Consider the following 72089-nt stretch of genomic DNA (forward strand, 5'->3'; position numbering starts at 1 on the left):
TATATCCTCTTTACATACATATGCACTATATGTTAAGTTTAATGAAGGCAACAAATGGTAGGTATTTGGACTGAGGGTGTTGGTTGTGAACAATTAATTAACATGTTAATTATTATGTTCCAACAATGGTAACATATGTTGAATATCAAGGTTTTTAAATTAGTCAAACAATGTTCCCATTTGGCCAATGATCTTATACACGAATATGCATGTCCTCATTGTTTGTAGGATGTTAAGCATATTAACAATGTAGTACCATCTAGACAATTGATAATGTAACAAAATTTAATTGGATGAAGTATATAAATCATGTGGATCACGCTCTCACTCAATTCTTAGCCTAGCACGATTGACACTTTATTTCTCACCAAACAGTAAGCTTCTTAAAGTTAACTCATAAGGCCATGCCATTTTCTTCATCTCTAAAGCATACAATTAAACTTTCACAAACCTCTCTACAAAACATTATGCCTTTGACCCCTTCTCTTGAATAAATAAATTGTTAAGTTTTCTTCTTGTTCCTTGTTCTTTTTATACATTTCCTTTGATTGAAAAGTGATTGCTTTAGGAGTATTCCCCGAGTTGTATCGTGTGGTAGGCCATTTCACAATATGTATTCCTTGGAAGTGTTAACGATTGGGTGTAAGTTTGCTATAACTTCCCTCAAGATTTCACGTAATATTGAAATATTTTAATATTTATATTTTTGTAAGGTGTCTTCCCACCTTGGTTGTATGAATTTTATAATGTGGTTGATATTGCGCATGACCCCCTTAGTCATGAATTGAATGCAGATCTCACAGAGGATGAGGTGAACCTCATAGTGGTCAGAGCCCTATTTAGGATGACTTGACAAATAAAGTTTTTAAGCGATATTCCAACATTTTAAAGAGGCCCATAATTTCAATACTCCAATATAGTTAAGATTCTCATTGTATGCCTCAATCTTGGAAGATTGATCTCATCAAATTAGTCCCAAACATGACATTATTTAAGGCATTTCATCAATGATAAACTGTTCTTTGGTGGGGCAAGGGGTTTAATTAGGTATTGTCACAGATAGATCATAAGCTCAAGAGACAAGAAAGAAGATAGACAAATGGATGAGTTGTATTAACGGAAAGACTCCATAACTGGTGTTGTTCACCTTGAATTCCTTCAAGGTGAACTCCTCTATTTATACTACATGGCATGCATACTTGTTGCACGCATGTGAATCTACAATAGAGCATGTAGGTATGCATGCATGTGCCAAGTGTAAATACTATAAGGGAGCAACTATGCACATGATGCTAGCAAAACAATAAGGACCAATTACATACATAATTGTGTACTAGATATATTGGTTAACCCATGATACTAGATTATAACATGGTCGTGTCAAGAGTTCGAATCTTGACATTATCCCCCCTCCTACACCGCCTTCCCAAATCGGCCATTGGTTTGTGGGGATATTGGTGATGAAAATCGTGGACGACCTTTGGGGCATTTTGTAAATTTTCCGATGGTTCCCACGTGGCCTCAAACATGGAGTAACCCCTCCATAGGACAAGGTATTGCAAGTGTTGACGGTGCCAACGCGAGTCAAGGATTTGGTCGACCTCGTATTCCTCCCCTGTCGTCAATTGCACAGGTGGTGGTGGTGGGGCCTGACGTCATGGGAGTTGTGAAGCATAATGGGGTTCGAGGAGGGAGACATGAAAAACATCATGAATCCGGAAGTGGGATGGAAGGGCGAGCCGGAAGGCGACGGGATTGATGCACTCGATGATACGGAATGGTCCCAACTTCTTGTAATCAAGTTTCGCACATGGACGAGTAGTAGAGATGTGTCAACGTAACAACCAGACTATGTCTCCAAATTCAAAGAGTGGAGTGGTAGATCGATGGCGATCAGCCTGCTTCTTGTATCATTCACTAGCAAGACTAAGCTCTAAGGATAAATCATGATGTAGTTCTTCCAAAATGCGGGCGTGATCCTCCGCCGAAGGGTTCACGGAAGTGGTAGGAAGGGAAATGTTTAAGCAAGGATGTAAACCATAGTTGGCAAAGAAGGGAGTGACGCCAATCGATGCATGGAGAGAATTATTGTAGGCGAATTCCGCGAGCGAAAGTAAGTTGACCCAATCATCTTGTTGGTAACTAACAGAGTACCGAAGATACTGCTCAAGGATTTGGTTGACACGCTCCATTTGCCCGTCAGTTTGGGGGTGATAAGCGGATGACAACTTGATAGAGATGCCTAAAGTTTGTAGCAGGCGCTGCCAGAAGTGAGAGACAAACTGGGGTCCGCAGCGTACCACATTGTTGAGTAGTAGATGCACCATTCCTTCTCCGGAAATGGTTTTGGAGCATGGAGTGAAGTGAGCTATCTTCGTAAACCGATCGACAACGACCAACACCGAGTCATAGCTATTGACCAAGGGTAGATAAGTTATCAGGTTCATAGAGATAGAGGCCCAGGGACGACGAGGACATGGAAGCGACTGTAGTAAACCGTATGGCCGATGATGAATGGCTTTGGAGCGAGCACAAACCTCACAACTCTTTATGTATTCTTTGACCAACTTCCATGGTTGTGGCCACCAATACCCCCGAGAGATTAGCTCGAGGGTTTTCGCGACGCCGAAATGACCTGCAAGTGGATCATCATGGCATTCCCGCAACACCCGAGTGCGACATGGGCCCTCTGGGACGTATAAGAGATGATCTTGGAACAACAAACCCTCTTGTATGGGGAAGGTGTCAAGATCCTTCCTTTTGGTCGCATTGGAGGGGTTTTGCAAACTATCTCGAATCTCGTTGGCGAACGCATCGGTCTTGTATGCATCAGTGATTTGTTGGAGTAATGAATCATCCTGCAACATACAAGTGGCAAAAAGATGCAATTGGTCGGGTTTCAACAAACGTCTAGATTGTTGAGCATAAGCAACATCCCTAGGGCGGAGTGCAAGGTCAGCTTGGCGAGAAAGGGCATCGGCCTTCCCATGTTGGTCACCAGGTCGAAATACGATCTCAAAATCGTAGTCGGCGAGAAATGTCGACCAACGGGCCTGCCTTCGATTCAAAGTACGAGTGGTGGAAAAATAAACTAAATTTTTATGATCAGTCACTACATGGACACAATGTTGTGCGTCGGCCAAGTAGGGTCGCCATTCTTCAAAGACAACAATGATAGCAGCAAGCTCCTTGTCGTATATGGGATAATTGATTTTGGATGCCGTGAATTTCTGGGAGTAGTAAGCCACTGGGTGCATTAGGTTGGTGTTGTCTGCCTGGGATAAGATGGCGCCAATGGCGAAGTCAAAGGCATCGGTTTCAACTTGGAAGGGTTTGGTGGGGTCGGCATGTAGCAGCATCAAGGCAGTGATGAATGCGTGTTTGAGTGAGTCGAACGCATTTTGGGCCTTCGAGGTCCATAAAAATGGAGTGCCTTTACGGGTGAGAGTGATAAGAGGTTGTGCTAGGGTGGAAAACCCCTTGATGAAGCGATAGTAAAAATTCGCGAAGCCGAGGAAGGATTGTACATCTTTAAGTCGCCTTGGAGTCGCCCACGCCTGAATGACAAAGACCTTCTTCATATCCATGGTGATGCCAATGGGCGAGATGATGTAGCCCAGAAATTCGATCGAGGTACGATCGAACTCGCATTTCTCACCTTTGGCATAAAGGCCATGCTCGCGAAGTTTGGCAAGAACTAATTGGACTTGGCGAGTGTGCTCCTCCATGTTTGGCGAGAAAATGAGAATATCATCGAGGTAAATGACAACAAAATGATCAAGATATTCCCAGAATATATCGTTCATCATATGTTGAAAAACTGTTGGAGCGTTAGTAAGACCAAAAGGCATTACCTTGTGTTCGAAATGCCCATACCGTGTTTGAAATGCAGTTTTCCATTCATCCCCCGGCTTGATGCGTACTAGATTGTACGCTCCACGCAAATCAACTTTGGAGAAGACACGCGCAACTCTAATCCGATCAAGGAGTTCAGGGATCAAAGGTAGCGGATAGCGGTTGCGCACAGTGAGTTTGTTGAGACCTCGGTAGTCGACGCATAAGCGTAGAGAGCCGTCCTTCTTCTTCACAAATAAAATGGGGGCCCCGACTGGTGACTTAGAAGGTTGAATAAATCCTTTCTCGAGGTTCTCATCGAGATACACACTAAGGGCCTTCAACTCTGGTGCAGACAACGCATATAGAGGACCAAAGGGTGGACATGCACCTTCTTGATAGGTATTTACTAAGGTATTGGCAAATAGATTGCAAAAATGCATACACTTGACCCAATACAATTTCAATGCAAGTAGGAATATATTGCATAATGTGCTTAATTTTCAAATAGTTAGGGATTATGGCCATAATACTCATCGTGAATTAATTATGATGCAATTGGATTTGAGAAAACTTGTCCATGGACCCCAAAAGGCTTTGCATTCCATTTTGCAACCTCTTCGATATTTGTTATGATCAAAGAGTGATAAGATCATAGATCACGTGTGTTGCATAGAAACCATCTAGCAACTCTTAATCGTTGGGGGGGGGGGGGGGGGGGAGGGGTGCAATATTGAACTTATCTACACATATGATGGCTTACATATTTTTGCTATCTCAAGACATGTGTTCGCACTCATGATTGTGGATATCTATTTTCTAGTATTGCATTGAGAAGGAAGGTCTAAAATATGGGAGGACAACGACTAAGGCATCACAATAGCAATTACTTAATGAATATATTCTACTTAATTTTCCTTGTTCTTCATGTGCCCAACACTTGGTTGTCCCATGGAAAGAAGCACTCTTTTTATTTTTATGGGCACCATCATCTAGTAAAGAACATTGTATTTCCTTGAAAAGGAGTTAATGACATATTCTCGATTATTATGTTGGCATGGAAAGGATATGTCATGTTCTCAATTTAATCGTTTATTTTGTTAGGGGGTCAAACCAATACGAAATATAGTAGAGGCTCAATCTCAAAAAATTTATGATTTTGTTGTAGTGTAACTATTATTATGCATCTCACCCAATTATGGGTTTATTTGGCAACAATTACAAAGTATTGCATTGATATGTGGTCATTTACCTATAGAAATCGAAGAGCACCATGGGTTGATTGGTTTTTATGGGGTTACAAGTGAACCATTGCACCATCGAGTCTCTTTGATGGCCATCATCTAAGGTTGAATAAGAATGGATGGTTTGGTAGACTTTTGCACGTGCGTGTAAAATGTGAGTGGGACCACCAGGGACCTAAACAAGAGATGACAACATTCTTTTTGAGGAATACATTGATTAGTTTCACTTGATCACGTGGAATGCTAGTAGTTTCCACCCTCAGGAATGTAAGATCTTCTTTAGCCACAATCCATGAGTATCCTGGTTTATGTGTTTATTTGTGCTTAACTACATGCTTGATGCTTACATGCAAATTTGCATTACGAGAAAATGTGTGGGTATGTAGATAAATATAAAGGTGTGCCTAACTATATAACTTTGTGCTTATAAGTATGTATATGTGTAGATTCATGTGTGTGTATGTGAATGTGAAATGCAAGTATGTTAGTTTTTGGATATAATCATATAGGTAAGAGTAAATGCCAATGTATGTCCTTGTAAATTGTAACCGTAAATGCATTTTGTACAATTTTGTAATTGAGTGAGTGAGTGTATAAGTATTTATATTTATATTTCTATGTATATGTTTGGGTTTATGTGTATATGAGTGTGTAAACATAAACATCAAGAATAATGTGTATCGGTTTGTCAATGTGAACTTGTTAATGTATATATTTATATATGTGTGTGTATATATATAGGGTTATGCATGTGCAAATTTGATTGGGTATGTCGATGTTCATGAGCAGGACGGAACTCGCAGTTTGGGCGCCCAAAGCCTCAACTCAATGGATTTTGGGAGCTCGAGGACTTTTCAAGCATTGAGGGTCAGATGTGAACCCTTGAGGTTTAGGTCAATAATGTTCATGGACATGTTCATACTTAGCAATGGGCCCAGTTCAGTTCAGTTTCTTGGCCTTGAAACCAAACCAAACCATTTATTCATAAAAAAACCCGAACCAAATTGTTTAAAATTTATGAAGCCATTTAAACCGAACCGTTTAAAAATTAGGAGAAACCAAACCATTTACGGAAAATTTAGAACCAAACCAAACCGGTTTATCATAAAACAACCCTTTTTCCATTACATCTCAACCCTTTTATAGAGTTTCGTAGTACACTCCAAGGTACCTTCTGTTATCTTGGCACACTTATAGTTACTCCTCTAGTTACCTCTAACTAACCCTTAACTAAATTATGGTATACCGTATAACTAACTAAACTATGGTATAACTCCCCTAACCCTGGTTATAGTTACTTGGGTTAGGTGAGGGGTTTTACCACGCGATCCCACAACTCCCCCCTTCGAAAAACTTGCATATGTCGCTTGTGCTTGATGGTGCCTTTGATCCGTTGTTGTGGGGGCTACATCTAATGTGTGGCTATTCCAGATGGCGTCTCGGTTGCTCATGTTTGATGGCGGCTCTGGCTCATCCTGCTTGTTGGCTGGGATTGGAGAGTTTTATGATTCTTCATTGCAGGGGACATCATGGTGAGTTGCTTCTGCTTGTGATGCTTGAGTTGTGGTAGTATCTGTGGAGTGGTTGACATACGACTTCATCCACATCACGTGCGCATAGGTCATCCATCCATTAGCATCTCGATTGAGGGAATAGGTATTGGTCCTCATTGATCGGATGACAATAAAAGGGATCCATCTATGCATCATTGATTCACTGAGTCCCCGTCACCGGATCGGGAAATAGACTAGGACTTTTGCTCCCGCTGCATACTCTATCGCCCGACGGCTTTTATGATAACACCGCTTTTGTCGTGATTGATTATGTAATTAACTACAAGTTAATTAATACCTAATTATGTGATTAAGTAGCGGAAGATTATGTGATGTGTGTGTATGTATGTGAGAGTGTGAGAGTGTGAGAGGAAGAGAGAAAGAACACTTATGAACAACAAGACAAGATGGGGATGGTTAACTATATTAAAAAACATCGTCCAATACAAAAATACCCACAATGAGGTATATATACATCTCATGTGCAAAAGTGCACATGTGTGAGTAGAATATAGGTACAATGATGTAAGTCCTATATTAAATGAACATGGGAGTGGAGGATCTACAATGTATCCCACTCAAGTACAAAATCCTATTTAAGGCTTTAAGGTCAACACACTAACTAGATTCTATCTAGGTAACTTCTAAGTTACATGTGTTGACTAACTAACTAAATCTAGTTGAGCTTGATATCTCAACACTGAGTTAGTTGTAGGTTCTTGTGTATGCTCGACCATAAGATAGGTTGGATTTGTTGCAAGTGTAGCCACCAATCCATTGCGTCGACCCGAGTATTTTTGTTGGGTAGGTCGACCTTGATGTCGCGGGGTAAGCGGGGGTCTCACCCATATAGTGCTCGGAAAGGGCTGATTCGAGTCAAGGCTTGCACCAAGGTATTATACGTATGCGTGATGAAGGGTAGGATCAAGTCCCACGTTGTGTGTAATGGGTCGATGAATGCGGTAAGTTGTTGTTTAATCGTCTTGTTCATCTGTTATGTCAATCCGTTCGTCTGGGGATGATATGGTGAGGTAAATATCTGTTGAATGCCTAAATGTGTGGCTAATGCTTGCAATACCCCTCCGCTAAATTGTGGTCCTTTATATGATAGGATGCGGGTTGGGTAGCCATGTGGGAAAACAATCCGCTCCATCAACTTTGTTGCTATGGTGTTGGCCCGTGCGTCCGGAATTGTGGCGGTTTCGGTCCATCTCATCAAGTATTCAGATATGACTAAGATATACTTGTTTCCTACCTGGGATTCGGGAAAAGGGGTCGTCATTGGAATGGGGTGGTTTAATCTGTTGACATGATTGGCATTATTTGATGTAAACCGCGATCGTTGTACACATTTGCGGCCAATAATACCGGAGACGGATCTTGTCCAACACCTTGTGGAATCCGAGGTGGCCAGACATCGTGTGATCGTAAAAAAATTGCATATATAAATTCCACAAGCTATGTAGTATGTAGATTCGTGGCTCTTTCCCTGTTTGTATAAAGTAATAATAAGACATTGTTTTGTAATTGGAAATGGCTGTGTACCTTTTTGTATGTTGTCGACTGGATCTCATGGATAATTTGTCGTATTTTCTCATTGGCTTGTTGTAGGGCTGGTATCTGTGCCATCGTTGTGGGTAATTGGACTAGTGTAGGATTGAATTGAACACATTGTGTTTCCACTCTTGACAAACCATCGGTGATCAATTTTTGGACTCCTTTTTTATAAGTTAATGTGAACCGATATTCTTGTAAAGCCATTGCCCATCTTAATAGACGACCTAGTGGGTGTGGCTTGTTAATTAGATGAATTAGGGGCTGATGGTCTGTTTCTACCTTGACGTGGGTGTCATGCAAATAGGGATGGAACTTTTTGAAAGCCCATACGATTGATAACCATTCATTTTCTTTTCTTTCTTTTCTTTTCAAAACCAAAATATCCTTCCATTAGTTTTTAGAAAAGTCATAACAATTGCAACATACAAAATATTTTTTCCCAACTCATCTTTATAAGACAATGGTTAAGGAAACAAATCTATGTACTCCAAAGTAGAGGAAAAACTAATCTGAAAGTTATTCTATAGACACATTCCAAGCTATTCCATTGACAACAACAAAAGTAGTTGCATCCAAAGACAAGACCTCGCAACTCATAGATATGAACCATTTCAATGCTTCTTCAACCTGCTCTTGTTCAACATAATTTGTAATCAATACATTCCAAGCTATTCCATAAACATAAACAAAAGTTGTGACATCCAGAGACAAGCCCTCGCAACTCATAGATTGGAACCATTAGAATGATTTTTCAGCATGCTATATCCACCAATGCAATTCCAATAAATCTTCCTTTACCCTAAAAACCGAATGCTACCACAAGCTTCCAAGGTAGAGAACAATGTATTCCATGCCTCTACATCTCGGTTTTGAAGGCAATCAAATACATTCTATACTTCTTCAAGACAACCACATTTCATATGCACGTTCACATCAATCATCTTGTTGGTTAACACCAAATTCTTGGTTCTATACTCCCTCCATTCTCTTGAAACTACCTCGTATACATGAAGACAATGAACCACTTGTATGCTCACACAACTTCGGAGAACCATAGCATGTAGACCATTCTTCAAATTACATCATTCTGCCACATCCAATCCTTGTTGTATGATCACCAAGTAAACCACAAAAAATCTCTGTTGAACCATGATCCACCTAGCCACATATAGCATATGTCCAACAATGCCTTTCCAAGCTCAATATTGTCTTTTAGCAGCCTGATACTCATGATTCCATTGCAAGTTACTGTGCCTATTAACCACTCCTATAGTGCCACTTGGTAGTAATATCCTGAAATTAGTGCATTTTTAGAAGCCATAGCCTGAACTGGAAGTCCCTCTTTCCTCATAGGTAAAGCACACAAGATGAGGGTCATATGGCGGCCTTCTAGCGTCTTCCATTACTTTGTATCCACACAAAGAAGTTGCATTGTGAAACACCATCCTTCTTCAACCTGCTCATAGTTAGCTACACCTAAAATTGTTTCCACTCATCCTCCCCAGAAAAAAGAGAAAACCACTCCCCAAATTTGAAAAATAAATGAAACATAATCTATCCTCCTTGTCACTCCCTAGAAGTGCTTCAACATCCTTTAACATCATCCATCTGCCCCATAATAAAAAGATTTTCTCATAAGGATGGATTCCCCAAGCAAAGCCAAACCACTCTTGTAATTTCCACTTTTAATGTAGACAAAGTAGTTACATCTTGAGACAGTCTTTTATTTTCCACATTTAACCAACTTATAAATAGCAATGCATAAGGCCTGGTACCAAATGTATACATCCTAACCATTCATTTTTTGTTGTGGAGTAATTATTTTCTGCAGGAGTAAGCGATCAACTTATATAGGCAATCAGGTGCTTTGCCCCTGTTGTATCTGCTTGTAGTAGTACAACTCCCTACCCATGATTTGGTGCGTTTGGTTGCAAAAGGAAGGGGCGTGAGAAATCTGGGTGCGCCAACTAACGTGCTTAGTTTAGTGTGTTTTTCAATTGGATGAAGTTGTTCTCACATTCTATTGTCCACTCAAACTTTGAGCCTTTTCGTAATAGGTGTCGTAGAGGGGATATCATGATTCATACTTATTATAAATTTGTTCATTATACTTATCATAAATTTGCTCATCATACTTATCATAAAATTGCTCAAATTTGGTCATCATTCTTATTATAAATTTGGTCATCATAAATGAAAAGGAGACTCTACATATAATGCATATAAGATTTAATAAGTTAAAACTAGAGTTTAAAATTAAAAGTTGAAAGCTAGAGCCTATACGGAAAATTTAGGAGTATTTTTTAACCTTTAAACTGAAACACATATTAAACCGAAACCGCTAAACCATGAAATTCAAAACCGAACTAATTAGTAACATTTGAAACCAAACCAAACTGTTTATTTATCTTCGAACTTATAAACCGTTAAGCCACGGTTTAACAATTCGTTCGGTTTGAACCGAAACGGGGCCCATTGCTATTCATACTCACCACCTTTTCAGTATAGGTCACTTTTTCCCTACATCGACCCTAGCTAGGCTCAAACCCTTAACCTTTTATCTTTCATCGACCTTTTTGTTCAAGTAGACAACTCTTGCCACTTGAGCTACCTTTAGTTGTTTGGTTAATTCTACCTTGTCACTTCTTCTTTGGGAATCTCTTAATCTTGACCTATTGCAAACCTAACATTTATCTACTTTTGTTCCCTTTCACGTACCACATCACAACAACCACTTCGATTATGGAGTGTAGAAGATCTTCAAACGTTCTATTTAAGCTAGTTCTTGCAAATGTATTCTTTGGAGAGTATTGATTGGGGGTTTACCTTTGGGATTACCTCTAAAGAGATGCAAACTAGCTACAAATACTTGCTTTGTTTGTAGTGATCAAGTGGGGTTTGACATATTTGGGGCTACATTTCTCTGATTTGGAAACAACCATAAGCTTGTGAGGTACTTTTTTGAAGCTTAAGCAAGTTTTTGATAACCTTTCTATGGACATAATCTCAAAAGGGAATGATCTTGTCTCAAGAAGTAAGAGGTGTATTGTGTTTGTTTCTTAACTTGGAGAAACGTTGTAGGAAAATGTTTTTGGATATTTTCAAGCTCTTTCTAAGTGGTCTTAGGAATGACATTACCACCCATACTTCCACCCTATAGAGAACACCTAATGTTAATAGTCATCAAAGTGTCGAAAATGTATTTCTTGAGGACCAAACATTTTATTTCTCTACCATTGCATGTATTCTCAAATGCATAATATGTTGTCTTTCTCACCTCTAAGCGGCAAGTAGAACGTTCATTCTATATATGATATGAGGGAACTTTAAAGGCGAAGGTAGGTATTTTAAGATTTCCATAAACTCATATGGCTCATTATTCTACATAGTGTGGGCGTTATCCTTATTTTAACACTTCACAAGCATAATTGTTCTTTTAGAGCTATTGATACTCAACTTAGTATGTATACAAAACTCTTCCAATGCCCTTATAAGCTTGTGTGCATCTCCTAAAGTATTTGCAAATAACACCACATCAACTATGCACAAGCTTACGATGATGACTATATTCCCAATGATAACATCTTCAATGTCTTCTTCCTTTACTAACTTCATTCACGCACACACGCACACACAAAGAGAAGTCAATTGGTAAGGTTGTTTGGCAAAGACTAGAAGTTGTATCAAAGTTTGACACTCTAAAGTTCAAACTTGTTCAAGGAAAGTTATACATAGCACAAGAGTCTCCCCACATGTGCTCCAACACCCCATCTCATAGCAAAGTGAATGTGACTTAAGCATACAAAACCAATGGCGTAGATGGAGAACAAAGGGATGCACTCAACTAGCATGTATAAATGATGTGGTTTCCCTTAGGAGAAGATGATTGTACTTTGGTGCAACATAAGTAATGTAATGAGATAACGAGATGCATGGATTGACACTAGGTAATTGTTCTCTTTTGCACATTTCAATTGGAAGATAGTCTCACCTATTCATACAACATCCAAATGCTCGAAAGATTTGGAATTAGATCGTTGAGATTTGGTAGATTTTGTCATGTTGTTAGCTAACACCAAGACAATGGGTATTTGCTCAATTTACAGTAAATGGCTCCACTTTAGAGATGATGGTAATCATTCTCTTTTTGAGATATTGGAAACTACAACATAATTGGGGCATCCATAATGCTTTCAAGTTTACGGTAGACATGAAAGTAAAGTCACACATCCGAAAATTGAAGTGAGCAAGTGGACATTTTCCCTATACTTTGGGTGGGTGTCCTTGCCTTTTTGAGCTTCAAGATGTCACACTACCCATGCCATTCTTTGTGGTTTATTATAGGTCATCATGGCTAGAGCCATTGCAATGTTTTTAGCCTAATCATTTTGTCATGTATGTAGAAGTTCTACAAATGAAGAATAATTTTTCTGGGAAGAAAAACAAATATAAAAAGCTCCAAATTTTCTAAAACTCCATGATCATGAGCTTAATGCATTTGGTGTAATGATTTTTGATATTGTTGACAAGCATGAAGAGCATATCTACTATGTATGATAGTTTTGATGATTGTGCTAACGCATATTCAAGGTTAATCCAAGCAATGAAATAAGTTTATGATTAAGTTTAACAAGTGCATTTCGGTATCTTTGTGCGGATTGGAGATGGTGAGCAATGATCTCCAGATCTAGCAATTGTATCTCTATTGGTAGAGAGAGGGACCTTACATGCGCACTAGACTTAAGAAAAGAAGTCAAGTGTCTGTTGCAAGTTTTGCTAAACTTGGAATATTAATGTTTTATGATGTATTTCTTAGAAAAGAGGCCAACTTTTGGAAGCATTTGAGTGTTAAAATATCATGGTGTATCCTACCCAAGTTAAGAGACCAATTTTTGGAAGCACACACGTGTTAATGGCTCGTGTGTATCCTACTGAAGTAAAGAGGCCAATTGTTGAAAGTAGGGAAGCCACACTCATTTATGTGGCCATTGTAAATATTACATGAGAGAAAAAGAAACAAAGAAACCATAACACCATGCTCACACTCACAACTTTAGCATCTATATGCATGAGCCAACAAAGTAGATCAAACCAAAGGAACCTTGAGAAATTGAAAACATGACCATGGTATCTTAACACCGTCAACGTGTGTCATTGCCTTCATATTACAAATATAGCATCTTCGTATTATAATCACTCCACATGAAATAAAGTCCTTAGGATTGCCAACATGATGTTGAATATATCACTAGAACATGATCCATCCTTACATAAATGCGAAGCAATCATGAACTTAATTGGAAAACACTTTACCATCCAGACCACGATTATGAAACACCAACATGTTCCCATTCTTTACGATCACCAACACAACTTACATACTCCAGTTATATGCATGTGCATACTTTACAAATAAAAAACTATACTTCTAAGAGGCATGTCATATGCCCATGTACAAGTTGACCCATTTGGGCTCCCTTTGGTGTGGCATTGATAAAGTTAAAACCACACATTATTTCTTATCTTGCCACCAAATGAATATCTCGAATATTCAACATATGTACAAAAATCACGTTGGCATCATTTTACCTTTTTCCCAAAAACTGATATGCAAAATATTGGTGGCTATTGCAATGGTACACCAAGCACCAACCTTGATTAGTCAAATATACATTATAAATGTCAAAGACATAGCTAAGATCTTGGTATTTCATTGGATTTGGAAAGTCAACACTATGCATGCTAACACTAGCTACGAGTGTAATGCTTGCATTGATACGTAACACATTCATGTGATCATGTAGCTCGATCTCAAGACCACCTTGTACTAAATTTAGTACTTTAACAAAATAGGGTAATCACTAAGGAACACTTGTATACATCTAGTTGGACAACAAAACATCTTTATTTTGTCTTTGTAGAAGAAGAGACATAGGGACCCCTACAACACCGATAAATTGAAGTCGAGATTTCTTTTCTTTTTCCAAAGGCCCACATTTAAAACTCAAGTTAGTAGTCTATATTTTCTCTCGTTTCCTTTCAGAAAAAGTCTTGATAGAGAGGGAGATATGGCTAACCACCATTTTTAAGCATGTTTGTTTAACATCAACATAAAAAATATGATCTGAGAAGGCACCAACACATCACAAGCATTATGGAACCAGTACTAAAATGTTCAATTATATTCAAATGAATACTTATTTGCAAATCACAATGAAGAGACAACCCTTCATTTTCTATCTTACTTGTAAACTAGTCGGATATCAATTTCTTGGTCAACATCATGCTCAAATGTCATTGCATCATCACATTTCTAGACAGTTTGAATAGAACATTAGAATCTTACATGGTATGGTTTACTATATATGCATGACTTCACATTACATTAGAACACATTATATAAGTTAAAATATGGCCCACATTGATCAAGGAATGAGTTATGATTTATCCAAAGCATGCCAATTATTTAAGGTGCACATACAACGAGTTTCACAAGATGACACTTAGTAATCATGAAAGTCCCACAAGTAACCATCAAAGTTCATGAAACATATAATGAGTTACAAACATACCCCAACTACATTATTGCACATCCGTTTCTAAGTTTTTAATAAAGATGACCTTCATAGCCAGAGCATTCTTTTGTTTACAAAAAAGACTTTCAAATCATGTGCATGCATATGTGATTCCACTTCATTATACTAGCATCATTATTAGCCAAATAATCAATAAGTTAACAACATTACATTGTGTGTATGTGTATCTATGATATAAATTTATGCTTTGAAAACCATTCATACTATGTAGAGGTTCATTGAATTTGTGCATTTGAAAAATTCTTCTTGTAATGCGTCTTATCAACATTAATTAATTTGTGTCAAGTATATTTGAAAATGAATTTGGGAGACTAGAGTCCAATAACCAATTCTGTCATAAACATTGTGAGTAGGGTGCATGATTGAATATCTTGACGCATTATATTGACTCTAGAGACAACATTTGTATGTTTAAATTGCTTGGTACCATGTAAGCATTGTTCAATTAATGGACAAGAATGAGTGAATGCTTGGATACATCATGCCAATGGGCCTTATTTGATTTCCATCGTTGTAATCAGTTTGATGAACATGTATTGCCTGTTAACATACTTCCCATGTTCCCGTACAATTTTCGAACATTTGATAACACCAACATCGAATGGATCCTTGATTTTGTTACAAGTTACCGATAGAGAATCGGACGTAATATGAATTCTACGTTACCCACGATTTAGTATCAAAGTTATCAATCACTAGCTTAACAACACATCCATAGAGAATCAAACGTAATATGAATAATATGTTACCAACAATTCACTACTGAAGTTAACAATTGACGAAAAGTTCCGTTAGGAATCGACAATGTTCATCACTCGAAAAAGTGTTTCCTAACTAACATATCCATGGATGATATTGTTAACTTGAGTTTAACCAGATGGATGATGGAACATGATGTATTTAGCACACAATTGGTGACAAACACTATAATTGATAGAAACCAATGCATAATACATAACATCACCAAATGTGGCGAAACTCGAAACTTGTTGAAACTTGGTGACATATATTAGAGTCATCTACAAATTATATGTAAATTTTATTACTGGACATGTATTTACACAAATTTACACTCCAAGCTGGAGTAGGTTTCTATGGTTAGTGATACCAATTAGTGATGAGACCTATTACTCAAACCCCTCTAATTAGCATGTGGGTATAGGAGAATAGTGATGTGACCCACCATGTTACTCTCCAAATTAGCTCCATCCCTTGTAATTAGCACCAATGCTTCACCATTAGTGCTAATCCTAAATATAATCACCATCGCTCCTTTGTGATTAGTATTAAAACTTTAGGATTAGAGCTAATTAACAAATGTAATTAACACTAGGGCTAATCACACATATAATTAGGGCTAAGTCACAAGTGTTTCTTAGTGCTAATCTTAAAGTAAGTAGTGTAATCACAAATGCAATTAGTGCTAATCACAAATGTTACTAGCACTAATCTCAAATGTAAGTAGTGCTAATCACATATGTGATTAGTACTAATCTCCAAAGGCAGCTAGGTCAAATCCTTTCCCATTAGCGTGTGAGTGGAGGTGCATCATTATATTATCATGAAGGCCCCCATTTGACTAATCCTTTTGTAAATGATAAGGATTGATTATGTATGATCGGGGAGGATTAGTGATAAGACCCAGCATTAAGATCCATGTGATTAGTGCTAATCATGAGATATTTGCAGCTAATTATTCTTAGGAGGATGGGTTTTGGGTTCATTGTAATCAACATGGAAGGAAGAGGCATAATTTTGATCATCATCAATCGGTGTGGAAGGATTCTGGGTTGAATTGAATGGCTGTTTTTGTTCATTGATTCCATTGAAATTAGATGATTCAATGGTGAATTGTTTCTCTCGCACTGCTGCATTATCTCCGTAATGATGATGATGATGATGATGATGACCATCAGAATAGGATGCTGCCTTTAATAGCTTCCTTGATCTCATGATCAAAATCATCCTATCTGCAGGTTCGGTGTTCAAATCCTGTAAACAGTTAAGCCTCATCAAATCACTAGTTAAGCCTAACATAATCCCTACTTAATAGCTAATCCTTTCATCATTACCACTAATATTAGTCATCAATCATCATAACATAATCACTAATTGCATACCTTATTATCAAGTGAGTGGTGATGATGATGCTCTGTTCCAATAATGCCATCTTCGGATCTGTCACTTTCTTCTAATCCTGGCTTCAGCATGAAATCCATCGCCTTCATATGAGAGAAGAGAGCTATTAAGATGATACTAGAGATTAAGCTTACACCAAGTAGCTTAATCACTATGCTAATCATGATGATTAACGATCTAAACCCGACTATTATGAGTGGCTTAATGCCTTATTTAATGAAGATGATCTTATAATATAGTTGCAAAGAAGATTGGAATCGGGAATAGAAGATTTGATTAGTGCCACAGGAGGAGTGATTAGCTGATGAAGGGATGGAAAGAGTAGGAAGATTAGATTAGGGAATAATGGGGCCTAATTAGGGGGTCATTAATATAGATAGTAGAAGCTAAGTGTGTGTCACAAAATCTAGTACTAAATTAATTACTAGGGAAGAGTCAAAGCCATAGATCATGTAATGTATTATTGCATGCATACTCCCAAGTCAAGCTACACATTTATATAAGTCACATCACACACATTAGTGTGTGTATGTGGTAATGTGGTATATGGTATATGGTATGGTGATGGTGTATGTATATGTGGTATGTGGTATGGTGTGGTTTGTGATAGTGTGCATGTGGTATGGTGTATGTGGAATGTGGTACGTGTGTATGTGGTTTGTGGTTTTTTTGTATGTGGTATGTATATGTGGAATGTGGTTTGTGGTTTTTTTTACGTGGTATGTATATGGTATATGTGGTATGTGGTATGTGGTATCATGTATGTATATGGTATATGTGGTATGTGGTATGTATATGGTATATATGTTATGGCGTATCGTTGTATGTGGTATGTGGTACATATGTGGTATGTGTATGGTGTATGGTGTATGGTGTATGTGTTTGTGTATGTATATGTGTATGTGGTATGGTGTATGCATATGTATACGTGGTATGTGGTATGTAGTATGTGGTATGATTTACGTGTATGTGTATGTGGTATGTGGTATGATATATGTGTTTGTGTATGTGTATGTGTATGTGGTATGGCATACATGAATGTGTATGGTATGGTATGGTGTATGTGTATGTGTATGTGTATGTGTATGTGTATGTGCATGTGCATGTGCATGTGCATGTGGATGCGTATGCGTATGTGTATGTGTATGTGTATGTGTATGTGTATGTGTATGTGTATGTGTATGTGTATGTGTGTGTATGTGTATGTGTATGTGTATGTGTATGTGTATGTGTCTGTGTGTGTATGTGTATGTGTATGTGTATGTGTATGTGTATGTGTATGTGTATGTGTATGTGTATGTGTATGTGTATGTGTATGTGTATGTGTATGTGTATGTGTATGTGTATGTGTATGTGTATGTGTATGTGTATGTGTATGTGTATGTGTATGTGTATGTGTATGTGCATGTGCATGTGTATGTGTACGTGCATGCGTATGTGTATGTGGATGCGTATGCGTATGTGTATGCGTATGTGTATGTGTATGTGTATGTGTATGTGTATGTGTATGTGTATGTGTATGGTATGTGGTTTGCGGTTTGTGGTATGTGGTATGGTGTGTGTGTGTGTGTGTGTGTGTGTGTGTGTGTGTGTGTGTGTGTGTGTAATGTGTATTGCCCCTAGAACAATGTGAACCCGCCACTCAAATATCTGTTGTAGCCTTAGGGTTGCTTGATTATCAAGGAAACGCTCTTAATCAACTTCGAGTGCCTTAGGTAACGTCCAGATATCGTACCTTGGTACCATCCAAATTGAAGAGATTGAGATCGCGACCCTGTCTTGACAACTTTTTCACCTAAATCCGCCCCTTCCAGCGTTTCGTGGATCGTCTCATACGTCGCACAGAATTCATCTCTTACACTCATAATTACATTTTGCTTTTTCTGGTCCGATTGTAAATTGAATTCATGTTTTGGATGTACATTCTTTAATCCTTAGGCAAAACAAAAACCTTACACTTGAGAGGAGAATGAAAAAAAATGTAACAATATTGTCATCTTCTCTTGGTGCCTTATCTTACTCCAATATTGAAAAACAACTTCTATGATCAATATGCAAGTACAAATGCATGCCTGAATTTCTATATTGACTATACATTCATACTGATTATTCATATAACTTTTATTGACGTCAAAACATGTCAAATATTGCAAAGAACTTGCGTGATCCATGTTCATCTCCAAAAGGTATTGAATATGAGAAGTTCTATGTTTTCAATTACACCATTGCATGCTTGAAAAAACCTACAACCTACAACCTCTCTCTCTCTCTCTCTCTCTCTCTCTCTCTCTCTACAACCTACAACCTACAAGTTCTATGACTCCAAGCCGGTTGGAAATCATATTACCTTTCGGAGAACCAATGCAACCAAAGTGATACTTGTGGATGGGAAGTAAAACTAATGTTGTTCAATCCATGGTAACTCAAGTATTGCTTTATGGAGTAGAAGTATGGGGTGGCACCATCTCTCTTAATGCATGGAACGAGATTGAGAAAATTCAAAAGATGTTTTTAAGGAGGCAATTAGGAGTTAAATGCACTACCTCTTACCAAGTTATGCTCTTGGAAATAGGTGTTTGACCCATAGAACTATTGCCACTCCAAAGAGTATATAAATACATTACAAAAGTCAAGAATATGTCGAATCATCGATTACCACATCTTGCTTGGAATGTTGGATGTAAGCTACAAAAGAGTCATAAAAGTAAGATTCTCTCATCTAGTTGGGTTGTTGACATAAGGAAATGGTTTAGAAGATGGGGTGTGGATGATCTTTTAGAGCTTTCGGGCAATGCTATGCGTATGTAATGATTGAGGAAAGGTTGGTGGAACCGTTAAGGATGAAGTGGGAGGATGCTAAGAGGACATAACTAGAATACTACATTGCAAATGTCAACCCTGAATGTTGGTCTCAATATAAAGCAAGAATGTCTATTGATCATATCCAACCTTATCTCATTACCAATATGACAAGTAATGCTCGTAGAGCCCTTACACTACTTCGCACTCGATCTCACAAGTTAGGTATTGAAGTTGCATCATGGTATCAAAATGTAACGAATTTGAAGACATGTAAAGTATGCAATGAAGGCATGGTAGAGGATGAATGTTAGTTGCTCTTCACATGCTCTACATATAGTGCAATTCATTCAAGATATGCTGACATACTAAGAGGGAGTGATAACTTAAGTGCCATACTTAAGACACCACCTACAAGGTTGAGCTCATATGTGTATGTTTAACTAACACATAGAGACTTTGTGCTTCAACATATGAATATCCCTTCTTTGGAAGGAGACATATATCAAGAACACATGTATACTCTGGTCCCATAGGTCAAAATTGGCCTCTTTATGGACGATTCTAATTCTAATTCTAATTCTAATTCTCTCTCTCTGTTTTTTTTGTTTTTTTCTTCATGTAAGATACAAAACCTACTTCGCATGATTGGATCACTTCCTATTGGGATTGCCATGTGTAGGATTGATGACTATGTAAGATTGAAAAAACAAAACCTCACATTGGCTTCCTAAAATCAAATGAGACGTAAAAAAGTTTAACGGAGGTACAAAAGAAAAACAATAAGCTCTAGACATACACAAGATATGCAAAAATTGTTTGTAGGATGGGATGCATAAAACTAGCTTCATGATGTCTCAATAGATTCCTTGTTGACTGAGCCTTTTTGGAACCACATGATAGATAGATAGATATATATATTTAACATCCATGGGAGACCGATTATAATCTATGATATGGACATTCTTCACACATCATATTATGTATGTTGCAATATATAGGCTAGGGCCAATCAACATGCTTGAAAGATGTAATAGCACTTTCATACGTTATCTCTTCAATGTGAGATGACACATTGGGAACAACAAGGAGACTTATTGAGAGTCCAATCTTTACCTTGCACAAGTTCAATGGCATGGCATCACACATATTATTATCCTCCAAAATTGATTTAGCCTAGATAGAGCCTATAAATCTAGACAACATCATCCCTTTGACAATTTAGTCGAGTGACGAAAGGTGGGCATTATCAACCTTGCTTTATCCCTACATAGAATATTCTCTTGATACCTTCAATATTTGATAAACACATGCAATTAATCTATCCATTTATTTTGATATATGTTTTCATCAAGAATTACCTCTAGTGTGTTTCTATTCGAGGCATTTATATTTAAACAAGATAATATGATCACCTTTTAAGAATTATACCATGAACATTACAAACAACATCAAAGTTTTCTTTTAGCTCACCTACTAGATCAAGTCTCCCACAAGTGTTGATGGTTGTGTGAAGAAGGTATTGGATTGGTTGCCTCTCGCATAAAATATGCGACGAGAATGCATGAGACCAATCTAGTAGATGACTGATGATCCGGATGTCTATGGCCCTCAATCTAATGATATAATGATTTCATGTAAAAGAAATTAAGTGGATTTTGGTTTTTGTTTTTATCATATAAGGAAATGAGATCATAAATATTCATAAGATAAATTGACTTAGATGAAGTAACTTGTCCCAAGACTCCAACATACTTGAGAGCAAGCCAATACATTCTTCTAAAGAATTGACAAATTGACATTATCCAAACACTTACTCTCATCCATGCAAGTAATGAGGCCGAGTGCTTGGATACCGTTAAGCCCAATGTTTCAAGCTATAGAGTTTAGGGAAAAGGCATACACGTGTGAAAATGAAACATTAAGAATACTTCATGCATGTATAGTATGTATATTGACAGGTAGCGATCATACTTACTATGTTGCATTAGGCATCAAAGGCAATAAGTATTGATACAATAAATATCAACAATAAGATCATGTTCTAGAGCTCTACAACCTTTAGATGTTCTCTCCAATGGTATGATGTGTTGCACTATGTTATAAAGGTCATTTGTACAAAACCACCCACCAGGTCTGATGTAAAATTATGGCAAGTCTCCATTTATTCCTCCAATTGTAGGTAGTTAAGGACTACACTTGCAAAGATGTTGAGAGAACAATCTCAGCCATTTGCATTGTTTGTGAACACATGTATGGTAGGTACATGTGGACATCAAAAACCACCTCCCTCATGATAAGAATAAAATCACATTTGTGGTATGTAAAAGAGAATAATTGTTGTGTTCTATGTAAAGGATATCTCACACTCAAGTGATCACTCACCAAGACTAGTGAGAAGGTAGTTACAAGGTAATGTGAAGGTAGAGCTATGTAATCACCATGTCGTAAGTTCTTACGATTCTAGAATTGAGAATGGATTTATAGAGGACTCGCTAGAAAGACAAGGTGTTCTACTTTAATCATGAGATTGAGAAAGAAAATCTTCTCTAAATATGCCATGATGCATTTATGGTTATCTTGGAATGCTTCCACCATTAATTACCACATTCACCAACCTTAGAAAACTTTTCCAAGTTGGACCACCAAGCCTCGACTCTCCGGTTGGCATATGTGTGGTTTGTACACTAGCGTAGGAGTGAGTTTAAGAAAAGACATGAGCTACACATGGCAATGCTTTTCCAAGTTGGACCACTGAGCCCCGACTCTTACGTTGGCGTATGTGTGGTTTGTATACTAGCATGGGTGGGAATGAGTTTAAGAAAATACATGAGCCACACATGGCAAAGGATTCTGTCTTATAATGTTCCTTTTTGCTCAAAATGGTCATTTACTTTTTGGCCTTTTGAACATATTAAATAATAGCATAATCATTGTCTCTATGTGATGTTAACTTTGGCACAACATTAATGAGACTAGCTTTCCAGAAATTAAGCACCTTACAAGTTACTACACACTTGGATGAGGGCCTTTGAGTTGTGTAACATAGGCATGGAAAATTCATGTGTAATTCCATTCCAACTCTAAGCTTGTAATAATATAAAGATGCAAAAACACACATCCACCTCCTCTTCAATAAATACATCTTTTTCAAAGGTTCTTAGAACTTATGTTCATCCTTCACCTAGATTGATGCAATTAACATGGATAATACATGTCTCATGTGAAAGGCTGAATACAATTATCAATAATTATTTTAAGATTGCTCTTGAGATTATCATCAAACTCAAGATGCACCACATTGAATCTTACATGGGAGGCATGTAACCAATAAAAGAATTTATGCAACTTACAATTATAAACATTTGGCTCCTACTTCATTCCTATTAAAAGAAATTGTTGATAATTATGTAGAGGGTCCATTACTCATCCAATAGAGGTTGAGAGTTGGCAATGTCACATATATTTCCAGTAATACATCATTGGCGTGGACGGACATCACAACACATTACATAAAAACAATCTCTCTTTATCCTCACATATCTAGCGCTTTATATGTCCCCTTCATATCTCTCGCATACATAGCTATCTAGCAAGCCTTCCTTCCTCTTTCAAAAAAGTAGTGCATATATTAAAAAATATAACAATACAAAAAACAATGGACAATGTTCCTACAATAGAGAGCATTTTATGGCAAGGTAAACCCTTTAAGGTGTCATAAGAATAATTGATATGAAGGCAACACCTTTAACGAAAAGTGGTCACAAAGCTCAATAATGAGAACTTCCTTTTAGCCTATGCACATGTTGGGGTGCTTCCTTTTAGCCTACACACACACAAATTTGAGTTCTATATGGATGTAAGATATGAAGTTATGGCTTGGAAGATGATATGCAATTGGATCACGATATCTCAATAGATTCTTCAATGAACGAGTTTTAATTTTGAATGGTAATGTATTATGACTTAGATTAATTTGTGGAGGCTCACACTTCACAATTGATTTAATATATTCTCCACCGAATAACAAAACCATTTTCTACTTATGAATGTGCAAACCATACTCACCCATACATGCTAGAGTTTGTCCCTTTATGTTCACCATTTGCACAATTGCTTCCATACAAATTAGTTATATTCTCTTCAATGTGAGATGGGGCATTGGGATGTAAGAGAGGATGTTTTTTAGTATCATCCATATTTGCTTTCAACAAGTCTTGTGTGTGAGTATCCAAGAATGTTCACAAAAATTCTATTGAATCTCCGCAATCAATCTACTATAAATATACACATTTTAAGCACGAACCTATTCCTACACATGTTTCTCTCAAGCACAAAGTGTACTCTTTCTCTCAAGCACAATGTGCACTCTCAATTGCAGCTTTATTAGTAAGATTCTTAAGAATGGAGAGTTAGAAATAAACTCTACTCAAACAAAGTACACAATAACGTTTTGCTTTGATTTCCTTGGTAATATTTGACCTCCGAAGATGATAATAAAATATATCCACCCATCACTTTCTCATTATGTTACATATTGCATCAAGTTGAATTTAAAACCATCTTTTTTATGGATGAACTAATTACACTAGCCCATTAATCCTTAAGCCCATCTCATTATCTACCATCAACACCCTCCCTTCCATACAATTTATCTCACATTCTCTTTGATGTGAGATGGGGTGTTGGGTCACCACCAATGAGACTTATTGACTATGCATGTTTTCTCAAACAAAGTTGTGGGTATGACTATGATTCTCTATTGCAATGGTCCACTTTTAGATCATTGAAGCATGCTTTCCCAACCTTTACAACTCTAACATATCCCTATGTGAATTTTCTTTTCAATTACGACGCACACTTTAAATTTCAAAGTTCATTGGTAAAATCTTGAGCATTGAAACTTATTTACCAACTACAAACACACTACATGAAAAATCTCACACTTTGGTTCCATCCATATCTAGAAACATAAACATAACCCCCTCTCTTTGTTATATTGAATGGTCTTACGGTAATACTAGGCTATCACAACAAAGGGTGAGTTTGAATATTTACTTTCAGCCACATAGAACGAATGATCTCACTATCTCCAAACTATTGATACAACAATCTCAATTATGCTTCTGTTGGTGTTTCTCTATCACATACGTAACTTTCTCCGCATCCTAACTACCTCACTCCCTATCTCCCTCTTGTGTACAATGTACATAGCCCCCTCTCTTTCATGATGACTGGATAAATACTCTATTGTTGTAAACCAATTGTCTCATGGGCCAAATTTGGCCTTAGAAGACGTTAATACACCTTTCTTTCTTTCTTCTTTCTTTCAACTATATCTGATCAAGTAAAAAAGGTGAAGGTGACTTTATGGGGTAGCTAAGAACAAAAGATGATGCTCAAATTTCAAATGTGCTTGATGTTCACATTGTATTGTGCAAATTGATGCGGCCTAGTGTAGGAACATTGAAAATTTCAATGAACACTAATATATGGAGCTTGTATCAATGCGTACATTTAGCATTGCTAATTCTATATGTGGCTTAATTTATATAAACAATTAGGCATTGCCACAAGAGTTTGTCCATAGCAATGAAAAATAAGTTCAGGTGCATGGATTATGATTGTTTGTTCTGTCAATGTTGTTTATTTCACAAGTCATGTAACCATGAAATTGAAGGAGGCCATTTTGTATTTGTAATATGCTTAAACGGTCTCACTTAGGTAGTTTAGTTGTCCAAGTGGTATAACTTCAAAAATGAAGAGAACTAGTTTGTATTTTAATGATTATGTTTACTGGACAAAAAGGAATATTTTGTAACTTAGTACTTAGTTGCATATTTGAGTATGTTTAGTCCTTGGAACGGTTGAGGAAATCCTTTAAATAATTATAATATCATTGAAATGTCTAGTCTTTATGCATTCTAAAAGTATCCTAACTTAATTGAAAGATTTATCTACTACTGTTTGTCTAAGCGCGTGACTCATTGTTGTCCATACTTTTCTTGATACATTGACAAGAACTTGCATTTTGACAAAGACTCTTCAACGATTATAAGAATGTTTCATTCATGCATAGATAAACATGTGTAGATTCTTCTTTTTGTAAATGGAAGATTATTTTCAGGGTCTTCAGTTATGGTGTACGATCATAGAATATTGTTAGTGCATGTACTATCCCCAAACATTGATAATATAACTAACAAACTTTGGCAATGTTTCTAAGCTAGTGTAGACATTGTCAAAACAACTCTTCCATGTAGGTTGAGAATGTTATTGCTAGAATGTATGAATCATTTGGCATGCATGGATAGGTTGTGTCATAGGCATCATTAGAATGAAGTATAGGTTATATTTGTATACATTCATGTGTATCTCAATGTGCATGTATATTTGTTTATAAGTATAAATAATGGAACTTTTTAGTTAATCTATATGTGAGACAAACTCATGTCCGTGTTAAAGTGATTATGAAAAATGAAAAATGGCTTTCGACTCTTCACTTCATTTCATATGTGTACATAACAATTCCTTGCTTTTAAGTATATCATAGTGATTGTATCTTGAATTAGTAGATATTTAGATGAATTGGACCTCATTAACTCTATCTTAATCAGTTACTCAAGAGTTAAATATTTTATGAACCAATCTTATAATATAATTTAGTCCAACGTTACAGACCTTTTTATTTGAGGAATGACTTTCTAAGTTTCTAGCAATAAGCATTAAAATATATATGATAGACAAATTGTTGGAAGTCATTTTTCTACTCAATTATGTTCTCGAATTAATGGTTAAAAAATACAACATGACGGGGGCATCGTAATTGCCTTACACGTACAACATAAGTCATCATAATAAATATTATTTATTTTCAAATTATTGCCATCTTCTTCATCCTAGTGGCCAGGTTCACGCATTCCAGCTCTCTATCATCCATTTTATCCCCCATTGCCATCTCAAAGTGCCAAATGTGACTATTCTCGAGAAGTTGTTTCCATGTACATAGTGGCACGCTTCACGGAGTGTATGAAGGCAATATTTTGACCAAGGTAGGTGCTTTTCTAAAGGTTTGCTTTTACCCCCTTCCCATCACCACTATAGAATGAAGTGTTTTTCATCAGTTACACATGCATTTTCATTTCTAGTAGAGAAAATTGGGATAGCTCATCCAATCAAAAAACTCTTGATAATTTGCTAAGCAAAGTGCCAAAAATGGATTGTTTCCTAATTACTAATAAGTGCTACGAATTTAAAGATCACCAACAAAGTTATTGTCTTTGTTCTTTTATTAGAAATGTCACCATCTCCATAATATTCTTCCCTTTGTATTAGATTATTACCCTTAAGAGTTTTGGTCCCTAATGTAATGAACCTTTGAGAAAACAAGGAAAACGCGAGAAAATAATGTGAAAATACATAAGAAATGTAAAAAAAGATCTACAAGATACTTAGTATATAAAATAATCTAGAACACAAACATGAAGGTAAGAAGGAACATTAAACATGTGCTTAGAAAACTAAAGATTGACATTGAGTTAGAATGATTCTATAACAACGAGGCATTGTTATATACAAGTCTCGACTCTTGAGTTCTAGACAAATGGTCAAGATCATCCCACCCCAAAGGATGACCATCTTTGTACATACCCATATGGTCATAAAAAACCTTGAATATTGTCCATATGGTTGTCACGCCATCCCCCTCCAATGATAACGATTTGATGTGTCTAGATTTCTCTAAGTAGTAGTGATGGAAGTTTGTAACTTTATTAGTAGATTTGGCTAACAAGGTCCTAAGTTTGGTTCCAAGGAGAATAACCTTGTGAATCCACAAATGTATAAAGATGCCATGAAAACTTGGACTTAAAAAGTTCTTGAGCTTCACATTCTACATGATCATCCATCTCAATTAGAATTGGAGGTAGGGGTGCTCAATTTGGAAAGGGATTCACAACATACAGTTTCAAGAGAGAGAGAGAGAGAGAGAGAGAGAGAGAGAGAGAGAGAGAGAGAGAGAGATGGAATATCGAATGAAGATGAATTGATAGTAGAACTTCCAAATGAAAATCAACATTAATAACTTGCTTAATGATTTCATGTGGTAAGTACTAAGAAGTATTAACAATCAAGTTTGTTACAAAGATGAATCATCAACAATTCCTGAGGCAAGAGTTAACGAGGTCTTTTGTTTGTAAAAGGTGTCACATCTTGACGATGTTAGTTAGCATAATGATGATAACATGTTTGGTCTTTGAAAGGTGTGGTTCAACCTAAGACGAGAGCATGCGACCTTTGTTGGATTGGGTCTCGACTCTCTACACCAAGATTGCCCCATTTCCTAGGACAATGAAGGCAAATTTGGGGGTGAGTGTTTGAGTAAGTAAAGAATGATATCTGGGACTTAGAATTGTGGGCATAATCATTGCAAGAAAGTTATTCTAAGGGTAGCCATTCATCCCAATCATTTTGCAGGTAAATGACGAAGCATAATAAATACTAGCAATGGGCCCGGTTCGGTTTCTTTGCCTTTATGAACTTTCAAGCCATTAAACCAAACAATTTAAGAAAAGTTAAACCAAACTATTTAAACCAAAACCGTTTAGGGAAAAGTTGAAACCAAACCGAGCCATTTAATAAAAAGTTTAAACTCAACCACATTTAATAAGCCAAACTAAATAAATAAATAAATAAATAAATAAATAAATAAATAAATAAATAAATAAACAAAGAAAGAAAGAAAGGAAGAAAGAAAAGACTAAATTAAATAATTAAATAAATAAACATTAATTAAGCCATTAGATTAATTAAACATTTAAGTTAAGTGAATTAAATCAATAAAAACATTAATTAAACCATTAAATTACATAAACATTTAAGGGATAAAAAAAGCTAGACCAAAAACCTATAAACCTTTAAATTAAACCACTTAAACCTATAAACCGAAAACCCCCAAATTTAGAACCAAACCGAACCGTTTATTAATAATTAAAACCAAACCAAACCATTTAATTATTTTGGAACTTATAAACCTTTAAACCATGGCTTAAAGGTTCGGTTCGGTTTGAGCCGAAACTTGGCCCATTGCTAATAAATACTTCTCAGGTATTTTATTTGTATTTTCTAGTTCCCAATTAGTCTATTGACAATGTCTAGAAGATTGTGAACATTCCACATGCATGAGTTGTAGAAGTGGATTTGAGAAATTGGTAACAAGTTTTAGACCCTATTCATTGAGAATGGTATATGGTTAGCCATGTAGTTGAACTATTTCTTAAAGAAAAAGATTAGTTGCTGCTTCAATGTTGGAGATGGAAGTGTTGCAAGGAACGAAATGTGCCATCTTGGAGAAGTGAATAAGAAGAAGAAGAAGGATGACTTCATGGACCCAAGAAGATGGGAGCATGTCAATGGAATCCCATGGAATATTCTTTCAAGGACTAGTTGGGTTGGGTCAAGATTGAGGCAAATTACGTAAAGATATTTAGGAGTTTTTATAGGGAAACAAGTGTCGCACGATTATCAAAAAGTCTTGACAATGTGGTAGAGACTTGGCCCCCAATATTCTTGAGCAATGAGTTCTAGAGTCTTGGCCATTCCAAATTGTCCAATGAGAGAGAAATTATGATAAGATTGTAGTTCTACTTTGAAGTTAAGGAGCACCATTAGAAACACACAAGACATCATCCATGTAACCACATAAAACACACAAGACATCATCCATGTAACCACATATAGACTAAATGAATATACCGCAATCACATGATCTTCCATCAAGCTATTTTTCATGAATTTAATTTCTCCGAGCACTCTCTAAATCAATAATTGTATAATTGCCTCTAGTAGTATCATATTTCTTTTGATGAATTTCGAGTTTTCTTTGGGTGCTTTTGAGCACATCATTGTACATTATTAGTATTTTTCATGTGAGTCATGTTAAAGTTTCCCATTACTTATATAAAGCATTGTTGAAGAAAATAAACTTGAAGATCGAAAAACTATAGAGGGGATCAAAATCTTGAAAAACTCATATCCCAATTTACATGAAATGTTTGTAAGTTTTTGTAGATATATTCATTGCTCGAGTTGCCAATTCCTTAATTTTGTATTGTCTCAAGAAAACATGCGAGTACTCCTAGCTTGTTTGCTTCTCACCATACTCACCCTATGTCTCCAAACAATTTCTAGAATACCTCTTTGTAGTAGCGGTAGAGACGGGTATTTTGCCATGAGTTTTCCGTTTTTTCTCTAGATTCTCCGATCTTCACCATATTTAGTGAAATGAGACTCATTAAATCCCCTCAAAGAGATTGCTCATAGAACACATCAATACAATAGGGAAATTAAGGGCGATGAGTCGCCCTTACAATTGCTCTAACAAAACACCGTATGAAATGGTATCGGACATGGGGTTGAGAAAGGGAAATATTTGTCATGGAAACAACATGGGTATTAAATGATTCTATAAGGTTTGTTTAATGCTTGATCCCCCCCCCCCCTTCTTCTTTTTTCATCACCTAAAGTCTCAATTAATTTAAAACCTTTCCACACTTTGGCACGTTGGGAAGGAACAATTATGTCTCATTATCTCACTAGTTACAATTAATGACTTAACACTAATATTTCCCGACATTAATAAATTTGAAGAGAACCTATAGTAATCATTGATGGTTTGTTGCTTCTTAATGAATCATCCTTATTGAATAATGTTATGAGTCTAATGTAGTAACTATTGATCCCGATCAATTCTCTTCAACAATATTATGAGGAAGGGTTCATCTATAGTCGAGTTTTCCCATTGTGCAATATCAAGAAAGCCTACTATTGATTCCAAGGAGCTCCTTGTCAATGGATCCACATCTCACTCGATGCGCATCATGGAATACTCTCCTCCGACTTTTGATCCTAAGGTTCTCGAGTGGAGAGATGACATAATGATCAATAACTCGGAGGAACTAATGCATTTGGTACCATCTTCAAACCAATCAAACCATAATCATACTTCTTCTTCTACTACTACTACTACTACCACCACCACCACATCGAAGATTCCTAATAATGTAATGAAGCAACCTACTCGAACAGTCTTGGGAAACAAGTCTAGTCCATTCAAATCCATCCGAGAAAAGATAATAAGATCCTTCTCCTTCAAGGAGAAAAACCCAAAGCAAGTCAATGTTATTCCAAGAAAGGAGAAAGAAAGTAGTAGTACTACTAGGCAGGTAGTCCATACCTCGCACACGGATTCATTGCCTATCAATGGACCTCTTCAAGTCGGTATAGATTCATTCCGATCGGCCAACACTTACTCGGACATGAATGTGTTACCTCCTAGTATTGATTCTCCTCCTCGAGACAGTATAGATTCATTCCGATTCGCCGACACTTACGCGGTTCCCGATTCGTTGCCTACCAATGGGCCTCCTCGAGATGGTATAGATTCATTCCGATTGGCTGGCACTTCCTCGGTCACCAATGTGTTGCCTCCTAGTATCGATCCTCCCCCTCGAGATGGTATAGATTCATTCCGATGGGCCGACACTTACTCGGTCGCCAATGTGTTGCCTCCTAGGATCCATCCTCCCCCTCGAGATGGTATAGATTCATTCCGATCGACCGACACTTACGCAATGGAGCAGCAAATGGCGACCAATCTGGAGGAGCGAGCTAGAGAATTGGAAGAACGAGTGAGCACATTCGAGCACCAATCCCGAATGATGAGCATCAAGGGTCAAGCTCCTTATAACACGAGCTCGATCCGAGAATGTTTAATGCAATACTCCGAATCCAGTGATGATGTGAGTACAATAAGTGAGTTAGAGCTCATTAAGAGGTGTGTTGAGGAGAAGAGAGATCTTGCCCTAGAGTTAGCTTCCGAGATCCGAGCTCGGGCTGCTGAACGGGCCAGCTCGGATGAGGCCCTTCGCAATATGAAAGCAGATATGGAATTTAAACTCAAGCTCCTTCAAAGAGAGAATGAAGTGAAGGTCCGAGAAACCATAGAGGAGATGGAGTCAGAGTGGTCTATGAAGCTCGAGGTTGCGATGTCCAAAGGCATGAAAACACGAGAGAGATTGAATAGGATTGCCCAAGAGAAGGTGGAGCTACACAAGGAAATCTCTTTGTTAGCATCGAAGAAGAATGAATTGGCGGAGCGAGTGCATGAATGTGAGGAGACAATCAAGGCATTGAGAATGAGCAAGGTGGGAAGCATGGGATCGAGCTCACAAGAGAAGGAGGAGTTGCCATGGAGTGTTGTTGCCCTAAAAAAAGAGTATAGGGAAAAAGAGGAGGGGCTAGTAGAGAAGCAAAGTGAGTTGGAGAAGGTTTGCAATGAGAAGGTGAAAGCTTTGCAAAGCCTAAGACTTGTCCTAGGGGAGCAAACCAAGTGTCGAGAATTCGGATCGTTTAGTGAGGATCTAATGACAATGATTCGGATGGAGATGGCGAGGCTTTCTGGTATTGAGCACGCATTGAGGCAAGAAGTTGAAACCCACAAGAAAGAGACACTCGTTGATCGAATGGAGAATAGTGGCCTCATGGCCGAGAGTTTGGGTGGCATGACGAGAAATGATAGCACCGTTGGATCAAGATATCATGTATCCCTCGACAATTTGGAGGATCATATCAAGATGGTATGCTCATTCATAAAATTCACTACCACTACCTTAGCACTTAGAATTTCAATGTAGTTCCTTATGTATATAATGAAGTATGTGATCATTGGAAATTTAATCACTGATTTTACTTACACATGAAAACAATGTATATCAATATGAATTTCCTCGATATATTATGAACAAAATCAGTACTTAACATCTTGCATGGTTTGTACAATGTGCTTATATAATAATTACCAAAGAGGGATTCAATTGTCATGTTGAAAAGTTATGACCATATCTTGTGAGTTTAAGATCGGCCCATGCTAACTACACCACTCTATTTACTTATCCCTTACATCATTACCCACCTAAACGATAAATCCCTAATTGACAAAGCTAACAATACCCAAATTGTAGCACCATTCGATCAACACTTTTGACTAGGTTATACATAATAAATTGATTACAATATTTTAAAGCTATGATGCCATAAAAGCTTCCATATGTGTGTGTATATATATTGTGTAGCCTCACATTTGTTCTTTATTCAATTTTCTAGTTCTGTTGTAGGGAAAGTGAAGAGGTCAAGATGCTTCATCATGATATAAGGGGTCTCGTGCAAGAACGAGACAAACTCCAACAAGAGATGAACAATCTCCATTCTGCACTCACACTTACAAATCAAACAATCAAGGACCTTGAAAGACGGGTAAGATTTTGAATGAATAAAAAGCAATATTGGTTCATATAATTGTGTTTCTTTCATAGATGGCTAGAAGGCATATATGATATAGTCACATGTTTTGATCAATGCTATATAAAATGGGTGTACGAATTGTGGATCTCTACATGGAATTACCATGAATCAATAAAATAGAAGAGTAGATGAGACTAATAATGACCACTCAATCTATCCCTTGGAATGTGGCTTACACATTTTGTAGGATCCCTACCCATGCTTAGTTTAATTGAACAAATTGTATGTAATGGTATATATGATATAGTCACATGTTTGATCAATGCCATATAAAATGGGTGTAAGAATTGTGGATCCCTACAATGAATTACCATGAACCAATAAAAGAGAAGAGTAGATGAGACTAATAATGACCACTCAACCTATCCCTTGGAATGTGGCTTACACATTTTGTAGGATCCCTACCCATGCTTAGTTTAATTGAACAACTTGTATGTAATGGACATGTCACTACCACTACATGGGAGGGGGGGTAAAATGAGAGAACAAGCAAGACTGTAAATAGACCATCTCTAGGACATTATATATTATTTTAAACGAGAGAAACAATCCATGTGATAAAGCTATGCACCCAACTAGAGACTTTGCATGTAAGGACTTTAGTGGTGGACTACATGGGCACATGACTATATAACTTATAGGTAGTGGGCTAGGACAAATACAATCAATAAGATATTAGTAGTTGGTTAAGGCCTTAATATTGTGGAGCCATGTTGAGTATGTTAGCATAGGCTTCATATGGTCCAGATTCCACACAAAGATGAAGTAACAAGTAACTAGGTGGAAAATGTTGGGAATTCGGTCCCTCCAGATGGGATCCGGAGGAGCTGGATCGGACGAGCCGAAGGAAGGAACCGGACCGGACCAGAAGGTATCTGGATGGATCCGGTGTGAACCGGATCCAGGAACATATCTGCAAATATGTTTTTGGTGTGCTTGTAAAGGCTATATTTGTAAATAGTCCTAAATTCATATAAGTATAAATATGACTTAGGGCAATCACTGGTTGTTGTGGTTGTTGTTAGTTGTATTATAGTTGTACAGAGAGAGAGAGAGAGAGAAGAGAAACCGCCGGTTGGCGAAGATATAGAGCACGAGGTCGTTGCCTCTAAGTCTCCTGTTGTACCTCCTTTCTCATATAGTGATAGTTGGAGTCTGCGGGCTCTCATGGGTTTTCCCTATATTAGGGTTTTCCACGTAAACATCCTGTGTCGTCTCTTCTCCGTAAGTGTACAAACCTCCATTTCTATTTTGGTTCTCTCATAAAGTGTTTGAGTCTCGGCTGTGGCCGAGCGCTATTCCGTACAAACTCGTATCAGAGCGAACAAGAAAATGGAAGAGTCATTCGGAAACATGTTCAAGCTCACCGGCACCAACTACCCAGTGTGAAAGTTGAAGATGAGGGACATGCTCGTGGTCAAAGATCTCTGGCTGCCGGTACAGTTCGGGGACAAGAAACCAGACAAGATTGATGCCATGACATGGGAGGTGATGCACATGAAGCTGGCAACATACATACGGTGCTTCATCGACATGAACCTGTAAAACAACTTCAATGAAGAAAATCGGTGCTGGAGAGCAAAAACACCGTAAATCGAGTTTCAGTATTCAGGAAGTTAGTGAGACTCCGGTACCAGGACGGATCCAACATGGTGGAACACATGAACGCATTCTAGGGGCTCATAAATAAAACAACTTCGCTTGAAGTACCTCTGGCCGACGAGGTACTTGCATTGCTCCTGCTCAGTTCCCTCCTAGACAGTTGGGAGACACTAGTTGTCACTTTGGGCAATGCCGGGCCGGAAGGAAAGCAGTTGTCCCTAGCAAGGGTAAAATAAAGCTTGCTAGATGAAGAAGCTTGCCAGAAAGTTCCGGAATCCGGAACCGACCCGAAGGCTTTGGTTACGAGAGATGACCAAAACTGGGGAAGAGGTGGAAATCAGAGTCCCCAAAATCGGGACAAATTGGGGACGAGATCAAAGTAAAGGGGGAGGCCTACTTCCTTCTATTGTGGGAAGCCGGGGCACTTCCAGAAGAACTGTCGGCATTTCCGGAATGAGAAAGGGGTCGACACCACCGATTTAAAGAAGAGTTCGTACCAAAATGGTTCGGATCGGAGAGGTCAGGATCGGAAAGGAACGTCGACGATTGCGACAAGTGAAGAAGAATTGTTGCTCATCATTGAGGAGAATGAGTTAAACCTTGTCGGCGACGAGACAACGTGGGTTGTCGATTCTGGCGCATTGTTCCACCTAACACCGGACCGGAAATGCTTCTCGTCCTACAGAGTCAGAGATCTCGGCTATGTCCAAATGGGGAATGAAGGGTCATGCCGAATTGTTGGCATAGGAGATGTGTGGTTGAATACATCAACCGGGTGCAATTGCTACTGAAGGATGTCCGACACGTTCTGGAGGTTTGGTTGAGCTTGATATCAGCCGGTCGGCTAGATGATGAAGGCTACACGGGTAGCATCCGGAACAGAGTAATGAAATTTAGCAAATGAACCATGATTGTGGTTCGAGCCCGGAAGATCAACACGCTGTACCTGATGCACGCTTGGATATGCCGAGAAGAAGTAAACGTAGTATTCGACAATGCCGGTGAGCTGTGACACAAGAGACTGTGTCATATGAGCCAGAAGGGGATGAAAAGACTTGTTGAAGACAACCTCATTCCGGAGGTGAAAGACGTGCATCTTGAGAAGTGCACCGATTGCTTGGCCGACAAGCAAAACCAAACCTCCTTCCGGTCAAGACCACCGATGAGACGGAATGCACCACTGGAGCTGGTGCATACCGATGTGTGTCAAGTGGACATGAAATCACATGCCGGATCGCAGTACTTCGTGACGTTCATAGACGACCACAACCGAAAGTTGTAGGTCTCACCGTTGAAGACGAAGGATCATGTGCTGTCCGTCTTCAAGGAGCTCCACGCGAGAGTGGAAAGGGAAACCAGCTGGAAGCTAAAGGCGGTTTGAGTAGATAACGGCGGTGAATACCGGGAGCAATTCGAGGAGTACTGCCGGTCGAAGGGAATCCGGCTCGAATTCACCATGCCGAAGATGCCGGAATTGAACAGGCTGGCTAAACGGATGAACCGGACCATAATGGAGAGAGTCTGAAGCATACTAGCACATGCAAAGTTATCCAAGACGTTTTGGCCTGAGGTGCTGATGACAACGACGTACGTGATTAACATATCACCGTCAACATCCTTGGAAGGAGACTCACCGCATAAAGTATGGACCGGTAAAGATGTGTCTTACCAGCATCTGAAGGTGTTTGGTTGTCTCGCTTATGTGCATGTTGCAAAGGACAAGAGAGCAAAGTTGGATCCAAAGTCCGGGACAAGAGAGCAAAGTTGAATCAAAATAATGATCGTACATCTCTTGCATGACTTATAAAAACAATGCCCTTTAGATTTGCAATATCATTTTCAATATGTCAAAGATATTGCAACGGTGGATCACAAACAACATTAAGTTTACAATCAACTTTGGTTTTGAATGAAATCATGATTTTCACAAGAAAAATGAAAAAGACAATGATCAAAATTCCTTGTGAATAGAGAAAAATCTTGGATAGGCATTCTTGGCCTATAGTAGAATTTCTCCACAAATTTGCCAAGTTGAAGAAATTGTCAGGCATTTTGAGATTACCAACATTTAATGAATGATAATATTGTACATGGCGATTTTGTCTCAAAATGAAGAAGAAAATGATCATTACATCAAAATGAGAAATATTTTTCCATCAAATAGAAGTAGAGTATTCATGATGGAATATTTCCACGTTAATGACGAAATCTTCATAAATCAAGAACGTTCACATCCTAGCTTTGGGTACCAACACAATTAGACACTCTTAAATGCTCTTGGATTCTCAAAAACATTTTAAGAATGCATACCAATAGCAACCTAGAGGACAAATCCATTGTCCTAACCTCTAGGTATGTAAAAATTTCCATGACTTACAATAAGGCAGACAAATCTCGTTTCCTAGAATCTCATAAGTTTTAGATTACCTGATTTATCCCCCAAATCAAGTTACAATCTTGAGTGTCAATGTGACTACCTTGCTATTGGTACTTTTAAAAAAGAAAGAAAGATACACATTAGTATATTACTTGAAAACTCTACATAGAGAAAACAGAAGGAGACATTTCATCTCAAATCTATTATAATATACAAATCTTGTCGTTGCCATAGAACATCATCCGAACCCAATAGATCATCGTATTGACCACATAGTGTATGGAAAAATAACATCTAGAATTCAATAAGCATAGTGTTGAGATGTATGTCAACATTGTTAAAAATAGAATCACATCTCGTTTTCCATATTCTCGAAAGAGCCAACGACGTAATAGTATGCCAAATAATCAGATTTTTAATTATGAACTGTGGAATATAAGAAGGAAATGAGGTGAGAGAGAGGAAGAGACATCCACACATCCGATGTAGAGTATACATGCCATGCAAAGAATCAGTGATGATTCTGTGCAGCGGAAGAACTTTGTGTGTGTGTGTTGTGTGGAGAGAGGAAGAGAGAGAGAGGAAGATACACTTCTAAACAATAAGATAAATGGGGGATGATTAACAAGATTATAGCTAAAGACCTTTCTCTATATTAATAAGCATCAAGTTACAAAATATCCACAATGAGGTATATATACAACTCATGTGCAAGGGTGCACATGTGTGAGGAGAATATAGGTACACGGTTGTAAGTCCTATATTAAATATACTTGGTAGTGGAGGAACTAAAATGTATCCCTACTTACGTACAAGTACAAGATCCTATTTAAGGGTTTAAAAGGTTAACACACTAACTAGATTCTATCTAGGTAACTACTAAGTTACATGGTTAACTAAATGGCTAAACTTAGTTGAGCTTGATATCTCAACATGCCACAACCTACCATCATCATCAACATTAAAGTACATAACATCACCCACAACATTAGTTACTTTAGCTCCTAACATAACTTTTAAAAGAGAAAAATAACCACACCATATCTGATTACTTGAGGGGCACCATGAAGCCATAAATTGTCCCAATGCCACTTGCATATCATTACACATAATAGCACCTCCTCGAACTGAATGCATCGATAAAGATTGTAACGGTCGATTCATAACATGACATCCCCATGAAAGAACATTACATGTAACTGATTCATCCAAAGAAGCCCAATTTACCCTAGGACAACTACCAAGCAACTCGCATCAGAGAAGACAATTACAGGTCAAAGGCTATCTCAACAAGACATCCATTGTCAAAGGCATATTCCGAACCAAAATATTTTTAACAACAGATTAGCTTGTGAGAATTCCATTAAAAAATCTATATATTGGTAAGGTTGTTTTAAAGAAATGGAAATTCTAAATAAAGGCCCACGTTAATGAGGGTTGCCACACTCCACCTATTGTCGGACATGTAGTAGACAGTTTGTTGAGAAAAACGCTGAATATTGCTCGGCCACAGCCAAGTCTTGAACACTTTGATGAGAATGGAGAACACAGAAATGAGAACTAAAGAGTGAACACAAGATGTTTACGTGGAAAACCCTAATAGGGAAAAACCACGGGAGCCCACAGACTCCGAACTATCACTATGAAGAGAAGGGGTACAATCAGAGACTCGTAGGCAACAATCTCGAGCTCGGTTTCTTCGCCGACCGGCAGTTACAATAGAGTATCGCTTTGTATCTCTCTCTCCCTCTCTGTCGCTCTCTTCTGTACAATAGTTACAACAACAATGACAATGACAATGACAACCTTATAAAGTGATTGCCCTAAGTCATATTTATACTTAAATGATCTTAGGGCTATTTACAAATATTTATACTGGGGCAAAGATCTTGTCGAAATCCACTCCTTTCTTCTGTTGAAAACCCTTCACCAGGATCCGGGCCTTGTACCTCGGTGGATTTCTGGTGTCTCCCGGTTTCAACTTGTACACCCACTTGTTCCAGAGTGCTCTCTTCCCTTTCGCCAACTCTGTTAGTTCATATGTGTGGTTCTCATGCAGGGAATCCATCTCATCCTGCATGGCTCTCAACCACTTGCGGCTGTGGGTGTCTCTCTTTGCTTCTTCAAAGCTTTCCGGCTCCCCCTCATTGGTTAGCAACACATGCTCTGCATCCGGAAATCTCCGGGGGGCTCTTCTCTCTTGGAGAGGATATCTCTATGCTTGGTTTCTGACTGCCGGTTCCTCCGTTTGTTCCTCATCCTCATCCGATTTGGGATCTTGTCCGGTTCCAGTGTCTTCTTCTTCTTCTTCTTCTTCGGTCTGTTCTGTTTCTTGTCCATATTCGGCCGGTTCGTCGAGTGTCATCCGGTTAGCGGCTAGCATCTGGTTTTCAACGAATGATTTGGAGTTCATCACCTTCTCCGACTCCCAGTCGGCAATGGTTCTGTCTTCCATGAAGACTATGTCCTGACTCCGGAACACCTTCTTGTCAACCAGATCCCACACTCGGTAACCGAACTCATCATCGCCGTATCCAAGGAATATGCATGGCATGGACTTCGGATCTAGCGTTGCTCTCTTGTCCTTTGCAACATGCACATATGCGAGACACCCAAACACCTTAAGATGACGGTAAGATACATCTTTACTGGTCCATACTTTTTGAGGTGAGTCTCCTTCCAAGGGTGTTGAGGCTGATCTATTTATCACATAGGTCGCCGTCGTCAGTGCCTCAGCCCAAAACGTCTTGGGTAACTTTGCATGTGCTTGCATGCACCAAACCGTCTCCATTATGGTCCAGTTCATCCTTTCGCCCCGTTTAGTTCCGGCGTCTTCGACATAGTAAAATCGAGCCGGATTCCCTTCGATTTGACCGACAATACTCCTCGAACTGCCCCCGGTATTCTCCTTCATTATCTGCTTGAACCACCTTCAGCTTCCGGCCAGTTTCTCTTTCCATTCTCGCGTGGAGCTTCTTGAAGACGGATAACACCTGATCCTTCGTCTTCAATGGTGAGACCCATAGCTTCTGGTTGTGGTCATCTATGAACGTCACAAAGTATTGCAATCCGGCATGTGACTTCGTGTCCACTTGACACACATCGGTATGCACTAGCTCAAGTGGTGCATTCCGTCTCATCAGTGGTCTTGACCGGAAGGAGGTTCGGTTTTGCTTGTTGGCCAAGCAATCGATGCACTTCTCAAGTTGCACCTCCTTCACCGGAATGAGGTTGTCTTTGGCAAGTCTCTTCATCCCCTTCTCACTCATGTGACACAGTCTTTTGAGCCACATCTCACCGGCAATGTCGGATGCTACGTTCACTTCCTCCCGGCATATCCGTGCATTCATCAAGTACAGTGTGTTGATCTTCCGGGCTCGAGCCACTATCAAGCTTGCCTTGCTGAATTTCATAACACCGTTCCGAATGCTATTTGTGTAGCCTTCATCATCTAGCCGATTGGCTAATATCAGGTTCAATCGAACCTCCGGAATGTGTCAGACATCCTTCAGCAGCAATTTGCATCCGGTTGATGTTGCCAACAACACATCTCCTATGGCAATAATTCGGCATGTGCCTTCATTCCCCATTCGGACACAACCATGATCACTAGTTGTGTAGGATGAGAAGCATTTATGATCCGGTGTTAGGTGAAACGACGCTCCGGAATTGACAACCCATGTTGTCTCGACGTCGACAAGGTTTAACTCATTCTCTTCGGTAATGAGCATCAGTTCTTCTTCACTTGTTGCGATCACTGACGTTCCTTTCCGATCCGGGCCTCTCCGGTCCGAACTGTTTCGGTCTGAACTCTTCTTCGAATTGGTAGTGCCGGTTTCTTTCTCCGTTTAGAAATGCCTGCAGTTCTTCTGGAAGTGTCTCGGCTTCCCGCAATAGAAGCACATGGGCCTCCCCCTTGACTTCGACCTCATCCCCGATTTGTCCCGGTTTTGGGGACTCTGATACCGGCCTCTTCCCCGATTGTGGTCATCTTTCGTGACCAAGGCCTTCGGATTAGTTCTGGACTCTCGGTCCTTCTGGTGAGCTTCTTCATCTAGCAAGCTTGATTTTACCCTTGCTAGGGACAACTGTTTTCCTTCCAGCCCGGCGTTGCCCAACGTGACAACTAACGTCTCCCAACTATCCAGGAGGGAACCGAGCAAGAGTAATGCTAGTACCTCATCAGAGAGAGGTACTTCCAACAAGGTTGCTTGTTGTATCAGCCCCCGGAAGGCATTCATGTGCTCCGCCATACTGAAGTTGTCCTGGTACCGGAGCCTCACTAACTTCCGGAATACCGAAACCCGATTAATGACATTCTTGTTTTGGAACATGATGCCGATCTTCTCCCAGAGTTCATGAGCCTTGCTCTCTTCATTGAAGTTGTTGTACAGGCTCATGTCGATGAAGCACCGGATGTATGTCGTCGTCTTCATGTGCATCACCTCCCACACTATGGCGTCGATCTTATCCGGTCTCTTGTCCCCGAACTGAATTGGCAACCAAAGATCTTTGACTACCAACATATCCCTCATCTTCGACCTCCACACTAAGTAGTTGGATCCGGTGAGCTTGAACATGCCGCCAAACGATTCTTCCATTTCCCGTGTTGTTCGCTCTGATACCAGTTTGTTGAGAAAAACACGGAATATGCTCAGCCACAACCGAGTCTTGAACACTTTGATGAGAATGGAGAACACAGAAATGAGAACTAAAGAGTGAACACAAGATGTTTATGTGGAGGGGAGCCCACAGACTCCGAACTATCACTATGAAGAGAAGGGGTACAATCAGAGACTCGTAGGCAACGACCTCAAGCTCGGTTTCTTCTCCAATCGACAGTTACAATAGAGTATCGCTCTGTATCTCTCTCTCCCTCTTTGTCGCTCTCTTCTGTACAACAGTTACAACAACAATGACAATGACACTGACAACCTTATAAAGTGATTGCCCTAAGTCATATTTATACTTATATGAACTTAGGGCTATTTACAAATATAGCCTCAATAGGCTTACTCAAAACATATTTATAGATATGTCTTCTCTTCCGGTTCTCATCAGGTCTCTTCTGGTTTCCGAATCTCTTCTGGTTCTCACCGGGTCCTCGTTATTCATCACTGGATCCCATTCAGAGAGACCGATTTCCCAACAGCTTATGCATCATTAGCTGACTCCAAACACCTTGCATTGGCAATATAGCTCTACATACAAATCTAGAGAGCAAAGCCTTACATTGTGATTCCGGATCCACCAACCCCAACATTTTGTCGCGGAGCAATCTATACTGCCCAAGCTAGTTTAGGCCTTTTATCCTGACATGTTTTTCCTCCCCAAATGTAATTGCAAATAAGACCTAGCAAACAATTTAGTAGTTTAATATACCAAATAATTGCAAGAAGAACTTGATTAGCTACAAGTACACGATCTGCGAATGACAGGTCAACCGAATCCCAAAGCAACAATTTTCTCATTAGCTTTAAAAGTAGAGGAGCAACTAACACATCCGCATTAACGTGAAGTTCCACTTGGTAGCCCAAGTAATGAATAGTGATTCCATTAGGAACCCATTTGAATTCCTGCGAAGGCATCGAAGTAGGCAATGGATTTTGCGATATCCAAAACCTAAGAGATTTATGCCAATTTATCTTTGCTCTAGAGGCCAAGAAGAATTCCTCCACCATTAATGTCACAGACACACCAACCTTGGACTTAGATGAAGCACGGATGACAAGGCTACGAGGAACTTAAGAAGCTAGGAATGACATTAGAGCATGAAGACAGAGATGAAGAACGAGACAAGATGGAATTGAACAAGAATACTAGATTGATGTGTCAATGACTGGTGTTGAATCCCTTGAAAGGGACCAATGAGGTTACAAGTATTTATACTGTGAGTCGAAGTACATGCATTAAAATATTCTAGAGAATATTCTGGAAACCTCTAGAACCTTCTAGTTCTAGAACTTTCTAAAAACTCCTAAAACTTGAAAAAGATAACCTACTAAAATATACATAACATGACCATGTATTTGGATGTATAAGTTAGAACATAACACTTGACTATAATACAAGAGGTCAAGAGTTCAAATCTTGACATGATTATTGTCATGTCCGTGACGTTATCCTCCCCTTTACAGTTGCCTTTTCGAAAGCATCATTGTGCAAGGGTGAGTTTAAGTACAAAACCAAAGTGGATTGATGACTCAACGAGTCCTCACTAGAAATAGGAACACGAACGAATGTGAGCGACCATGTGAGGTCCTCAAATTGGTGACTGAGCGAGTCCTCACCAGAAATAGGAACACGAATGAATTGAGCGATCATGTGAGGTCCTCAATGGAGACTGGAACATTGATGGGCGTGAGCGACCATGTGGTCCTCACCAGGAATTGGAACATCGACAGGCGTGAACAACCATGTGCGGTCCTCACTGGAAATTGAAACACCGATGGGCGTGGGCGACTATGTGTGGTCCTCACTGGGAACTGGAACACCGATGGGAGAAGGAATGCAGGTGAAGCGGCCGACTCGATTTCTTCTATCATGAGAGGGTAAATAGTCGAAGTTGACCCAAAACGCGACATAAAAACTAGCACTAGTGAGAAACCGTTATGATCCCCACCAAGAAAGTGAACGATTGTGACCCCCACTGGAAATAGAAGGTGAGTGATAGAAATCAATCCTTGTCAAAGGGAACTTGAGCAAAATGGGAACCAAAAGGAAAATGGAGTGCATGCGCGCAATGATTCAATCCCCACCGGGAAATTGAACAGTTGTGACCCCACCTGAAGGTGAGCGATCAAAATCAATCCTCGCCAAAATCGTGATGCAAAATGATATCTATAGATGATGACAATGACAATGAAGAGGGAGGAACAATGATGATAATGAAAGACCATGCAAAGTAGTGTTGGCAACGATGAAAGGTTGGACGAAGTAGTGTTGATGAAGACATGAAGAGGACTTGTTGAAAAATGATGATGTCGAAGACGAGGCAGTGAAGAAGAAGAAGATGATGATGATGATGAAGCTTCTCTACAAGGAACGAATGTGGCTATTGTGACAATGGCGTCTCTAAAACCAAGGATGGTGATGACGATAATTCTGGAAGCAAGGACAATGACGATGGTAACTCTAGAAGCAAGGGCGATGATGAAGACGGGTGATGCTTCCAATTGGAAGGGATTCAAACTGTCATGGACACACCAACCGCGGACTTAGACGAAACACATATGACAAGGCTACGAGCAACTTAAAAAGCTAGGAATGACATTAGAGCTTGAAGAATGAGAGAAGATGGAATTGAACAAGAATACTAGATTGATGTGTCAATGACTGATGTTGATCCTTGAAAGGGATAAAGGAGGTTACAAGTATTTTTACTGTGAATCGAAGTACATGCATTATAATATTCTAGAGAATATTCTAGAACCCTCTAGAACCTTCTAGTTCTAGAACTTTCTAAAAACTCCTAGAACTTGAAATAGATAATCTGCTATAATATACATAACATGACCATGTATTTGGATGTATTGGTTAGAACATAACACTTGACTATAATACAAGAGGTCAAGAGTTGAAATCTTGACATGATTGGTGTCATGTCTGTGACAATTACTTGTAATTTTCTTAAATTATCATCATAACTTCGACATAAATTGTAGTATCATCAGCAAACTCGGAATCCAAGAATTGTTGCTGCATTGAGGGCAAAGGCGGACCCTTAAGAGAAACTTGAGAAGACTTTAAATACATTGAAAATGTTTCCACTACTAGCAAAAACAAAAATGGGGCCAATGGACAACCTTGACGTATAGAATGTAAAATAGAGAATTTTCTAGTTTGCCCACCAGCTACCAAGACCGAACTAAAAGCCTCACGATACAACGAAGCTACAACCCTAATCCATTGGACAAGAAAATCTAACCTAAAAAACGAACCTGCCATGAAGTCCCAATTAACTCCATGAAGCTACCTTGCTATTGGTACTTGGATGGATGTTGAAGCCATAAATGTTCAATCAATGCTACATTGAATCTAGAATGCAGGTATATCCATCCACATGGTACTCACATATTAGGCATTCTTAAACTTGTAATCCTGGCATCCTTAAACTTGTATCTTTGCATGGGAATCACCCACATAAATTATCAACTTGATAAGAAGGGTAAAGCTAAATGGAATTTTAAGGCATATTACCTTTCAAAAGGACTAACTTATAATACTTAGACAAACTAATAATAAGGATGGAGCTTCCCATAGCCTTCATCCATGGAACTAGTAATCCATAAGGTCAATACAAATACCTTTTGTCGGTGTTCATTTCTTGTACCAAAGAAATGATTGGTTAGCATCCATCAATAAAATTGTATAGGCTATAAAAACCCAAGAAAATGCATTGAAGTTTTGGAGTTGATAGAGTTTCTCAATTGCATTAAGGTAACAAGAAGAATCTCAAAGATTTGAAGGAAGATGTTGGTTTAATAGAACTTAAGAGATGTTCACTAATATAGGAGAGTGCTTTTTAGTTAATAAGGTGATATATCTAACTTTTGAAATGGTATTGTTGGTTGGTGGTGTGGAAGGTTGTAAAAGATTATTTTCGCACATGTGATAGAGATAAAGTTAGACCAACATGCCGATCGGCCACATCAATTTTAGCATTCCTCGCCCATTTCCTGACCTTAATTTGCTTCATCAATGTCCATGGATTTCCTTGATGAACCACCAACATCTTATCAACTTGATAACATTATTTTTGTAGTTGCACCATAAACCATGTGGGTCACAACTTGTCTTTATGGTTTTGGTAGACATTATTTTCCGCCACATGCTCTTTTTCTTCTTAAAATCCTTGTAATATCTACATACGAGGACAATAGATTGTAAGTATCGACCTCTTTTATCAATACAAAATTTGGACATTTAGCCATTATTATGCATGATCTTTGTCGTTAGGTAATCTTAAGTCCTATAAGTTGAGATAGACTTTGTTGCATATTCCTTGTGTATGGTCTTCGAAGTAATGTGTGTTTATTACGATGATTCACTATTGTTACAAACCACATTTGTCATGCAATTTGTGTTTGGACACATTTGTGGCGTCTTCTTGATTCATCACTTATAATTGTGTTTTTTGTTAATAGATTTTCTATTTCTCGTTATAGTTGTAGCTTATTGAACCAATAAAAGACAATGCATCAAACAATCCTTCGTTCCTGAACATGATGTAATGCATGAGTTTTGAGTATTGGTTAATGCTTGACATGAGTATGAGGATGCCAAAACAGTTTGTACAAATGTTATTTTCTCTCTTGAGTTTTTTAAAAAGTTGCTTGTTAATGCTTAACAAGTATGCTAGGATCTAAATGTTGTACTAAAACACAATGTTGAGACCTCCATGAGAGTGTGGAAAATGGCGACCTTTATCTGATGAATAATATCAAGATATCTACATTCCATGAGCATGAACAACATCTTAACAAAGATAGAGTTTGGACACATATTTCTCCAAAAGTGGTTGTATATATAAACTTTTTTGCATGTTGGACATCGTCATTGTCATGCCAAGTGAGCCTCTTGTTGGAGTGGAGGATTTAGAACTGCCTTGTGATTCTTAATCTTAAGGTTTGTTGTTAATCTTGGGTTTCTTAATAGAGAAAAACTAGTTATAATTGGTGGCATGGGATCTACATAGCATGGTTGGTCAAACATTGAATCACCATTAGTATGTAAGCTAAAGGATTTTGATGACTTTTGGAAAGTACATTGATCTATTCATGGCTTGGATGAACACTATCATATCGAGGCGTCCTCTAGAATTGTATATTATGAGAGAGACATCCAATATTTTAGGGAAGTAAAAACTGAACTCTAATTTTTCTAGACAACTTACTCTCAAAGAACATATCCTTATACACATTGGTGCCTTGTAAACTTTTAGTATTGTAACATTTCATAGTAAACTTCTTGAACATCAAGAGAGAATCATCAACTATAACATATGGTGGGTATCATGATATGGCAAGACTCAAACCCATGACCTTATGTTATATGGGTCAAGCTCTTGACCATTATACCATCTATTATAATACGTAGGATATTATTTTCATTTAAGTTTTATTATAGGAAATTAATGTATTTTCCAGATTTCTCTGGAACATTCTAGAAGCTTCAGGATTACTCCTGAGAACACTATAAAAGAAGGCATTAGGCATTATTTTGAACCAAATTGGTTCAACGCCAGTCTTAAGACTCATAGCCCTTTTGTACTTACTCTTCACATAATATATCCTCTGTTATCATCATCATCATCTCTCTCTCTCTCTCTCTCTCTCTCTCTCTCTCTCTCTCTCGTCCTCGCTATCTCTCATCCTCGTTATCTCTCTCTCTCTCCTCTTCTCTCTTCCTCTCTCGGGAGTCTCACGCAGTCCCGTCCTCTTAGTACTAATAGTACTTCCCTTTTTTAAGTACTAATTCTCTCTTGTTCCAAGGCAACAAATTTTTCTTTTAGACATTGTAGCTCGGAGAAAACAGATTGATATGCTTGGGCGCTAACAGTAGCCATAGTATAGTAAAAAGGGTAGGAGGATGAAGAAAAACGACAAGTAGACTTGAGGGAAAATTGGTTCAAACTATCAGGAATAGTACTAAAACAGAGAAAACCAACGATTGATAGGGGATCTGCAACAAATCGCTCTCAAAAAACAACAAACACAGCAACAACATGGGGAGTTAGCGTTACGGGTACAACAACTCGAAGTAGGGTTGCAACAACAAGGATCAAGTCCCCAAGGATTTCATAAAGAGCCCAAGATTGGACTTCTTGTGAAATTTGATGGAACGCGATCACAATTCATGGGATTCCTTAATCAGGTACGCTTAGTCATCCAAATGCATCCTTCTCGATACCCATTGATGCATCCCGAGTCGGCCTAATAGGCACGTTGTTTAGTGGCTCAGCCTTAGCATGGTTCGCTCCGCTTCTAGAAAAACAATCGCCCTTGCTTAATAACTTTGAAGACTTTATTAGTGAGTTTAAAGCCTGCTTTGGAGATACCGACAACATCCGGACAACGATCAACAAAATCCGACGATTGCGTCAAGGCGATCGTCCAGCCTCTGCCTACGTGGCGGATTTCCCTCTACTCGCCTGAGATATCTCTTGGGATGATCAAGCACTAATAGAGCAGTTTCGCTATGGCCTGCGAAACGATGTCAAAGATTTACTTTTAACCTTCCCCGAAGAACCAAAGTCTCTTACGGAGGCAATTAGTCAAGCGGTCCAATGCGACAACCGCCTTTTTGAACGGCATTTGGAACGTCAATTACAAATACCACGCTTTAGGGCGGAGCCCACATACGCCTCAATTGTGGCTAAACCGTTTGCACGCGACGTACCTCAAGCAAATACTTCGACATCGATGGAGATTGACACCATGCGTCTACGTGACCCATTATTGGAAGAAGAAAAACAACGATGACGTGCAAATCGATTATGTCTTTATTGCAGTGGACCAGGGCATATTGCAATCAATTGTCCCCATAGGCCAAGAAGACAGGTAAATCAAATTGTAGCCTGTACTAAACCCGAGTCAATTCTTCCCTTAGGAGTATCTAATAGTATTAATAATACTAATAGAGTGTCTGATAGTATTAATAGTACTAATAGCCCAAGTATCTCAAATAAATTTGAAATCCTTAGTCAATTCGATGAAGAGTTAAACGATTGAGTCCAGCCAAAATAGGAGCCGTTCTGTACAACCCATTAGTGGTTCCATTCCCTCCAAGCAAGTTAGCAATGTGTTCCTAGCCCAAGTCATGGTTAGTACTAAAAGTACTCCCCAAGTACATGTCCTAGCACCTCAAGATTGTGGAGCTAATTCCTGTTTCATGGATCGAAATTTTGCCCAAGCTTCTCAGATATCCTTAAGAAAACTTCCGTGCCCCACATCTGTAGTAGTCATTGATGGTCGTCCCATTGCTTCCGGGAATATTGTAGAAGAGTCAGAACCCATTCAAGTTGTCCTAGGTAGTTTTGTGTGTGTAGTATCATTTAATATAATTAGTAGTCCAGAGCATCCCATTATCCTGGGATTACCTTGGTTTGAATTACATAATCCCAACATAGATTAGAGAACAAGAGAAGTCCGATATCGACAACCCCAAGAATCTACTCATCGAGTTTCGACCATTTCACTCCATCAATTATGCAAAGAAGGACACAAGGAGGCAATGTTCCTATTTGCAATATCAGTACATCCTTCCAGCACTATTAAGGAGGAATCCCTAGTGCAACGTCCGACAAAATATCATCCTTATGCCGATGTATTGGACAAGGTAAAAGCCGGTACTCTTCCTCATCATCGTCCCTATGATTGTCCCATCGATTTACAACCAAGAACAGAGCCACCATGGGGACCAATTTACAACTTGTCACCCACCGAGTTAGAAGTCCTTCGAGCCTACATAGAGGAGAACTTGACAAGTGGGTTTATTCGTCATTCGAAATCTCCAATCAGTGCACCCATCTTCTTTGTCAAGAAGAAAGATGGCTCACTTCGTCTCGTCGTTGATTACCGCAGCTTGAATAAAGTCACCATTCGGAATAGGTATGCACTTCCTCTTATATCAAGTCTTTTAGAGCGAGTTAATGGTGCCAAGGTTTTTACAAAAATTGATCTACGAGGAGCGTATAACCTCGTGCAGATCCGACCGGGAGATGAATGGAAGACCGCCTTTCGCACGCGGTATGGGCATTTCGAATATACTGTTATGTCGTTTGGTCTAACCAATGCACCTACAGTCTTCCAACACATGGCAAATGATATATTCAAAGAACTCTTGGATATCTGTTTGATCATCTATCTGGATGATCTATTGATTTATTCGAAGACCTAGGAAGAGCACGATTCTCATGTACTATTAGTACTAAAACGATTCCGCGAGAATGGTCTTTATGCCAAGCTAGAAAAATGTAGCTTTGACTGCAAGCAAGTGGAATTTCTAGGCTACGTCATCTCCTCAAAGCGCATCTCCATGGATCCAGCTAAAGTCCAAACTGTGCTAGAGTGGCAAATTCCACGGTCGGTATGAGATGTACAATGTTTTCTAGGTTTTGCTAACTTCTACTGCAAGTTTATACAGGATTACTCGAAGATTATTTTACCTCTCACACAACTTACGAAGAAGGGACAAACATTTCTTTGGACCAATGAAGCGGACATGGCTTTTCGGCATCTTAAGAACGCCTTTACATCAACTCCTATTCTAGCACAAGTGGATACAAACAAACCATTCATCATGGAGGCCGATGCATCGGATTTCGCCCTAGGTAGCATCCTTTCTCAACAAGGAGATAAAGAAAAGTTACATCCTGTGGCTTTCCATTCGCGCAAATTCGATGCCGCAGAAATCAACTACGAAATACATGACAATGAGTTATTAGCCATCGTGGATTCCTTTGTGCAATGGCGGTATTTCTTAGAGGGCTCTCCACATCAGGTCATCGTCTTTAGTGATCACAAAAATCTTGCTTATTTCCAGAACGCTCAGGTGCTAAATTGACAGCAAGCTCAGTGGGCTCAATTCCTCACGTGTTTTGACTTCAAAATCACATATCGACCGGGGAAGCAGCAAAGAAAAGTAGATGAGCTATCACGACGTTCATATCTTGCACCTTGTCCTGGTGATCCAGCGTTTGATAATCAAAAGCAAGTAATCTTGGGACCAAGACGATTGCACACAACACAGATTTTTCACACCCCAATGGATTCCCGGATTACCGATGCCATACGTGCGAACTTGAAGATAGACAGTTTTGCTCAAGACATTCTGGCGCACATTGATACCTCTTGGGCATCCTGTTCCCAATCTCAACAACCAAGTATGGACTACCGAAAATTCGAACATCATGATGGTTTGTTATTCTTTAAAAAGCTTGTATATGTCCCCGATTGCTCCTATCGCCTTCAAATCGTCCAAAATTGTCACAACACCCATATGGCAGGACATTTCGGTAGTACTAAGACGTTGGACCTCGTTCAACGATCTTTTTGGTGGCCCCATATGTGACGTTTTGTCAACGACTACGTTCGGACTTGTGATGCTTGCTGCCGAGTAAAGATGCCCCGACACCATCCATATGGCTTGTTGGAACCCTTACCGATTCCAAGTAAGCCGTGGCAGTCTATTTGTCTTGATTTTATCACAGATCTACAGGTGTCGAAGGGGTTCGATGCTATCTTAACCGTCGTCGATCGATATACTAAGATCACACATTTTGTGCCGTGTACTAAGGCCATCACTAGTGAGGAAACCGCCGCCCTTGTCATGCATGAGGTATTTCGGCATCACAACCTCCTAGACAGTATCATCAGTGACCGAGGACCTCAATTCGTCTCCAAATTTTGGCAGCATCTCTTCGAGATGCTTAAGGTCTCTTACAACTTGTCCTCCGGCTACCATCCCCAGACCAATGGGCAGGCGGAACGAACAAACCAAACGCTGGAACAATATCTCCGGTGTTTTCTGAGTTATCAACAGGATGATTGGACCGAGATTCTCCACTTTGCGGAGTTTGCATATAATAATGTTGTTCCCTCCTTGACTCGGGTCTCCCCATTTTACGCTTATACCAGTGTTGCGGTATTCCGCGGGTATGTGTAGGATCTTAGGCGGGACCGCGGGGGTCTTGAACTAGGGAGACAGATGGTAGAGTCCTTATGCTTTGCAGGCTTCGGTCCAGAACCGGCTTCCGGCTCCAACGAAGGTAGGGTTTCACAAAAGGACGGCTCACCGCGAATATGGACCCGACTCAAATATGTTACAAGGAAGATAGATATACACTAACATGAATATATATAACAAGAGTTTACAACAAGACGGTTACATGCCCCGAATCTAGTGGCTATTACAAACAATCGGCTAATACATCAAGATAAGAATGGGAACTGGCGAAGGGGAGTCAAGTGGGCCGCCGGGACCGCGATGTCCACCGTTGGTCACACCCCGAAGACGATGGAGTGTTCCCGTCTCGAACCGGCCGCCACACAAAACGCTCTCCATCGAGGAGAGGAAGCCGAATCACCAAGTGCCGCCACCGGAATGCCTAAAGCTGTCGTTGTAGGAACCCCCAAACCAAACCAAACTCTCACACGAAGAAGAGAGAGTAACACCCGGAGACCCCAAGTACATAAACCCTAACTCGCACGAACTCTCTCAAGAAGAAGAACCTAAAGAGAATACTAACTTCCACCCAAAAGAGGGAACCAAACCTATCAGAAAATGAAGAAGAAGACTCAAATGAAACCCTAAACGAAATAGAGTGAAAAGACCAAAATGGAAACCCTAAGAGAACAAGAATAAGATGTAGAGGAAGAACACTACCAAACCCTAGACCTAAGTGGTATACCCTCCTAACTCCAAAATGGGCAACCCTTTAACAAAGGGTGCTCCTTTCCTTTTATAGAACAAGGAGAGGGATGCGTTACAATGTGGGATAAATACTCCCCCTTATTCTATACACCGTTTCCTACTATACATGTGCAACATGTGCCCATTCCACCCCTGTTTCACACTATAGCCGGAAATCTTCACGACACCGGTTCTCATCCTCCTTGGTTGGTTAGTGATCGACACCCCGGAGCTACCTACCAATCCTCATGCCGAGGCGTTTCCTACTATACATGTGCAACATGTGCCCATTCCACCCTTGTTTCACACTATAGCCGGAAATCTTCACGACACCGGTTCTCATCCTCGTTGGTTAGTGATCGACACCCCAGAGCTACCTACCAATCCTCGTGCCGAGGATCATTTGGAGAGGCTACACAAGATCCAGATAGATATCTCTACTCATCTTCGTCATGCTCAACACAACACACAGAAGACTTATGCGGATCGTCATCGGCTTCCCTCCTCTTTTGCCATCGGAGATCGACTATGGCTCTTACGTCGTCACATCAAGACTACTCGACCGTGCGACAAGTTGGATTATCGACGACTCGGTCCTTTCCGTATTACTAGTAAGGTTAATGATGTGACGTTCCGCCTTGATCTCCCTCCGCATCTTCAGATACATCCGGTTTTCCATAGCTCTCTTCTTGAACCTTATAAAACAAACACTATTCCCGATCGTGTTACACCACCACTACCCCCGCTTGAGTTGGAAGCCGGCCCGGAGTATGAAGTTACTGCCGTCCTCGATTCCAAACTTGTTCGCAACAAACTTTATTATTTGGTCGATTGGCTCGGCTATAGTCCGAGCGAACGTACTTGGGAACTTGTCGAGCATGTCGCCAATGCTCAGGATCTTCTTGCTGAGTTCCACCGAAAGTATCCGGACAAACCCGGTTCGCAATTAGCGCCGACTCGTTCCACTCGTCGTCTTAAGGGGAAGATAGTGTCATGGCAAGACTCGAACCCATGACCTTATGTTATATGGGTCGAGCTCTTGACCATTACACCATCTATTGTAATACATAAGATATTATTTTCATTTAAGTTTTATTATAGGAAATTAATGTATATTCCAGATTTCTCTGGAACATTCTAGAAGCTTCAGGATTACTCCTGAGAACACTATAAAAGAAGGCACTATGCGTTATTTTGAACCAAATTGGTTCAACGCCAGTCTTAAGCCTCATAGCCCTTTTGTACTTACTCTTCACATAATATATCCTTTGTTATCATCATCATCATCTCTCTCTCTCTCTCTCTCTCTCTCTCTCTCTCTCTCTCTCTCAACATTTTCTTTCTTTCTGTGCGTCTGTTTCTCTCCCTCCATCATTATCTACGTTCTATAGCTCCCTGGAAAGCTCTTTCAGAGAGATTTCTAACGAATGTTTATTTGCTAAATTCCGTTGCCGGAGTGAGGAGTTATGAGCATTTTCGTCCGCGGCCCTCTCGTGACCCCTCAAACTCAAGGTAGATTTTGAAACCCTAAATCGATTGAAAGGTACATTCTACTTCTTCTATCATTTTATTAATAGTAAATATGCCAAGAGGAGTAAAAGACAATGATGATGTGATTGAAAGCCCAAACAATCAAATGCATACATTGTCAATGGAGAAGATCGCAACTATGTATATCTCATTTCAAGAGACAATGATGCATATGCAAAGTGAATTGTATGCTTGTAAGGAGAGGGAATTAACTCTTCAACATACATTGGAAATGCAAAAGTTAGAGATGAAAGCTACTACATGCAATGAAGAACATGACTATTCAAATGCAAGATAATAGGATGCCTAAAATCGAAAGAAATTTTTTGAGTCTTGAAGCAGAAAAATCAGAGATTTTAGTGAAGGCAAATGCCGAAATAAAATCTACAATTGAAGGGAAGGAAGATGTGATCATGACAAGGTGGAAAGATGTTCTCTTGAAAGAAACACCAAAAATCACGCAAAAACATCCAAATACCATGGATGTGTTAGATGTAAAGGAGCAATATGAAATCGAAATCGAAAGAATAATATTGTCATTAGAGGTATGCAAGAGAATGAAATAGAGAATGCATTATCTCTTGGACAAAATATTACGAAATTCTTTGAGGATCACTTTGCTATGCGAGATGTTATTGTATATGCCTCACATCGGGTTGGCAAAAAGCAACAAGAGGGAAAGACATCTCGAGCTATTGTTTGTACAATCCTCGATGAACGTAAAAGGGCAATGATTCTAGATAGTAGTAAGGTGTACTTAAAAGGGCAACAAAGGATAAAACTCCACAAGAGCAAGATTCGATATGGCCTGACTCCAAAGGGGATATTGGGCGTGCTGGGATAACATGTATCTACCATGAGAGCTTAGATAGTTCTATCAAAGTATGCAAATATGATGGCTATAAGAGATACATATGGATAGAGGTTAATTTGGGGAAAGAGAAGTTGTATATAGTTGCATGTTATATTCCTCACAAAGACTCAAACTACTATAGTAGGTTTGGGTTAGATTGTGATGATCCTTTTACAGAGTTATGCTATGATATACTTTCATTTGAGAAGCTTGGTAAAGTTTTAATTATGGGAGGCTTCAATGCAAGAGTTGGAAATTTCCAAAATGTGGAGACATTTGAAGAAAATGTAGTAAAACATTGTCTATTGCGTGACTCAGAGGATTATGTCATGTCAGATTATGGAAAACTTTTGATACATATGCTAAATTGCACAAAATTGATTATCCTAAATGGAGTAAAGGCATTCACATTGACAAACGTGCTCACATGTTTACCATCCTCAGGTGGAGGAAGTGTGGTTGATTATGTATTAATGTTGGCATGTGATCTATCATTGGTGAATGTGTTTAAAGTTGGTTCGCTATCTCCGGACTCAGACCACACGCCATTGTACTTAGAGCTTGCAATTACACATTCCACTAGATGTCGTGAAGGGAAAGACGAAAAGAGATGTATCATCTGACCTTGCTACGAAGAGATGCTAGACTATGTACAAAGGTTATATATGCATGAAGGTGTGGCTCCTATGGTTGAGAAAATTGAAACTCCATGCACTACATGTATCGATATTGAAGATATCAATAAGGGAATAAAGAAGATGGGAAGTGGGAAAGCAGCAGATTCAACCTAGGTCTCAAGTGAGCTTTTAAAATGGACAATGGCACACCCTCGTCATTGGATAATGACAATTTTAGAGCAAGCTATAAAACAAGGATTTCCAAATGATTGGCTTATGAATTGGATTAAACCAATATTTAAAGGTGGAGATAAGAATCAAGGAGCAAATTATCGTACAATAATGGTGAGCTCAACTATTGCTAAATTATATAGTACTATTATGGAGCAAAAGATAAGCACATGGGCTAAGAGTACAAGCAAAAGAGCACTTGGGCAAGCCGGATTTAGACCAAAACACTCCACCATGGATCATTTGGTCACATTAAAAGTGATCATGGAAGAGAGTCGACTACAAGGAAGAACACTTTATTGTTGTTTTGTTGATTTCAAGAAAGATTTTGATATCGTACCACGAAGTGAGCTTTGGAATAGAATGGTAGACATTGACATGCCATTAGAGTACCGAGTTGCGGTTGCACGCCTATATGAACAAGTTAAATGCCAACTAAAAATGGATAGTGGATTCTCAAAGAGCTTTTTAAGTAACATGGGGGTCAAGCAAGGATGTCCACTATCACCCACACTCTTTGGCTTATGTATTGATAAATTAGAAGAAGTGGTGAATAAGGTTTCAAGAGAAGAAGGATTGAATGACCCAATTTGATGCAACATGTTATCTTATTGCTTCTATATGTAGATGATGTGGTACTCTTCTCATATGATGTTGATAGTATGCAACATTTACTTGGGGTATTAGAAGAATTTTGCCATAGTAGTGGACTAGCAGTGAATGTGGAGAAAACAAAAATGATGGTAGTGCAAACCATCCAACCTCATCATTACCCTATGATCACATATAAAGGTGAACATATAAAATTTGTTCAAAGCTTTAAATATCTTGGTATTGATGTACCTGCCACAAATAAATGGAGTGCATGCTTTGATTCTAGACTCCAAGCCGGTTGGAAATCATATTACCTTTTGGAGAACCAATGCAACCAAAGTGATACTTGTGGATGGGAAGTAAAATTAATGTTGTTCAATGCCATGGTAACTCAAGTATTGCTTTATGGAGTAGAAGTATGGGGTGACGCCATCTCTCTTAATGCATGGAACGAGATTGAGAAAATTCAAAAGATGTTTTTAAGGAGGCAATTAGGAGTTAAATGCACTACCTCTTACCAGGTTATGCTCTTGGAAACGGGTGTTCGACCCATAGAACTATTGGCACTCCAAAGAGTATATAAATACATTACAAAAGTCAAGAATATGCCGAATCATCAATTACCACATCTTTCTTGGAATGTTGGATGTAAGCTACAAAAGAATCATAAAAGTAAGATTCTCTCATCTGGTTGGGTTGTTGACATAAAGAAATGGTTTAGACGATGGGGTGTGGATGATCTTTTAGAGATTTCAGGCAATGCTATGCAATATGTAATGATTGAGGAAAGGTCGGTGGAATCATTAAGGATGAAGTGGGAGGATGCTAAGAGGACAAAGCTAGAATACTACATTGCAAATGTCAACCCTGAATGTTGGTCTCAATATAAAGCAAGAATGTCTATTGATCGTATCCAACCTTATCTCATTACCAATATGAGTAGGAATGCTCGTAGAGCCCTTACACTACTTCGCACTCGATCTCACAAGTTAGGTATTGAAGTTGCATCATGGTATCAAAATGTAACGAATTTGAAGACATGTAAAGTATGCAATGAAGGCATGGTAGAGGATGAATGTCACTTGCTCTTCACATGCTCGACATATAGTGCAATTTGTTCAAGATATGTTGACATACTAAGAGGGAGTGATAATTGAAGATCCATACTTAAGACACCACCTAGAAGGTTGAGCTCATATGTGTATGCTTTATTAACACATAGAGACTTTGTGGTTCAACATATGAATACCCCTTCTTAGGAAGGAGACATATATCAAGAACACATGTATACTCTGGTCCCATAGGTCAAAATTGGCCTCTTTATGGACGATTCTAATTCTAATTCTAATTCTAATTCTTCCTCTCTCGGGAGTCTTACGCAGTCCCGTCCTCTTAGTACTAATAGTACTTCCCTTTTTTTAGTACTAATTCTCTCCCTGTTTTAGTACTATTCCTGACAGTGGGAAGGTATTCTAGTTTGGTTTTCGTCAATCATATCTGATCCCCAATAACGATAGAAACATATATCTATGATGTGATTTAAACAACTCCAACTTTCTTAAAAATGTTACGTTGTGAGATAATATTCACACCTTATTTCCATAGGTTATAAATATTACTATTATTAAATTGTTGGCATGGTCAATGATCTTGGATTCTCCTAGATGTCTTCCATGTGTGTCTATACTATATCTATGTTACGGGCATGACCATATAATATCCCATGGTAAGTTGTATCATAGTATTCTACACACAAGGATAACTTGTGAGGGTTAACCGCGAGTTTAGAGAAGGGCGGATTACTTTTAATCCTAGGGATTGTTCAACAACCCATTAAGGCCAAGTGTGAACTTGCTTGGGGGCCTTAGGTTCGTTTATAAATAGGAGGTCTAGCTACCCTCATTTGAGACATTATTGACTACGTCGAGACTCTGATCTTGTGGTGATAAACTCTTGTAGCGAGCGTGCTAGCACCAGGTACGAGCCGTTGCCACAACGGTGGTGTGGGACGCCGATTGAGGTTTGAGTCCATCTCGACCCCTTCACTTGGGGGTGGTCGGGTGGATCAACACCCTTCTTTCTCTCTCTTCTCTATTTTCCTATCTATTATTTCCTTATATTTTGCTTACATTAGGATAAAGTTCTAACCATTGGTATCAGAGCCTCGACGTAGTCGATAATATATCAAATGAGGGTAGTTAGGCCTCATATTTATAGCCAGACCTAAGGCCCCTAGGCAAGTTTACACTTGGCCTTAATGGTTGTCTCAATCCCTAGTATCAAAAGTAATCCTCCCTACATTAAACCCTCGGTTAACCCTCACAGGTTATCCTCGTGTGTAGAATACTACGATACAACTTACCACGAGATATTATATGGTCATGCCTGTAACAATCTATCTATACATTTAGACATGTATAAATGATATATGTGTATATGCCTATTCAATATCTATTTTTATATGGTTTTTTGTTCATAAATAAGTCAATCTAATGTTTCATGACGGTTTTGGATTGTAGCTTACAGATAAGGAGAGAGAAACCCAAAATATATATGAAGAGCTAGGAAGAACTAGAGATCAAAGAGATGCTATGAAGAAGGATGCTGACTTCATGTGTCAAGAGGCCATTCGACTCATGACCCAACTTGAAAAACTAAACAAAAGAGTAGAAAAATTGGATGATGAAGTAATGCTAAAGGATGGACAATTATCAATTCTTTTGGGAGTTCTTCAGAGTTCTAGTGATTAGCCCTTTGGATAATGATGATTATTGAGGTTCACAAAACCTTCAAAATCCCTTCATCTTCATTCTTGAGATTAAGCTTCCCTAGAGTGGTTCTTTTCACTACCAAGTTCATTCAAGAAACAAACTCATGTCCCTAATTTCACTTTAAAGCCTATTTCGTGGCATGTACTATGTGTACAACAATTGACTTCCATTAGCACTTGAAGGAACTCAAAGCCAATTGTTACCCTAGAACCACTTCTAGCCACACACATGTTTTCACTAAAAATGTACACAACATTTGTCATGAAGATGTAGCAGTATATGTAACATATATCTATGATTGTATGACGTCATATTTTATAAATTTCTTCATAATGTAAGAACTTTTGATTTACCTTAGGATTTCTACAAAAAATCTTGAACTAGGGATAATCTAACAAAGACGTAATTATTCATATGATGTGTACATCATATTAATTCAACCATTCTACCTTTAATTACTACTTGAATGAGTTGGTCCATGTAGAAGAACCAGATGCCCATCTATGTGACCGTAGATACGAGTCCATTTGGGATTGGACTAGTCATCAATCAAGACGGTGAAGATGGTGGTTGATATGCCATAAAGTTTGGGGCAAAGGTGCTTAGCAAATGACAAAGAGGATATGCACAAGTTAATAGAGAGCTATTGGGCATAATGTCTACGGTGAAGGAAAATAAGGACTATCTTATCAACACAAAGGTCGTGATTGAAAGATATTGTATTCCAATACTAGGGATGATATCAAGGTGTGCAATGAGGGACCTAGCCATGCTAAAGTGGATTGCATATCAAGTCTATGAATAGAGACTCTGTCCATCACATATCTTGCAAGACAATGCCATGACATATATACTATTAAGGGCAAGGTAGCAAGGCAAATGTTGATCTTGATTTATTTAAGATGGCTCGAGCAATTGTTGAAGAATGGAATGGTTGCATATCGACAAAGTCTTGAGCTTAATGGAAACGGACACATTGTGGTCCGTTACTCTTGATTTATTTAAGATGGCTCGAGCAATTGCTAAAGAATGGAATGGTTGCATATCAACAAAGGCTTCAGCTCAATGACAACGAACATTTTGTGGTCCAAGGAGCAAACATAGAGAATACTGAAGAACATATACAAGTACCTCTTACAAGGTGGATATATTTGGAAGCACCTGAAGGAGAGAACATGAACACCATTGAGAGTGGTTTGCAAGGAGGAGCAACCGACTCTAATGCCGAGAAGCCAAACAAGAAACATTGATAACCAAGGATGGACAAGAACGTTGTCGTGAGGAATTCTGGCAACAAGGAGAAAAAGGGGTCAAATGCGCGGGAACGAGGGCTTGCGTTGATGCACTCAAACTATGTCTTTATGTACAAACGTGTGTAAATAGCATGGTGTTAGTTAAGTGTTGTGGAATACTAGGTAGGTGTTATTGATTGGTACTTTAAGGGCCACAAACATAGAGAATAATAGATATATTTGATGGAGGGAATCAGGGGAAATCTCAGTCCAAAGCAGCTGTCTTAACAACCTAAGGTAACGTCTCTCTCTCTGTGACATATACTCTCAACATGTTCAGGCCCATCTTGATAGGAATGCACACTCCGTTTGCACAACACTCGGCCACAACCGAGTCTAAAATCAAACACAAAAAACGGGTAATGAACGCACGACACAATGAAGAGAAGAGTACACAGGATGTTAATGTGGAAAAACCCAAACTAGGGAAAAAACCACGGCAGCCCACAGACTGCAAACTATCACTATCTCAGAATGTACAATAGTAAAGCACCGAGGCAATGACCTCGAGCTTGCTATCTTCGCCACAGGCGGCGGTTACAACAGAGGCAACAACCTCTTCCTCTCTCTCTCTCTCTCTGTCTATGTACTCTATTATGCGCTCTATAGTCTTACGCCAACAAGAAGACAACACATATACTGAGTTTGCCCTAAGTCATATTTATGACTTTTTGGCTATTTACAAATATAGCCCCGATGGACTCTTAGAAAAAATATTTACGAATATGTCCCTTCATCCGGTGAGCACTTCTCACCGGGCCTTCACCATCCTGCTCTTGCCGGGTACTCCTCATCCGGTTCTCACCGGGTCTTCCGTAGCCGGGTACTCCGCATGCGCTAGCATACTCCAGACCCTCTCCATTATGGTCCGGTTCATCCTCTCGGCCAACCCGTTTAGTTCGGGCGTCTTCGGCACGGTAAATTCGAGCCGGATTCCCTTCGAGCGACAGTACTCCTCGAACTGCCCCTGGTATTCACCTCCGTTATTTGCTCGAACCGCCTTCAGCTTCCGGCCGGTTTCTCTTTCCACTCTCGCGTGAAGCTCTTTGAAGACGGATAACACCTGATCCTTCGTCTTCAACGGTGTGGCCCACAGCTTCCGGTTGTGGTCATCTATGAACGTCACGAAGTACTTCGATTCTGCATGTGACTTCGTGTCCACTTGACACACATCAGCATGCACCAACTCCAGTGGTGCATTATGTCTCATCGGTGGCCTTGGTCGGAAGGAGGTCCGGTTTTGCTTACCGGTCAGACAATCAGTGCACTTCTCCAAGTGCACGTTCTTCATTGGAATGAGGTCATGTGACACAGCCTTTTGTGCCACAGCTCACCAGCAGTGTCGGATGCCACGTTCACTTCCTCCGGACATAACCAGGCATTCATCAGGTACAATGTGTTTACCTTCCGGGCCCGAGCCACAATTAGGCTCCCTTTTGCTGAACTTTATAACACCGTTCTGGATGCTACCCGTGTAGCCTTCATCATCTAGCCGACCGACTGATATCAGGTTTAGACGAACCTCCGGAACATGTCAGACATCCTTCAACAACAGCTTGCATCCGGTTGGTGTTGTTAGCCACACGTCTCCTATACCGACAATTCGGCATGTTCCTTCATTCCCCATCTGGACACTGTCGTGATCACCGACTGAGTAGGATGAGAAGCATTTCCGGTCCGGGGTAAGGTGGAACGACGCTCCGGAGTCGACCACCCAGGTCATCTCATCGCCAACAAGGTTTATCTCACTCTCCTCAGTGATGAGCATCAACTCTTCTTCACTTGCCGTTATTGCCGTCGTTCCCTTCCGATCTTTACCATTCCGGTCCGGTGTCCGCTTCGAATCGATACCGTCGGTTTCCTTGTCTTTTCGGAAATGCTGATAGTTCTTCTGGAAGTGTCCTGGCTTGCCGCAATAGAAGCAAGTAGGCCTCCCCCTTGACTTTGACCGTGTCCCCAACTTTTCCCGGTTCTGGGGACTACGGTTCCTTTGTCTTCCGTGTTCCAATTCGGTAAGGAGCGCTTTGGAGTTAGAGCTCGTATCCTTATCTTTCCGACGCGCCTCCTCATCTAGCAAGCTCAACTTCACTCTTGCTAGGGATAACCGTTTCCCTTCCGGCCCGACGTTGCCCAAGGTGACAACCAACGTCTCCCAGCTATCTGGGAGGGAACCGAGCAGGAGTAGTGCTAGTACCTCATCGGCAAGAGGTACTTCCAATGATGTTGCCTGGTGGATCAGCCCCTGGAAGGCATTCATGTGCTCCGCCATGCTGGAGCCATCTTGGTACCGGAGTCTTACTAGCTTCCGAAATACCGAAACTTGATTGACAACATTTTTGTTCTGAAACATAATGCCGATCTTCTCCCAGAGCTCATGAGCCTTGCTCTCTTCATTGAAGTTGTTATATAGACTCATGTCGATGAAGCACCGTATGTAAGCCGTTGTCTTCATGTGCATCACCTCCCATATCGCGGCGTCGATTTTGTCCGGTCTCTTGTCCCCGAACTGAACCGGCAACCTGTTGGGATTACGGTCCCTCCGGATGGGATGGTTAGATGTCCGTGAACCGGATGATGAAGACCCGGTATCGGAACCGGATGATGAAGACCCGGTTACGGAACCGGATGATGAAGACCCGGTTTCGGATCCGGATGATGAAGACCCGGTATCGGAACCGGATGATGAAGACCCGGTATCGGAACCGGATGATGAAGACCCGGTGTCGGAACCGGATGATGAAGACCCGGTTTCGGATCCGGATGATGAAGACCCTGGCTACGGAGCCGGATGACGAATGTACCCGGAGAGAGATCCGGATGCGGGGACATATTTGTGAATATGTTTGCCAAGGGCCCTCGAGGCTATATTTGTAAATAGCCCGAAAGTCATATGTGTATAAATATGACTTAGGGCAAACAGTTTGTCGTTGTTGCTCATTTTTCTGTTTTCCACTTAGAGGGAGTGAAGTGAGAGCAGCCGAGAGAGAGAGAGAGAGAGAGAGAGAGAGAGAGAGAGAGAAACGAAGAGGTCGTTGCCTCTGTGTATTACCGCCGCCTGTGGCGAAGACAGTGAGCTCAAGGTTGTTGCCTCGTAGCTTCACCATTGTACATCTCTGCTTGTAGTGATAGTTGGAGTTTGAGGACTCCCGTGGTTTTTTCCCATTTAGGGTTTTCCACGTAAAACATACTGTGTACTCTTCTCTCTATTGTCTTTGTGCATTTTGTATTTCCTGTTTTCTGTGAGTTGATCCTATTCCTCGGTTGTGGCCGAGCACCGTTTGCAACAAAGTGGTATCAGAGCAAGGTTAACATAGAAAATGGAAGGCGGCGGTAGTGGGCCTCCGGGCATGATGGTGTTGAACTCACAGAACTACGCCGACTGGAAGATAAAGATGGAAGACCTTCTCATCGTCCGAGACCTGTACGAACCGATCGACAATGCCGAGATACCCAAGGGGGTAATAGAGTCGGAGTGGAAGCTCCTGAACCGGAAAGCCGTAGCGACGATCCGGCAATACGTCGATGTAAGTGTTCTGCAACATGTGGCGAATGATACAAACGCCTATGAGATGTGGCAGAAGCTGTCCGGACTTTATGAGAGGAAGAATGCTCTGACCCGGACCTCCCTGATGAGGAAGATAGTGAATCTTAAGTACCGGGACGGCGAGAGCATGGTCGAACACGTCAGCACGTTCATGGGATTCGTAAACCAGCTTGCGGCGATCAAGTTCCCGTTGGATGACGCAATGCAAGCCATCATGCTGATGTGTACCCTTCCGGAGAGCTGGGAGAACTTGGTAGTTACTCTCAGCACCTCTTGTAAGGAAGAGAACTTGTCTTTACTAACGGTAAAGACAAGTATTCTAAATGAAGAAGCGCGTCGGAGAGATAAAGAACCGGCCTCCGACTCGAAGGCGCTGCTTACCGAATCGGAACGGGGAAGACAACGGAACCGGAGTCCGCAAAGACGGGAGAAGTCGGGGACACGGTCGCAGTCGAGGGGAAGACCTACATGCTTCTACTGTGGGAAGCCGGGGCACTTCCAGAAGAACTGTCGGCATTTTCCGGAAAGACAACGGAACCGACGGTACCGATTCGAAGAAGTCACCGGAGCGAAACGGTGCATACCGGGGAGCCACGGACCGGAGAGGTCCGGATCGGCGAGGGCAGGACCGGAAAGGAACGACGGCAGTCGCGGCAAGTGAAGAAGAGATAATGCTCATTACCGAAGAGAGGGAGCTGAACCTTGCTGATGAAGAGATGACCTGGGTGGTCGATTCCGGAGCGTCGTTCCACCTGACCCCGGAGAAGAAATACTTCTCATCCTACACAGCCGGTGAGCACGGCTGTGTCCGGATGGGAAATGAAGGTACATGCCGGATTGCCGGCATAGGAGACGTGTGGCTGATGACATCAACCGGATGCAAAATGCTGCTGAAGGATGTTCGACACGTTCCGGAGGTTCGATTGAACCTGATTTCGGCCGGGAGGCTAGACGATGAAGGCTACACGGGTAGCATCCGGAACGGCGTCATGAAGTTCAGCAAAGGGAGCCTGATAGTGGCTCGGGCCCGGAAGGTCAACACACTGTACCTGATGAATTCCCGGCTATGTCCGGAGGAGCTGAACGTGGCAGCTGACACTACCGGTGAGTTGTGGCACAAGAGACTGTGCCACATGAGCGAGAAGGGGATGAAGAGGCTTGCCGAAGACAACCGGATACCGGTAAAGCACGTGCACCTGGAGAAGTGCACCGATTGCCTGGCCGGTAAGCAGAACCGAACCTCCTTCCACTCAAGGCCACCGACGAGACGTAGCGCACCATTGGAGTTGGTGCACACTGACGTGTGTCAAGTAGAAACGAAGTCACATGGCGGAGCCCAGTACTTCGTGACATTCATTGATGATCACAGCCGGAAGCTGTGGACGGCACCGTTGAAGAAAAAGGACCAAGTGTTGTGCGTTTTCAAAGAACTCCACGCGAGAGTGGAAAGGGAATCCGGCAAGAAGCTGAAAGCGATACGAGCGGATAACGGAGGGGAATACCGAGGGCAATTTGAGGAGTATTGTCGCTCGAAGGGAATCTGGCTCGAGTTTACTGTGCCAAAGACGCCGGAACTGAACGGGCTGGCCGAGAGGATGAACCGGACCATAATGGAGAGGGTCCGGAGTATGCTGGCGCATGCGAAATTACCCAAGGGGTTTTGGGCTGAGGCAATGTCGACGGCGACATATGTGATAAATAGATCACCCTCAGTACCCCTGGATGGAGACACGCCACAGAGAGTGTGGACCGGTAAGGAAGTATCCTACCGGCATCTGAAGGTGTTCGGGTGTCTCGCATACGTGCATGTGGCGAAGGACCGGAGAGGAAAGTTAGATCCAAAGACCCGGCCATGCATATTCCTCGGTTACGGCGACGACGAGTTCGGCTACCGAGTATGGGACCCGGTCGACAAAAAGATATTCCGGAGTCGTGATATCATCTTCATGGAGGACAAGACACTCGCCGACTGGGAGTCGGAGAAGAAGATGAAGAGCTCCAAGTCGACCGGTGAGGATCAACTCTACGAGGAGCAGTCCCGACCGGCAAGGGACCGGTTAGCACTCGAGGATCCGGCCGAAGACGGTGAAGAAACAGAACCGGCTGAGGAAGATGAAACAGATACCGGAACCGGCCCCGATCCCGAAATGGATTCGGATGAAGAGGAAACGGAGGAGCCGGTTACCGAAGCTCCGGAACGGAGATATCCTCTAAGAGAGAGAAGGGCCCCCCGGAGATTTCCGGAACCAGAGCACGTGCTGCTAACCGACGAGGGGGAGCTGGAGAGTTTTGAAGAAGCAAAGCTTGACACCCATAGCCGTAGGTGGTTAAGTGCCATGCAGGAGGAGATGGATTCCCTGCATGAGAACCACACATATGAACTTGTGGAGTTGCCGAAAGGAAAGCGGGCACTTCGAAACAAGTGGGTGTTCAAGCTGAAACCGGGAGATGCCGGAAACCCCCCGAGATACAAAGCCAGGATCGTGGTGAAGGGGTTCCAGCAGAAGAAGGGCGTCGACTTCGACGAGATATTTGCCCCGGTAGTGAAGATGGCCTCCATCCGGACGGTGCTGAGCATAGCGGCAAGCATGGACCTCGAGGTAGAACAGATGGACGTGAAGACGACATTCCTTCACGGTGACCTCGAAGAAGAAATCTACATGCAGCAACCGGAAGGATTCGAGAAGAAAGGGAAGGAGCACCTGGTATGCCGGTTGAAGAAGAGCCTTTACGGACTGAAGCAGGCTCCCCGGCAATGGTACCGGAAGTTCGACTCTTTCATGACCGACGAAGGGTACCACAAAACGCAGTCCGATCACTGCGTGTTTGTGAAGAAGTTCGAAGGAGGAGACTTTTTAATACTCCTCCTGTACGTGGACGACATGTTGATCGTCGGACGGGACCAGGTCAAGATACGGATGCTGAAGAAAGCGCTTCACCGAACCTTCTCAATGAAGGACCTGGGTCCGGCGAGGCAAATACTAGGGATGCACATCATCCGGGACCGGAAGAAGAAGTAGTTGTGGCTGTCACAGGAGAAGTACGTGACAAAGGTGCTTCACCGGTTCAACATGTCGGAAGCAAGACCGGTCGGGTCAACCCTCCCGGCAAACTGCAAGCTGTCCAGCAAGCAAATCCCCAAGACAAAGGCTGAGAAGGAGGACATGATGAAAGTACCATATGCCTCTGCCGTCGGAAGCTTGATGTACGCAATGGTGTGTACAAGACCGGACATAGGATATGCAGTCGGAGTGGTGAGCCGGTACATGAGCAATCCCGGCAAAGAGCACTGGAACGCGGTCAAGTGGATACTCCGATACCTGAAGGGCACGACAAACGTGTGCCTCCGATTCGGCTCCGGCAAGCCCGAACTCGACGGCTTTACCGATTCGGATATGTCGGCTGATGCAGATACCAGCCGGTCCACATCAGGGTATGTGATGACGTATGCAGGGGGAGCTGTTTCGTGGCAGTCGAGGCTGCAGAAGACGGTTGCGTTGTCAACCACGGAGGCGGAGTACATGGCGGCTGTTGAAGCCGGCAAGGAAATAATATGGATGAAGGACTTCGTTAGAGAGCTCGGTATCCGGCAGGAGGAGTACCGACTCTACTGCGACAGTCAGAGTGCCATCCACCTTGCGAAGAACGCAGCCTATCACTCCCGGACGAAGCACATCCAACGAAGATATCACTGGATCCGGGAAAGGATAGAAGACCAGGAGTTCGTGCTGACGAAGATCCACACGGACGAGAACGGGTCAGATATGCTGACCAAAGTGCTCACACCCGACAAGAACGGGTCAGATAGTTGGAGCCGGTGAGCTTGAACATGCCTCCCAACGAATCGTCCATTTTTTTGTGTCACCTTGCTCTAATACCACTTTGACAGGAATGCACGCTCCGTTTGCACAACACTCGGCCACAACCGAGTCTAAAATCAAACACAGAAAACGGGTAATGAACGCACGACACAATGAAGAGAAGAGTACACAGGATGTTAATGTGGAAAAACCCAAACTAGGGAAAAAACCACGGCAGCCCACAGACTGCAAACTATCACTATCTCAGAATGTACAATAGTAAAGCACCGAGGCAATGACCTTGAGCTTGCTATCTTCGCCATAGGCGGCGGTTACAACACAGGCAACAACCTCTTCCTCTCTCTCTCTCTCTCTCTATGTACACTATTACGCGCTCTACAGTCTTACGCCAACAAGAAGACAACACATATACTGAGTTTGCCCTAAGTCATATTTATGACTTTTTGGCTATTTACAAATATAGCCCCGATGGACTCTTAGAAAACATATTTACGAATATGTCCCTTCATCCGGTGAGCACTTCTCACCGGGCCTTCACCATCCGGTTCTTGCCGGGTACTCCTCATCCGGTTCTCACCGGGTCTTCCGTAGCCGGGTACTCCTCATCCGGTTCTCACCGGGTCTTTCATAGCCGGGTACTCATCCCGTTCTCACCGGGTCTTCCATAGTCGGGTACTCCTCATCCGGTTTCGGCCTCGGCCGAGTTTCTCATTAACACTGTTCTTCTCACTTCCCATCCGGAGTGACCTGTTTCCTAACAAACCCCCCCTTCACTCCGGCATGGGATGTCTTACTAGTTTGATCTGCTTTTGACATGCATCTAGCTTGTCGGGTATCAGTACTTTGGTCAACATATCTGACCCGTTCTTGGCCGTGTGGATCTTCGTCAACGCGAACTCTCGATCTTCTACTCGCTCCCGGATCCATTGATACCTACGTTGGATGTGCTTCGTCCTGGAGTGGTACGCTGCGTTCTTAGCAAGGTGGATGGTACTTTGACTGTCGCAATAGAGCCGGTATTCCTCTTGCCGGATTCCGAGCTCTCTGATGAAGTCCTTCATCCATAATATTTCCTTGCCGGCTTCCACAACCGCCATGTACTCCGCTTCCGTGGTTGACAACGCAACCGTTTTTTGCAGCCTCGACTGCCACGAAACAGCTCCCCCTGCATATGTCATTACATACCCGGATGTAGACCGATTGGTATCCACATCAGCCGACATGTCCGAATCGGTAAAACCATCAAGTTGAGGTTTATCGGAGCCGAATCGGACACATGTTCGAAGTTCCCTTCAAGTACCGGAGTATCCATTTGACCATGTTCTCCTCATCCGGTTCTCACCGGGTCTTCCGTAGCCGGGTACTCCTCATCCGGTTTCGGCCTCGGCCGAGTTTCTCATCAGCACTGTTCTTCTCACTTCCTATTTGGAGGGACCTGTTTCCTAACACATCTCTCCTCCCTTGATCCCTCCCTACCTTTAAAAAGCCTTAGTACGAAACTCACACACATCCTTCACTCCGCAGCAACTAGTAGTTTCCCATATACAAAACTCTCAAATCAAGGTAGATCAAGATCTATGCCACAAAATAAATGCTATGATGAGGATTGTAGGGACTTACATAGACAACTTACAGTATCACAACTCAATGGTAGTATTACCTCAATACAAGCTCACAAAGAAATGCGCAAGATGACACGTCGTAAGAGACGGGTGTGGGAGGCATCCCAATATTGGGAACTCTACCATATGCTCATGACTAGCGATTGTGCCACAACATGGAAGAGACTACGGGAGCCAAGACCACAAACACCCATCGAAGATCCCGAAACCTGGCACACATATACAGAGAGACTTTACCAAATCCCAAACCAACCACCCATTCCAATGCCTTCCACACCCCGACCTACCATGGGGAGACTTTTCATGACCTCTATGGTCGCAAAGGTCATAAAGAAATTACAACATAGGAAGTCCATGGACCACACAGGATTGCGAGCAGAACACAATATATATGCGAGAGAGTGCCTAGCTCCCTTGCTAACTCTAATCTTCAATCGTGCCCTTGCGGAGGGTTTTCCACCATAGTGGACTATGAACACAGTGGGCCCCATACATAAAGGGGGGAACCCCATGGACCCAAATACATATAAGACCATTATGATAGGTCATACCCTTGCTAAATTATATGGTGCAGTAATGGAAGCAGATCTTAGCGATTATATGGAGACCCTAAATCTTCGTGCACCTGAACAAGCTGGCTTTAGATGAGCCTTCTCCACCATTGATCATATCTTCACACTTAGATGCTTAATTGACCAAACTAAGGCTCGCAAGAAGAAATTATATTGTTGTTTTGTGGACTTCCGCAAGGCCTTTGACACAATCCCTAGAGAGCGGTTGTTTGATAGGCTTAAAAGCTTGAGGATACCAGATGACATGGTCTGGGCCATCTACACACTATATGAACAAGTGTCCGGGTGTGTCCGATGCCCAGGTGGCCTATCCAATTGTTTCACTAGCACTATAGGTGTAAAACAAGGTTGCCCCCTATCACCGACACTTTTTGGGATCTACATTGATGAGATCACAGATTTTATTGCTTGTAAGGGAGGCAACAGAGTAGTCCTTGGGGATACGCAGATTCGTATCTTGCTCTATGTGGATGACATAGTTTTGCTCTCTGAATCCGAACACGACCTACAAAGGCACCTTAATGCCTTAGATGGCTTCTGTGCACAATGAGGATTGGTAGTGAATCTAGGGAAAACTAAAGTCCTTATCTTCCACACATCGGCCGAAGTTAGAGCTAAGTGTCACCTAACTATCTCCCATAGCCCAATTGAGGTGGTTGGATCATACATCTATCTTGGAGTCACTTTCAGTGCTCGCTCAGGTAAATTTTCGATTACACAGGCAACGAAGGATAGACTTACGAGAGGACATGCATCCCTCTCACTCCTAGAGAGACAATGCCACCAAGCATACTTTCAAGAGCCACAGACTAAAGGGTGGCTCTTTGACTCATTAGTGACCCCCTCCCTCATGTATGCATAAGCGGTTTGGGCTCCAGGATTACCATCTTTCATGTGGACGCAATTAGAGAGACCATTGGTGATGATGTTATCACGCCAACTCCGAAGCAAATCGACAGTACCACATGACATTATTAGGGCTAAGTTCACGTTGTCGCGGTATTCCGCGAGTACGTGAAGAAGAGAACAAGGCGGGACCACAGGGGGTCTCGGACCGAGGAATAACCGAGTGAGGAGAGGGGAAGGAACTACCGATGTAATTCACACGCACACAGACACACACACACACAGACAGAACGCGAGATGGAGATATAACGAACGTTTACGTATATATAAATCAAGGTGTTACAATCGGCAAGCCGGCGAGTGGTAGGCTCCGACGCCTGCACACACACACACACACACACACACACACAGAATGCGAGATGGATACTCTGCCGGAAGCACTCGGGCGTTTCGCGGAGTAGAGTCAGCCTCCCGAAACCCGCACAGAACGACTATGGAGACGACAGAGGAGAGGAGAAGCGCTCGGTTCCAGTTCGGCAGCACTTCGTCCTCCACAAAACGCGATCCCTTTTACAATCCCTCTCCCTCTCTTTTATAGCCCAAGGAGGGAGGCCGTTACCACCCGTTACATCATGTTTATTCCTTGTCCTTTCGGACATGGATACGCCTCCATTTTCTCCATAATGAATGCGTGCTACCTAGGATTTCACCTCAGCCGACTTGTAGCGCTACCTACGTACTATACAACAAAACTTGTGCCCATGTGTAAGGGCCGGTTTACGCACGTTATACCCGGTTTCCGCCTAGGGACGGTTTTCTCCACGACATCCGCCCCCACCTAATCGCGCATCCACCGATATGCGCCAAATTTAGACTCTTGCTGGAGAAGACCAGCCCACGCTCATCCTTCGTCTTCCAGATCGGCATCCGTTCTGAGCCGGTCGTTGTCGCTATCTAGGTCGTCTGGGTCCGGTTCAGCCTCATGCCGCTTTTTGAATGCTTTGATCCTCTTCCCCACCACCGGTACCGCCATCCTTGTCCCGTTGAGCTCCGTGAGATGGTTGGTCCTATTGTTGTTGGCGCTTGTCACCACATAAGGCCTGAACCACCTTCTTGCAAACTTCCGCATTGCCCGGTGTTGGTTGTCGAGGCTGCTGTCATACACTAGAACCCAATCGCCTTCCTCGATCTTCTTCGGTCTCAGTCGGTGAGTCCGGTCGAACCGTCCTTTGTTCTTTACCCTTGCTGCCCGTAGCTTCTCGGCGGCTTGGTTCACGTCCTCCAGTCTTCGCTCTAGCTGCCGAATCCGTGTCGCTAACAGC

General features: G+C 40.9%; 2 protein-coding genes across 2 annotated transcripts; one reads left to right on the top strand and one right to left on the bottom strand.

The window, feature by feature from the left end:
- Window positions 1–16473: 16473 nt before the first annotated feature.
- On the bottom strand, window positions 16474–17102 carry LOC147851083 (uncharacterized). The gene is made up of 2 exons (XM_087335557.1): window positions 16905–17102; window positions 16474–16776 (listed from the first exon to the last, which is right to left on the bottom strand). Exons 1-2 carry the CDS (start codon window positions 17085–17087, stop codon window positions 16474–16476), a joined length of 486 nt encoding a protein of 161 aa, XP_087191683.1. The 5' UTR covers window positions 17088–17102.
- A 13383-nt stretch (window positions 17103–30485) lies between these two features.
- LOC147851084 (uncharacterized) lies at window positions 30486–59420 on the top strand. The gene is made up of 3 exons (XM_087335558.1): window positions 30486–32357; window positions 32884–33033; window positions 58819–59420. The coding sequence occupies exons 1-3, from the start codon at window positions 30486–30488 to the stop codon at window positions 59047–59049; spliced, it is 2253 nt and encodes a 750-aa protein (XP_087191684.1). The 3' UTR covers window positions 59050–59420.
- The last annotated feature ends 12669 nt before the right edge of the window (window positions 59421–72089 follow it).

Source organism: Azolla caroliniana, unplaced genomic scaffold (genome assembly GCF_043228905.1).
Source record: "Azolla caroliniana isolate FFs.n. ecotype wild unplaced genomic scaffold, voAzoCaro1.0.p SCAF_20, whole genome shotgun sequence".
In the NCBI taxonomy this organism is placed as follows: domain Eukaryota; kingdom Viridiplantae; phylum Streptophyta; class Polypodiopsida; order Salviniales; family Salviniaceae; genus Azolla; species Azolla caroliniana.

What these genes read in the sequence shown, in the direction of transcription:
- LOC147851084 (XM_087335558.1), top strand. Translation starts at nt 30,486, where the DNA reads ATGAGGAAGGGTTCATCTATAGTCGAGTTTTCCCATTGTGCAATATCA. An exon ending in TGGAGGATCATATCAAGATG is followed by an intron (nt 32,358 to 32,883) that starts GTATGCTCATTC and finishes TCAATTTTCTAG; the next exon opens with TTCTGTTGTAGGGAAAGTGA. An exon ending in TCAAGGACCTTGAAAGACGG is followed by an intron (nt 33,034 to 58,818) that starts GTAAGATTTTGA and finishes TTTGGATTGTAG; the next exon opens with CTTACAGATAAGGAGAGAGA.
- LOC147851083 (XM_087335557.1), bottom strand. Translation starts at nt 17,087, where the DNA reads ATGATTAGCATAGTGATTAAGCTACTTGGTGTAAGCTTAATCTCTAGT. An exon ending in ACCACTCACTTGATAATAAG is followed by an intron (nt 16,777 to 16,904) that starts GTATGCAATTAG and finishes AACTGTTTACAG; the next exon opens with GATTTGAACACCGAACCTGC.